The sequence below is a fragment of the Oculina patagonica genome, chromosome 8 (assembly GCF_052425735.1).
Source record: "Oculina patagonica isolate OP01 chromosome 8, crgOcupat, whole genome shotgun sequence".
Classification (NCBI taxonomy): Eukaryota; Metazoa; Cnidaria; class Anthozoa; order Scleractinia; family Oculinidae; genus Oculina; species Oculina patagonica.
The window spans coordinates 19,664,622-19,717,175 of record NC_135765.1 but is presented as its reverse complement, the minus strand read 5'-3'; the positions used below and the strand labels follow the sequence as shown (position 1 = coordinate 19,717,175).

Below are 52,554 nucleotides of genomic sequence, written 5' to 3'. Positions count from 1 at the left end.
AGCGTGAACCGTCTCTGCCTGTCTACATTGACCTGAACATGCATAGATTGACGAGATGCAAGCGGATCATCCAGCATTTACACCAGCTGGAAATTTCTATTTCCTATGTCAGGGTCACACAGCTTGAAGAGTGCGAGCACTTTGACGAGGATGGAGTTGTATCCCTTGCCTGCGAAAGGTCTGTTCACTGTTGGTGCCTTAGACAGCCTTCAAAAAGCGGCTCTTTTCTTGTTACCGGCATCAGTCTCCTCCAGTTTCCAACTGAGAACCAACCAGGTATAAGTACACAACCAGTTACGATTTCTCCATCTGTACCTAGAAAGCTCTCTGCCTTGTTCCACGCTTTGTCTGGTTGTAACATCACATCCAGATTTAGGGGAAAGGGCAGACTTGACAGGCATTTAAAGAGGAAACAGAAACACTTCCCTCTTTAGCCTCCCATGCGATTGAGTCCTTTGATGCCGACTGTGAGCACTTCCGAAAAACTGAACGGCTGGTTATTATCGTTTATGACAAAGAGAGTTCGTCCTTGTTCCTTAACCAAACTAAGCTTGAACTTTTCTGTCTTAAGAACGTTCATTGAGAAGATGCCACCGACGGACAATGCTTTGCTTTAACTCACAATAGACGGGCGTTCAACCTAGGACACTTGTACTGATACTGAGCAAAATATCCCTTCACCTTATAAACACCTTATCGAGTTTCACTCTCTTTATATTTTTCATGTTTTTCTGTTAATTTTTGGATCAAGGGGATGGCTAGCCACCCAATCTAACGCCACTAGATCCACCCATGTCTAGGATATTACAATTAATTTTTTCAAGCCTTAAACCGCCGCATTTTTTCTTTTGTCAGTAAAAAAGGACTGCGTGGGATGCTAGTTTTAGGGAACCTGGAAATCGCGTGACTTTTTCTTCAATTTGCCTTATGGGTAATAAATATTTGATAAAGGCCTGCACAAAATAGCGACGGACAGCCCCTGAAAAATCTAGTTTCAAGACCGCTTACGAAAGGGAACATTGCAGAACAACTTTTATGAATTTATGCAAATGAGCTCAAAACGTTTAGTTTTAAATTTCAAGGAAAATAAAAAAAAAATCGGGTGGAGCCACGGATAAACTTGAAACAAGAATCCAAAAGAGGCTGCATGCAATACTCTCACAGTGCCTCTCTCCACCCAGGTGTATAAATGGGTACCGGCGAATTTACTGCTGGGGGGTAACCCTGCGGTGGACTAGTATCCCATCCAGGGGGAGTAGCAACACTCCTAGTCGCTTAATGCTACGGAAACCGGGATAAGCTCCGGCTGTATGGGCCACTTGGCTCGGACACAGACTGAAAACGGCAGTTCGATTTTGCGATTCAAAACTCCGGTTCCAAACTCTAATGTTGAAAGGATTATCGTCTGGCTTCACGTGGCAGACACGTACGAATTTTGCCGAATTTTGCTTGTTTTCGCTACACTAACACACGGTTTGTTTTAACGTTTCGCCATTCGCTTATTCAACACCCCTCGGGCTTCTGTAATACCAAAAAAGAGGTACGAAATTTCAAGTACTGAAGAAGTTAAAAAATTCTACTGGCAACCCGGTTTTCATTGTCATGCAAATTAGGGTTGTTTGTCAAACTCCCACGTGCCTGCCGCTTGAGGCTGGCCAGATATGCAGTTGAATAACGATAACTAACTCGAACCTTCAAAGGAGATCGAAAAACGTTTTAGATATTGGGAGTTCGAGTTAGCAAGGGTACTAAATTATTAGGGGAAAAACACCTGGAGGATCGGAGAAAGTTCGAGTTTAGCAGGAGGTTCGAGTTATCTGTAATGAAATCGACAACATTATATTAAGTTTTGAGTCGAGTCTCCACTGCAACTCCGATCCAAGAATCAAAGACTAAAGCGAATGAAACAAACACAAATTTTAAGTTCCTCACAATTGGAGGGATTTTAATGTGTTTTGACAGTACTTTGCTGTAATCTACGAGCAGGCTTTCTGTAGGAAAAAGGCTAACTTTATCGAGCTAGGCGAGAAGGTGAGACAACTTTGATGCTCAGTTTATTCAGCCTTGCTTCTAGTTATTTTTAACATCAGGTCACGTTTGGCAGCATTTTGCATGCTTAGTCTGCATTTTATACCGTAGTCCGTGTTTTATACCCAGTCCGTAGTCCGTAGTCCGTAGTCCGCAGTCCGTGTTTTATACTGACCGACTAAACTGGTCAGCGGATGTTAAAACCAAGATGGCTGACAGTAGAAGATCGATATGTTGCTGTAAAAGTTGCTGTAAAATGGACGTGATCTCGACGTGATAATTTCCGTTCAGATAAAAGCGGATTGCAAGGTGATTTCTTCGTTCACTGCGAGATAAATGTACTTGTGATTTAACAAAATTCTCGTCTTTTTGGTACTGAAGTTGGTTCGAATTGTTAAGATGACAACATGACGAAATCCGCCGAGTAGCACTTGTTTCGCCCCTTGTCAACAACCGAAGGAGTAGAGAACGGCCAAATATTTTTACATATTCTCAGAGCGGAAGGATGGAGCTTGCCGCTGATATGCAGTTTAACTTGTGAGTACGAGCCACTTTTGATATTTTACTACATAAAGTTAAGGGAAATTTGAGCTGGCCTTTAACATCCAAAATAGCCAAACTTTAGATCCTCGTCTCTTCCTTGATAAGCAAAGTTGTTCAATGCGGTTCATCCAGTTTAAAAGGCCAAGGCTTGATGTTCACAAGTATCGGTATTTAAGCGATGTAGCTGCAATATTTGTATTAGGGCGAATGGTTGGACTTTACCAAATTTCACAATCCGGCCAATGGCCATTGAGGCCACCAGAAGGTGTAAAAGGTTTTCATCCAGATTTCATAAAGAAAACAATTTTTCTCCAGTCTAATTCCATATTTGTTACTTACTTATAATAAGAAATTACTGGAGGGATTTTGAGCGAATTCTATTTACTGAGCCAAATTAAGTTTGTGGATCTAAAGGAGACATTCTCTTAACATTATTAAACTAATACATGAATGGCAAAAAGGTAGTTGACGTTTTACCCAGAAAAATGTATTAGCAGCTCATAATCAATACATCCAGTCAATTACTCTTTTTGCTTTATTTTCCATGTATTAGTGTATTGATGTTATCGCTATTTTCTGAAGAATATTAATCTTCACTGGACAGGTAATTTTTTTGCAAGAATTTATTTTTTAGTACTAGTAACGTTCTTTATAAACTTGCAACTATCTGTTGAGCAGATAACTGACCAGACAGTAATGCATTATCAGGCTTAAGGTGATTCCACTGAAATAGAAGGAGTATTAAAAATTTTCTGAAACTTGGTCCAGGTTACAATTATGTTATGAGCATTAAAAAAATGAAATAAAAAATGGGGGTCACCGCGCTAGTTTTTGTGTAAAATGGATGGGCATTATAGTAAATATACGACCCGCGAGGTATATATTAGAAAACCCCAGTAATCCGAATGGGGAACTAATGTTTCTAGAAAAAAGTCATTATTACATTACAGTATAAGTCCAGCTCAACAAAATAGACTTTGTTCTTATATTAAAAACTATTTTTAATGTACAGGAATTAAGATAATGAAAGAAATTAAAGATTTTGCTTCGTGCGCATGTCAACGGCACTACCTGAAAACGTGTTTTTTACGGCATTAAAATTAAAATATCTCAATGTAGAATTTTAAACTTTTCTTTAAATCGCGATATATTGTAGACAGCCGTATGAAATTTAAATTAATGCATTAACAAATGGGGGTCACCGTGCTCGTTTAAGAGAAAACGACCATTTATTTCCGACGGACCTTAGCCTGAAGGGAATCTTGTAGTGTTCTGTGTGCGCGCGCTAAATGACATAAAAACGTATGCGCAGCAAGGATGCGCAATGCAATTCAGTGGAATCACCTTAAATATATAAATTGCTGTCCTTTTCCAGCAGTTTTATCCATTTTTATAAATTAATTTTCCCCTGTGAGTGGACATTGAATTATCAAGCAATGCTGTGTACACTGTAGTTCTCACTAATTTATTTCATAAAATCACCAAATCATATAATTATTATAATTGTGAAGCCGTAAAACGAAAAAAACTTTTTTCTGAGCCCGCAATTCAAATAGGATTTGTCATCTGAGATATGAAAATTGTCACCTCGGACATCAATTTTTGTCTTAGCCTGAAATGTTTTTACTTTAGTCAGGTTTCTTGATTTGGAGAAATTTTCATGTTAAACTCCAGTCTACCACCTTAATACTCCATTTAAAAAAGTTACCCAGTTGTATTTTCGTCACCCCAAGGCTTGCAAAATACTGCCAGCTGACACATAAGAACTTAAGCAAATTGTGTATTTGCTTACTTAAGGTGTAAGTATTTTAAAATATATAATTTATGTTATGCATATTTATCAGTTGACATCTTTGTACTCATTACAGCTATTTACAGCTGGTTAAGTTTAACTAAGTCTAGCATTTGTTAAACTGATATGTGACTGCAATGATACCCAGTTGTATCCTCTGCACTTGATATTTTTCTAACATTAATGTTCACTTGCGACTTGCAAATACAAGTCCAACCAAGGCTGCTGCTCCACCCACAACAAGAGCTGTACCGCCCAAGATACCAAGTCCAATTAAACCATCTGTAAACAGTGTTAGGAAAATATATGAAATTAAAGTCAGACAACATTACACTTACAGTAACATATAGACTCAATTTCCAGCTGTTTTGCAGGGAGCCCACATTCCTTGCCCCCATGAAACACAGCACTCTCAAAATGACTGGAAATTGAGCCTAAGTAATATACAAATGTTACTTTTAAATATAATTTTTTTATCTATAGATTGTTTCCTTTTACACATGTACACATTCTAACAAGAAAGTTTTGTATGTACTCTTAAGTGTCACATGTTTAAGTAAAATTTGATTTTGATTATTTTTTGAAATGTTGACAAAAAATTACAAAAAAAGATGGTTGGTTGTCATGTACAGTACGGTAACCTTTTACAAGCCAGCGGTGGAGCAAGTGCAAGCCTCATTTTTATCTAAAATGTGTTACCATGGCCACTGGTGACAAATATGTATACAGTGTTTGTTGGTGAACAAGGTTGGGAAGAAAGGGTGCCTCTGAATTTTACTCTCAGAACCTTTCTATTAGATTAGGTCTACACTATTTGTCTAACCTTTTTTCATTTGTGAGGTAATTTTTTCCTGTAACTCTATCCCCTGTCTGTTTTGAGGTTCTATTTGCAGTAGTCTGTTTGTGTACCTGAGGGCTGACTTGTATTCCTGTTTGATATAAGAAAGATACAACAATACCATGAATGGCATGAATAAAAAACAAATTAGCCACACAAAATTACAAAATGGCTAAAAAAATTAAGACAATAAGTGTGGCATATTTATCATGTGAGATTTTGTTATGCAACAGGACAAAAATGGTGTCAAAAAACAATTCAAAAACATAAAAATGCCATTGTGACAATTTGGTTTTTAACATGTGCTCTCACTGAACATCATTAAAACAATTAGATTATTCACTCTTTTTTTCTACACAAATTATGTTGAATTATGATCTTATCAACATTCATCAAATTGAATTGTTACGAGTGCACTATGTAGCAGTGAGGTACAAATGCCTTATTACACATTGGTGGTTCAAGTTCTCAGGTTTTCAATCCTTCACAATTACCCTAACTTTTAAATGTTATTTAAAGCATTACTTAAAACAGAATGATGTACTTTTTAAACTTACGTTTAACTTGTAATAGCCCTCTGCAATAAAATACAAGTAGTCTCTTTGATCTGTTCCACTATGACACAGCCCTTTAACAAAACCAGAGAAGGAAAAAAATCAGCAATTAATTCAAAATAGTAACAGTGTTAAGTCCTGACAGTAGTATCTGACCTCCCAAAAGTAGCAAATAAAATGCAACATTCAGTCAGTCCCACACTGACAACCCCAACAATGTCCACAAAAAATACTGTCATGTAAGGTGACAGAAAAGAAAATTAACAACTTTGAGATGTATTGTACCTTGAAGAAGAAGTACTCCTTTTAAAATGTCACTCTTGTTATCACCTCTGATTAAGCACCAAGCATAACTAAACTGTGTATCTGTAGAAACCTTTCCTTTTTCAAGCTCAGCATTATACTGTTCCTCAAAGCGCTAAAATAATAAATAAAATTAAATATGTTAATTACTTAACAAAAAATAAAAATTATTTCGTTGTCTGAAAGCCAATACCACAGTTATTACTACACAAGCAATGGAATGATCCTCACTCGGGAAAAGAAGCCTGAAAAGAATGAGCTTCAACCTGTGACCTCCAGGACTCCGATGTGATGCTGTGCTATCATTAGGCCAAGTCATTTTTGTGGGATCTGTCTTTCCCATGAAGGAAAAGGACAGAACAAAGAAATTACATTTGCCCGTCAGAAAGAACAAGCAATGGCATGTGCCCACCAATTTGAGCAATTCAGGGCTTCCAACAGGAATTTCACCAGTCCTCTGACCTCCACCACACATTTGCAATGCTCTACCAACTGAGCTATCAAGCCACGCATTGGAAGCCAGGCCACTTATGTGGGTGCATAGCTTAGTTGGTAGAGCATCTTAGTGGTGTTGTGGAGACCAAACTAATTGGGGACACTTGTAATAAAAAAAAGGTTTTCAAGTTAAAACTACAATGTACTTTGCAGAGCAAGTTGGTGGGTGTATATAGCAAGAATCTGATATTATTGGCCAGCCGGGTTAGCCAGCAATAAGTTGGTCTTATGGCCAGTTGTTTGTTTCTGTGTTTCAAGTCCCTTTTTTTTTTTTTTTGGGGGGGGGGGGAGGTTCAAGTGTGGTTTCTGGGTCATAGAACAGAAATATTTGATGACTGCAATATTTCTAAGTTCTATTAAAGCGATATCTGGGATGTGAAAAATATGGACGCCTTTTAAGGTCATTCCCCACTATTGCATTGCGCATCCATAATGCACATAATTTTACACGTGATTAGCGTACGCTTAAGGCACCTGGTCCCTCAAAACGAGTAAGGCACCTGGTCCCTCAAGCAACCTTACACCTAATATATAGAGCTTTAATACACCCGCATTTGTCTACTATATATTTGTCTACTATACTATTTGTCTACTAATACACCCGCACCCGTACTGTCTGGGGAAACTGTGGGATTACTTTGCAAAACAAGCTACAAAAGCTACAGAATAGAGCAGCCCATGTTTTGACCTTCTAAAACTACTATATTTCCCCTCTTTCTTGTATTATATATATTCATTATTATATTGTTGTATATTAATTGTAGCTAATGAATTTGACCGTGTTATTAAATAAAGATCATCTATCTATCTATCTACGCATTAAAAAATGGCGGCTCTTTCTTTAAAGCTGGACCTCGCCAGAGAGGTGAATCGTCATTTTCTCAAGCACAAGTGCGGTGACCTATAATTTTTTCTGCTGTTTTATTTTTCAAAATTTAGCTTCCTATAGCATAAACAATCAATAGGCAAAGTTTGACAAAGATCTCAGTGCAGGTTCTATTTCAGTGGAATAACGTTAAGAACTATTTCACAAGCAAGGATAAGTCACAGCAGGAAAAAAAGATAGCGGGAAATAAAGATGAAATCATTACTTGTACTGTTTTAAGTGATGTAGTGTAATATTTATTGTAAGTAGTTTAATGTGTAATGTATATTGTAATTAGTTTTAATCTTATGTGAATGTGTAAAGTGTTGTAAAAAATTAGCAGAGTACTGAAAAAATAAAAAAATGCAAAAAAAAGGATAAGTCACAGTGTCAACACAAGGAATAGATTTTCCTCAATCCAACTGCCGAAAAATGAACCCGGAGTTTGGCCGCTGAAGTTTTTCGTTTTTAGGAGCCTCAGTTTTTAACTGTTTTCCTTTGGGCATGAGAAATTTGAGCTTTAGACCTTTTTAGGCAAAAGGCCTACACACATTTTTATTTGTAATTTTTTAATTTCTTTTATATTTTTTTCCATGTAATTTAGCCTTTTTAAATTTTTTTGTATTTTTAGTTTTTTAAATTTTTTTTTAATCTGACAGGACTCCTATGATAACTTACAGTACTTTCAAGTATTGATGGGTAATCCTGTTTAAAGATTTGTTTATTATTATTATTAGTATTATAATTCTTATTATTATTGAAGAAAGCCCTTTTCATGTTTAATTGTTATGTAAATATTTAAGCTATGATTTCTACCTTATTGTTGACGTTGTAAATTTTCCACCAACAAGAGCGCTAAAACAAGCAAACAAAGACAGGATGTCTTTGGTTGTCTGATGTTCGCTCACACGGAAAAATTACTGCTCAATGGCAAAATAATAGCAAAGCAAGCAAAGGGCAAAGGAAATTACGTCCATGCAAAATACTTCACTGTTTCACAATTCTTCAACAATACTCATAGTTCCGCAGCATTAAGTAAGTAGAATTATTATTCATTTTAAAAATATTTCTCCGTTTCTGATTGGCTTTCAATCCCCGGTTAATTCCAGCTAACCGGCTTGCGCCGACCAAATTTGGAAGAAGGTTCTATTATACGACGACTGACGTCATTTTTAATGACATCAATTGTCCTACATCAAAAATTAACCGATCGCAACCTTGTTCCCACGTTACACAGCAGCTGCTCTGATGCAGAACAAAATAGCAAAATTTGTGCAGTACGACGAGAAGAAAACTACCAAATTATTAGAAGACAAGGACAGTTTTAACATGAAAAAAGCAACAAAGGCGAGTCAGACGATTTTCAAAGCTTCTCTTCAAGAAAAACAAATTCCTGAACCAGCCACAGCGGAGGACTTGGAGCGGTTTTTCGAAAATTCTACGTTGAAGTAAGCAAGAACGATATCTGTTGACCTGTTTTCGTAAACATCGCTTTGTGTCGTCAGATTTAGCTTCACTAGATACTTCAAGCAACTGCTGAATGTTGACATTATAAAGAACAAGAAATTTTCATGAAGGTGACCGAGTTTTGAAGTTTAAATCAAATTTTAAAGCAAAAGTTGTTGTATATTGTGTACTTTGGCTACTGTCAAACCCTATTAAATTCATTTTGTGCATTTGGAGCTCTGGAAATATTTTGAATGAATAATAAAACAATTATTGAATTTGGCTTTCATATGATATGAAGATCATTATGCAGATCTCGGAGGGTGTTTTTTGCCTCAGCCTTTGGCTTCGGCGGATAACACCCTCCTTGATCTGCATAGTTCTTCATATCATACTCTGCTTCATCCAATAATTGCTAAGTACTTCTACTCTGCCCTAGATGAGATGCTAGTCCATCACAGGGTTATCCCAACCATCATTTCACCTATACCCATTTATACAACTGGGTGGTGAGCAGCAATATGATAGTAAAGTGTCTTGTCCAAGAACACAACACAACGACCTGGTCAAGACTTGAACCAGGACTGTTTGATCCGGAGTCCAGGGCGCTAACCATTAGGCCACCACACATCCACATTCTCAACCAAGGATCTAAAAAATTTTACAAACCCATCTCTCTCCAAACTTTCCCGCCATACTTATCACTTATATTATCATGCTTTTGAAAAGGCTGCTTGTTGTTTGTGATTCCCACTTGCAGTGACGCAAATCCCATTTTCACAGTGAAAATTTGCCCAATCCAGGTTCCAGTTTTATTCCTTCAGGTCTCTAAATAATAGGCCCGGTTCAAACGTCGCGCTATCGTCCTGTCGAACTTAATATGCTTTAAGTTTGACCTTAGCGTGACTGTAGCGCGACGTTTAAATCAACGTCGCGCCAGAGTCGGGTAGCGCGACAAGCTTAGTCGCGCTACCAGACTCTGGCGCGACGTTGATTCAAACGTCGAGCTACAGTCGCGCTAAGGTCAAACTTAAAGCATATTAAGTTCGACGTTGGCGCGATGCTTGATTCAAACGTCGTGCTAAATTGCTGTGAAACCTAATGCATACATTATGATAATGTAGTCCCGAGCGCTTTCACAGCGGGATTATGTGAGACGCATGCGTAAATATGTTTCAGATTTTGAAATATGGCGGCTTGGTGAAACACATTTGCTAATAGCGATGTGAATGACTTCGACTCGGAGAACAAAGATGAAGGCTGGTCACCTGAGCAATGCGAAAACAGCAGTGACATGGCTGAGTCGGATTTAGCAGAACTTTCAAGCCAAGCGACCGCAAAATCAAAGTCCAAGAAGACTTCGCGAAAGCCGGGAAGAAAGGCTGTATGGCGGGAAACGGAAATAACAGATATGGTTGACATCATTTGTTCGAGTGAACAACTTAGAGGAAACCTTATATTCAGAAACAACTCACGTTCGCGAAACACGGCATTCTATGCGGATGTCGTGAAACAGCTTGAGGAACGACTCGCTAGCCGTGGTGAAACTTTTCCTTTCGACGTACGTCAAACAAGAAACAAATTTAAGAAATGTGTTGCCGAGTGCAAGAGAGCGGCCTTGACCATCAGAATGGCGACCGGAATTAAATGCTTTCAAGAGGAAAAGAACTTAGGAGATTGGTTTAGCCAACTGTATAGTTTTGTAAAGACTCAAGATTCTTGCATCCCAGAAATGGCTCTGGAACCCTCATGCTCAAACAGAGGGGAAAGTCCTGAGACTATTGATGGCACCGAGACAGGGGAAAACTCAGATTCAGAAGAAATAAATGCACAAGATAAGAACAGTAGCAGTAAGGATGGTGATACGGCAGCCAAAGCACAATTTGTTCCTGTGAGAAGGGGAAAGAAAAAGGTAAAAGTAGATCCAGTAGTGGAGGCAATTGAAACAATGAAGCAGGTGATTGAGAAAGACCCCACTAAAGATTTACTGGACTTTTTAAGGAAGAGAATGAAAGAGCCAGACAACATGAAATGAGATTAATGCAAATGATGATGGCACCACCCCAACTTTATTACAGTGGTTATCCAGCTCAGGGGGCTCCAGTTCCCCCAGGTTATGATCAAAGTGTCAGTGCTTATGCATCTCAGCAAGGATCTCAATCAAGAAGCAGTAGTCCTTTTGCTGCAAGCCTAACTCCAGCAAATGTCAACCAAAATGTTTACTATTCAGAAAACAACAAGAGCTATTTCAGTCTTTAAAGACTAAAAATCTGTTTAGATTTCTTTTTTCATAAAAGTTAGATAAGTTAACGTTCTTTATTTAACAGTTTACACATGTGAATTTTTTAGGCCAAAATTTTGTCTTAGTTAAAAGGCTCACCATCAAAGCATTAGGGTAGCCTTTAACTTCCAAAAAGCCAAAAAATAACAATAGCAACAACAGTAATGACTGAAAATAGTTCTCAACTTCTAACAATTAAGTGAGTATAATTAAGCTACGAAACACCATGCCCTTGCTTTTCCAACCATAGTTTCTCTGCAAGATTGTTCCTAATACGGATGGCTTCCCGATTGTTATCTGGAATCCTTTCGCACTCAGTCATGTTCAGCAACCTTCTAATAGTTGCCCTGTCTCTCATCTGATTTGTGTTGGGATCAACTGTTAAGTCTAATTTCCTGGAAAGGCTCTCTCCACGTGAGATACAGATATTGTGCAAAACAATGCAAGCCAAACAAGCTGATCTCAACTCCACAGGGGTACTTTCACATTTGCGCAGTAGAATTCTCCAGCGACCTTTTAGCTGCCCATAGGCACATTCCACAACCATACGTGCCCTGCTAAGCCGATAGTTAAAGTTACTTTGTACAGGTGTAAGCACAGCATTGGTGAATGGCTTCATAAGCCATGGTTTGAAAGGAAACGCTGAATCCCCTAAAATAAGGGGAGAAACAGTTACACCCCCGATATCCTTTCCTATCTCTGAAATAATTTCTCCAGCTGTTACATCTTCCCATAATTTTGTTGATTGAAAGATAGTGGAATCATGGGAGTTTCCCGGGTATCCACAGCTGGCCCATATAAAACAATATTTTGCATCCACCATTCCCATTAATATTATGGAATAGAAGTTTTTGAAGTTGTAGTATTCTTTACAAGCTTCCAGACCTCCAGCAGGACATTTAAGCGGCAAGTGGCAACCATCAATAGCACCCCATGCACAGGGAAACTGCCACAACTGTTCAGTGTCCAACATTTTTTCCTTCATACTCACTTCATCTGATGGGAAATGTGCCATAACATTATCTTTCCACAAGTTGTGAATTATTGATTCTGTGACTTCACTAATCATGCAGACGGTGGATACACCAACTTCGGCCATTTCAGCTATCGTATATAAATAATCACCTCTAGCTAAACGATAGAGGACCATAGAGGCAGATAGCAAGACGACATTCAGGAGAAATGGGCTCCTCGCAAACAGTATCTCTTAACAAATCATGTCGAATCTGACCAAGAATAAACAGAAAAGTACCTCTCGATACTCGAAAAAGCTTCTTAAATCTTGCATCAGAGTACTGGTTCCAAACGGTTTCCCACCATCCATTATTTCTTGTAACTCGGCGGCATGATCGGGTGACTGGTCTGTTGGAGTTTCGCGAGTTAATCAAAATGCACAAGACGAGAAAGAGCACATGTATCCGCTTCCATCTTTCTTCATGATAGGAAAGCAAAGCATGTTGTGTTAACATCCTTCTTCTTCTTTCTGCAAGAATTCGACGCAAAAAAACAGCCCTCTTTCTTTGGCCTTCGGGACCTTCGGCCTTCGGGTGAATCAGTGTCTGCCATCTTTAAATTTCGCAGATGACTTGACCCCAGTCTCCTGTTTCATAACACTCGACTGGGTGCAAGTCAACAGCTATTTGGTGCGACTGCTACTACAGGTGCTTCAATTCAGTACTTTAAGTAAACAAGATCTGCATTGACTTGCCAAACAGTGAAAAACATGCGTCACCTTGCGCACAAATTTGATCAAGCTCAAAGTGAATGCAAGTCATAATTTGCAAGTGCACACAAGTCCTGGCCAAACAGTGTCGCAAGTAGCTGTAATGCACCTATCAATGGTTTGCCCCAGGATGTGGGGGGGGGGGGCAACCCACGGGAATTTGACATCGTAAGTTCTCCCAGGGTAGGGGTTTTGACATCTAAAATGGTCTGCTGGGTTAGAAATTTTGGAGATATGTGAAATTCGACATTCACTAGGTGCCCAGGGGCGGGGAATTCAACTCTGGATTCCAAAAAAATTCAAATTCCCCTCGGGTTCCCCCCCCCCCCGTCCTGGGGCAAACCATTGATAGGTGCATAAGTTTAACTTGCGTCTTCTTGAAACTTCGGTTGGCCAGGACTGAAAAGTGAAGCACCGGGGAGTGGTGCATATTTGGGTATGTGACACAATTTTTCAATGAAACAGCCCACTGCTATGTACTAAATTACCTTAATTCGTACTAAATTACTTTCATTGCACGAAACAACTATTCTGTAGTTTCACTCATTCAGCCTCAGCTGAACATGTGATAAACTTTATATTTGTAAATACCATGTACAGTGGTGGAAAGTCAATTCACGGTATAAGCTTTTTATATTTCTAGCAAACCAGTATCTACCTACCCAGCTAGCTTAGTAGTTACAATACAGAACTAACACACGTCTGATAGCAAGCTTTGTTGCGAATAACACGGAAAAAAATGCTTCCATTGCCTTACCTTTACGTCTTCTTTAGAGAGAATTTCATCCATGATTTAACGATAAATGTAAAAGAACACGTGATCGAATGAAGTATCAAATAGAACAGAACGAAATCAACCCACACTCCAAAAAATATTCACAAGATGTAGATCGTCACACTTCCGTCCGGTTCGTCCGCCATATTACAACTTACTCTTCTCGGTGTATACGTGGTGTAACAAACATATAGAATCGTATACACCTGGTATACAGCATTGGTTGTCCACCTCCCAGGGGGGGTACTCCGGCTTGTAAATGACGGGGATCAATGGAGGCAAAACTAGAACCCCAAAAAATCCCTAAGTCTCCGACATTACCCAAAAAAATCCCTGGACCAAAAATAACCCACAAAAAAATCCCTTGTCAAATTACCCCTAAATTGCCAGGAGGGGCAATAACATAACACAAAGAACGCTCGTTTTGTTTATTCATGATACCATTAATACGCCAAGGCCGTGCCAAAGCACTTTAGTTCGTTTTTAATACCCAAAAAAAATCCGCTATCTAAATCAAGTCACCCAAAAAATACTTGCCAAATTTTCCAACCCAAAAAAATCCCGGAATCGAAAATTTCAAACCCCAAAAAATTCTTCGATCATCCCCGTCATTAACAAGCCGGAGTACCCCCCCCCCCCCCTGGGATCCACCTTCCCTTTAGCTTTGCTCTTCTTTGTCCTTGTGTCGAAGCTACACCGACAATGTTGACAAATAACCTTTTAGTGCGAATTTGAATAGGTTTTACCAATAGACTGATCAAATGGGAAGGTCGCTTTGACATTAAAATCTGTTGCCATAGCAATGTGAAAATGGTCAATTCAAAGATACCCTATTTTTTCACCTTTTTAACGCTAACTATTCCGCGAAAGTTTTTTGTTTTTGGTATATTTTTGTCTAATCAGCATAAGAAATATATTGAAAAATATATATGAGACATTAAGACATTAGCTACTACTAAGGTGAAGGGATTTACTGATGGAATTTGAGAAACCTTTGATATCACATCAGTTTAGTTTTTGATATTATAGGGAGATTTATGGGCAAATCCCTGACTTTATAATAAGCTTAAAATATAAAGCAGCACCACCATAATCCTCAAATTTAGTCAGTTAAACAGTTTACCTAACGTGCGATAAATTAAGCATAAATTCAATTTATGAAAGTCATTTTACATTGAAATCCCTGATAATGTAACGCAAAAAAAATCTATTTGCCCGGTACATGGGCAGCGTGCAGCATGCAGTTATGTCTAATCAGCTGTCTAAAAGCAAAAAAAAAAAAAAAGAGAAAAAATGAGGGCAACTTTTTAGATTTTGGCAGCAGTCTTTTTAGCAACTTCAATAATACCCTTTTCTTAATTTCCCAGCACAATCTGGATAGGCCTAGCCGACAGCTGAAAGCGATTCGCTCTTCTGCCTCCACTGGTGGGGGCGGCCACTTCACCAAACCCCGCTGCATATCTTTTGCCAAGGCAGTCAGTTAGGCGGACAATAGATATGCAGTGGGGATAAATCAATTTGCACTGGATATTGGCCATTTTTTTTACGTGACAATGTGCATTAATGCGGAGGTGGGTTTTCACTAGCCACGCAAGCACAAGCGCAAGCAATCACGCAAAAAGGACAAATTTTGACCCTTGTGCTTCGATTGTGCTTGCCGCGAGCACTAGCACAAGCGTCAAAATGCAATGCGCTTGTGCTTTTGCTCGCGTTGAAGCCGTTTTCACGGTGAAATGTGTGCTTGCGTCGCTAGGAAAACCAGGCATATTTTTTGCTGCTCTGGCGGATGGACAAGGCCTTCTCGGCCCTTCATCAAAGTACTCCTCATGGGCCCTGGTACCGAGTAGGTCCTACATTGTTTTGCGTTGACTGCGTTGAAAGTTGCCTGGAGGCAGAGGTCGACCTTGGTGATTATTTTACAATTCGAGTGCTGTTCAACCAGATAAGATGGCTGAATAAGTTAACGCGTTTAATTATTGAGGTCACGTCAACGCAAAGTGAATGAATGATGGTGTTAATATGAGGATGTTTTCCCGCCAGTTGTGTTCACGCGCGTTCTAAGTGGATGACAATGGATTTGTCACAAAAGCAACAGAGCAGTTTACCAAGTCCCATGGCTAAGGCTTCCTTCCTTTCTCGCCTGACATTCTGGTAATTATATTACTTAGTGTGGACATAAACCTTTAAAAGGATACAAGCTGTGACCTATTACATGTCTTAACACCGGGATTAATTTGTCGTCGGTCAGTTTAAGTACGAACGTAAACATTTATTTTCCTATTTCGCTAATCTGAGAATCATATAGCAAAAAACTTAAACTTATTTGCACAAGCTTAACTGCACATAAAAAGAACTACGTCCGTGATGAAGCACCTAGGTAACTGCAAACTAACGGCAGCTTGTTAGGTTAAGTTTTAGTTAGAGTAGCATAATGTAGTGCTCGTATTTGTAATTCCTTCCATATTTTCCGCTTTGTGAGCAATTATTGGCCGGTAAAGCGCACTCGAACGCGCTTTACTTAACTTAACTTTTTGAATACCCCTCTTAAAGTTGCCGATGCGTGTTGTCCGAATGAAATTAACTCACGCAATCTTTCCCTCAAAACGTCTGCCATCAGCTGTTGAAGTAAAATTGACTTGGTAGTCATGTAGCGTAATATGGGACCAATATTAGGTTCAGTAGATTGTAAATTTACAAGTAGAGTAAATGTTAGGACACTAAAGACTACGTGACAAATATTTTTGCTTTCTGTTCTTGTTCTGCCTTTGGACCAGATGGAGTGTCTACTCTGAACAGGATATAGGCTCGATTTCTGTCGCCTTGGAGGAGCATGGGCTCGTTTTAATGAAAGGTGGCTGGAAATCAAGCCTGGGAAGCTAAAAATGTGGTGTATGTATGTGGGGGAAGGGACATTTGACAAATCAACCACATTTTTCCCCGGGGGAGGGGGGGGTACTCCCTAAAATTTACCACGGGGTGTGCCGCTGAGTCTCTGAGACTCTGGATCTGTTCCAGAGAAAAAAAGCTGAATTTGCGACCCTGTTCCAGACAAACATTGCAAAATAGGTACCCTGTTCCAGACAATATCCACAATAGAAATATATCTAGATAGATATAAAAACACTAGCATATACATCACAAAGCACTCACTCTGGCTCACTTGACTTCTTTTGTGGCTTGGAGATAAAGCGATTAGAGGAGCGAAGTTTAATAGCTAACTTTGATCGTGTTTACCGTAATGATTCGATTTAGCGCCCGGGGCGCTTATTTACTTTTGGCACCTTTAGGGAGGGCGCTTATTCGAGAGAGGGCGCTAATTCGGGACAGGGCGCTTATTTAATTTTTTGCGAAACAACCAAATGTTTAAAACAAAACTGTAATATATTTTTAAAATAACTAGCAATAACATAAACTGCAACAGCAAAACTTGTTGAAAGTTCAGTTACTTTTACAAGAATTGTTCATTTTAGCAGTAAATGTATACATGTACGGTACGGTGAATGTTCATGAGTTTATCTTTTCCACGTCAACGACTTCAGTAGAGTCAGTTAGCCACAATAGGAGCGCTTTTAAGAATAGGGTTGCGTATACGAATGGGGTCGCTTAAAAGAATGGGGGCGCTTATTAGAATAGGGGCGCTTATTAACAAAAACAGATTCGAAGGGGGGCGCTTATTCGGAAGGGGGCGCTTATTGGAAGGAGGGCGCTTAATCGAATCATTACGGTAGTCCGGATTCTGGGGAAAAAACGACCCTGTTCCAGAGTCAAAAGCGTGATTTTTATACCCTGTTCCAGAGTCAGAGAGGCAAAAAGCATACCCTGTTGAGCGGCACATACCCGTATAGCCCTTATATGGGAGTACCCCCCCGGGCATTTTTCACAACACATAGACCATTGATCATAAAATGTTCAAATCTCAAGTGGAACCACAAGCTGTTAGGCGAGTGCGTTCACTGCAAAGTTTTGGACATTTTATAGCATTAGTTCTGTGGTCTGTGAGAGAGTGCACTATGGAAAAAAGAGTTGTGTTATACAAATATATAATGTAAAGTTGCGCTTGCTTGTGACAGCCCATAAGATTGCAATATTTTCACTTGAAGCTGTCAAATGTGTGGGAAATTCTATTCAAACATTCAAGTTGACATAAAATTAGCCCCCGGGGGGTACCCAAAAACGTTTTGTACGGGGAGGCTCCGCCCCAACTCATACCCCTTACCCTTTTATATACCATTTTTGCCAGAAATTGTACCCCTTTTGTATACCATTTAATGAAAAAAGGTACCCCTTTCATATATGTGAAAGTCATGGTATAGACTAAAACATGATGTTTTCTTGTCATTTTCAAGAAGCGCTTAATAAATTGAAATAATACAGCCATAAATTGCATCTGTTCGAAATATTTCAATTAAAAGCCCTTTCAAAAACCTAAATTACAGATTTCCATACCCTTTCGTATACCTAAACTTGTGAAATCCCTACCCTTTTATATACCTGAAGCCTGAAAAAGGTACCCCTTTCAGGTAGCCTGTTCCAGGCGTTCGGTTAGTTGGGAAGCGCGAAAAATGGCGAGCGAAAAAAAATAAGGGGAGGAGGGCCCCCTCGCCTTAGTCCCCTCCCCATTTTTTCGCTCGCCGCTCCTCGCGCCGCTTCCCAACTAACCGAACGCCTGGAACAGGCTACTTTCAGGCGGAGCCTACCCGTTTAGGCCATTATAGGGAATTAGCCTTTCACTGTACGTTACAGGCTGCGTCATTTTCATGGTACAGGAGGTAAATTAACTTTATGGCAGTCTGATGGATCATAACTTTATTCAGCATTATATGACGATGGATGTAAAAATTTAACTTATTCCCTTATTGTTATTGTCTTTTCATTATATATTTATTGTTATTTGATATATTTATTCTTTGGAATTAACAACAGGTATTTCCTTTGTTTCAAATAACCTCATTTAACAAGGTGGCTGAATGGACTGTTTCGTAAAGGGTATGACAGGCGTTTGGAGCCTCATGACATGTACCAAGTACTCCAGGAAGACTCGGCAAAAAGACTGGTAGCAGATTTAGAGAGGTAAGGAGGAAAAAGTGTCAGGACAGACTGTCGCTAAATTGAGAACTTGCTTGCTAAATTCTTGAATTTTTTATTTATAAACTGTAAGCTCTTCAAAGTTCCTCTCTATAATGGCCTATATGGGGAAGCTAGTCTGAAGGGGGTACCCTTTTCATGCTTTAGTGACTACTAATTTTAGCAATTTTTTTCAGAGCAAGATTTAGCGACTATTTAATTTAGCGATTTTCCGAAAAACTTTGGTGATATTGTGTAAACCAGTTTTTAATGAACATAATAATAATAATTATAATAATAATTTAATGACTTATATTGCACTATTATCAACTATTTTAAAACAAACTTTTCAATCGTGCCTTTTTAAGTATATGAAAAACAAAATTGCAAAATTTAAAGGACACATTCCAAAATAAATATAGCTAAGATGGAAATAAATGTTCAGTAAAAGAACAAACTCACTTGAAATTGAACGAGTATTTGCATTGCCGTACAGAAAGAACAAAGTTACCGGCATCTATTTTTAGAAGAATTTTTCAAGTCGACTATGCTTAATTTTGTTTCCCTTTGGGGTAAGAAGGGAGTATTTAAATTTAACAAGTATTAAATTTGGCCAAGACAAATTTTAGCGAGTACTAAATTTAGTGATTTTTGCCCAACTTGCTAAAATCGCTAAAATTAGTAGCGGCTAACAATAGTAACCTTAAGGGGAAAAGGTTAAGAATCCGATCCAAACAACGCGTTGGTCAACGCGTCGGCCAACGTGTCGGCCGACACACCACCGACACACTACCGACGCGTCGGCCGACACATTACCGACGCGTCGGCCGACACATCACCGACAAAGAGAAAGACAAAGACTATGAACGCCGACCAAAACAATGCCGACGCAAAGGCTACGAACGCCGACAAACACACTACAGATACGAAGGCTACGAACACTATTCTTTGTTATGTTGCTTGTTTGTTGGACTATTATTTTTTTACTTACTTTTCAGTCTTTGAAAGGAGTGGGAAACACAGAAAGAAGACAACGTAATACCGACGCCATCTTTAAAACTTAAACTCGTAACTAGGCTCCCATCTTTGAAGCAAAATCTAGTACCCAGTTTTTCTCAATGTTTTGAGTTGATTCGCGTAAACATGCACACATGCTAGTATTTGCGTTTTAATTATTTGAAAGAACTTTATTAAAAAGGGGAACTAACTATTAAGAATAATCATGCTGTTGGCCATTGACTTTTTCAAATATGGTGGCTCCTAAAGGAGCCGTTTATTTTTACTCTCAACAGAATTGTTTAAGAGTAGAAACTGTCGTCCACAGTTAGAGGGAGCAGTTTCTTGGCAACACGCAGGCGTTTGACCATCGGCAGCAGGCCCTGGAGTTGTTTACGGCATTCCCGCTCGATTGCTTTCACGGACAGCTTAGGATCTGCCAGCCTCTCGATCGTGGTGTCGTACGTCATTTCATTGACGATCCTGAGCTCGGCAATTCCGATGAAGTCCCTGATGGTGCTCCGCGCTGTCTCCGCCATACGGTACGCATTGTTCAGGCTACACTTTCTCTCCCTGATGACGGCCAAGACCTTTCCATAGCGACGATGGATTTCATCAAGGTCGTTCCGGTCTACCTTTGGGGCAGCGGGCGCATCTTGGCTCGGCGTCGGCTGGGCATCGGCTCGAAGCTGTTGCTCAAGTTCCTTGATGCGCGTGTTGGCGTCGAGGACCTTTTGTTGGTAGTCAGCTGTGCGCTCCTCAGCTTCTCGGACGAACTGTGCCATCTCGTCGGAGTCCTCCTCCGCTTGCTGCAACTGCTGTTCTTGTTCTCGACACCTCAGTTCTAATTCGTCATACTTGGCCTTGATGTCTCTGTAGGCCTTGCCAAGTTGTTGGTTTTTGTTTTGAAGTTGCCTACAAAGCGATTTGTAGTTCACTTCATCTTCCGGTGTTGAAGTCGCAGGCGGTGGCGGCGGCGGTGGACTAACGGCTGCGGTTGCTGCTGGCGGCTGACTGTTGGCGGCACTCGGCTGACGTTTGGCAGCACTCGGCTGACGTTTGGCGGCTCTCTTCTTTGTAGCTTTTTTCTTTTTGGCGGGTGGTTCTTGACAATTACATTTGCGACAATCTCCGTTACACGAAGTGCACACATTCAGGCAATGAATCAAGGAATGGCCAGATTCACCACAAACAGTGCATTTAGTTACTCGTTGAGACATTTTCCGTTTTGTTGATCTGTGATCTATGAGCTGTTAATTGATTTGGCCACTTTAAATACACCGCTAAACTAATTATCATAAAAAGCGGATCAAGTTGTTCATTGGTTAAAAAACACGCTCGGTGATTGGTTCAACAATGAGTTCGGTGATTGGTTGCTTTTCTCCAACTGTGATTGGTTTAAAAAAATAATGTTTGATCCTAATCTCGTAACGACTATTCGATTATTGCTTGGTTTTCAACATTTGTCTGCAAAAGTTGAAAATGGAGTTTCGGGATCTTCTTGTTTTATTAGGAAGTTTCCAGAGTGTTTTTAACTTTTTAGTGAATAATCGACTCTTAGCGAGTCAACGTCAGTGTTCTCGATGTAATTCTGATATGGAATTAACTGAGACCACGCGCGTAAAAAAGAAGGCCTGATCGCAGATTGCTTAGAAACTGAAATCAGTGTTATACCTTAGGCTTGTACATTTTACCAAAAAATAACTGGCGAATAATTCTTACCAACGGGGCCAAAGAGCTGACCAATCATTCCATTAGGAAGCGTGACAGACTGAAACTTAAGGCTATGAACTCTCTTACGCCCGTTGTAAACAGTTCGCTGGTTTACAATTGGTCGAGTGATGGGGCGAACGGTTCCATCTATAAAGCCAAAGCTGTTTTCAAGAGCTGCTCCTCTGTCGTGGATGGCATCTGCATACGTAACCAGGGACGCAGGGTTCATAATTGTGTGATTCCACTGAGAAACTCTGTGCCCGTGAGTGTTGTAAATCCAATCCACGACTTCGTTACTGATCATGCTGAGTTCTGCAACAGATCGTCCGAAAATCGGGATCATGTCCGAATAACGGCATGGATATGCAAATCTCTTCAGTGCGATGCACAGACCTTCAGTTCCATCACAAATTGTCCCATTGTAACATTTGAAGATTGGAGGAACCCTTAAGGCTTCTTCAAGTAAAGAAATATCTTCTTTTTCAAATCGAAAGTCAGCTTTACACTCAGCTGGGTCTTTGTTTACAAGAGAAAATTGCTCGTAGGCTTTATGAGGAAACGGCGGGTTTTGAGGTTTGTATTCCTCGTAAAGCAAGAGAAATTCTTCTTCGTCTATGATTTCTTCCTCCAAGCACATTAGAAGCATTTCTTGGACCTTTTTGAACGATGCCATCACTTTCTTTCTCAATAAAAAAACCAAAAGTTTACATTTCACCTCACCGCGTCCTAATGCATCGCGGTGCAAAACTTAATTTTATTTTTCCCGCGCTTCCACGCGCTTACGACCGCGTCCTCGTTCCAGGCTTATCCTCGGCCACCGCGTTCTGCAGAGCCGTCGCGTCCCGGTTCTTAAGCTCCCTATTAATAGCCGCTGTCGAACCTGGCTGTCTATAAGGTCAGGCTCATACTTCGAAGGTTCCAATATCCCCTTGAGTACGTGGCTTCATCTGATGTTCCTGTGGTCTACGAGTTGTCTGGAAGTCAAATCTCGAGGCTGACTGGGCTTTCAAAGCCTACCGTGATCCGTGCGCTGAGTGAGCTGAGAACAATCTGTTCTAACAAGATTCTGAATGCTGGAATTAAGATCGGAGGCGTGGGAAAGACCGTGGAGATAGACGAGTCAAAGTTTGGGGCCAAGAGAAAGTACCAGAGAGGGAGAGTACATTCACCTGTCGGTGAATCACTCAGAGAACTTCGTCGATCCAGACAGTGGTGCACACACCAACACAATCGAAGGCTTGTGGGCTTTGGTGAAAAAGAAGTTGAAGTCCATGTCTGGTACCCTTTACGAACACTTACCAAGTTACTTAGATGAGTTCGTCTGGTTCAGAAACTTCGCAGGAGACAGAGCATTTGAACAGCTGCTGGAAGACATCGCTGAGCAGTTTCCGCTACAATAAAAGAATATTTATTCAAAACCAACGGCTCCTTTAGGAGCCACCACAAATACAAAAGAAAATGACCAATAAAGAGTTAATACAATCCCTATCAATCCCGAAACTAAATAATACCCGAGTATTAAGTCGACTTACCTGTCTAGTGCCCAGTCAGGCTGCATGTTAAAGTAGCGTGGGGACTAGGTCGATGTCGGAACAAAATGGCGTCGACGAAAAAACCCGATCATTTCCAGACTTATTGCAGCTAAAACTAATCAAATGACTTTGAAATTTTAAATAATGAGAAAGACAACACCAAACTTAATCATTGTAAGCTTTTATTTCAAGAGAAAAAGTCGCCGACGCACCGCCAACGCACCGCCGACGCACCACCGACGCACAATTTATCCTCGGTTTTCATGTACTGAAAAATACTTGCCGACGCGTCGGCCGACACGTTGGCCGACGTGTTGACCGACGCGTTGTTTGGATCGGATTCTTAACCTTTTCCCCTTAAGGGTAGGGATTTCACTAGTTAATGTATATGAAAGGGTAGGGAAATCCGTCATTTAGGTTTTAAAACAATGCACTTTTAATTATTTAAAATTTATTAAACGCTACATGTATAAAAATGAAAACAACACTACCTGTTTTAGCTATATGCCATGTCTTAAAGGCATATGAAAGGGGTACCTTTCTCCACTAAAAGGTATACGAAAGTATGAAAGGGGTGCCTTTTCTGTCAAAATAGTATATTAAAGGGTAAGGAGTTGGACCCTCTCCCCTGGGCCTCACTCACAGCAAAGAGGATGAGTGAGGAAGGAAGCTAGTGGAAAGATTGTGTGACAAGCCAAAAGAACACTGTCATGATATAATTGGCTGAATTTGACAGAATAAATTTAAATTCTGAGTTTTATTAGAAGTTTATTTGATATTTTTCTTTTCGTGTTTACTTCATTATTTGTAATTTGGATTTACGGAACATTAGCCAATAAAATGATTATCGAACAGAACCATGATCTGTCATCACACGAGTTATGGCAGTGATTTTTTGCCAAAAGGCAAAATAAACCTGAAATGATGAATGAGTACACTGTTTTTTGTTTGCCTTTCCAGCAAGTGCCAAGTGTTTTTTCTTCTGTTTAAAACAATTTTTGGTATCCCTTGCACCCACACACCCCAATTTGTTTTGTTTTATTGATTGTCTCCATGCACACCTTTTTAATTCCATTATATCTCTACAGTGAGTGGTACAAGGAACTGGCAGCTGCAGCCTTCACGGGTAGAAAACCAAGTTTTGGAAAAGCCATAGCAAGATTTGCTTGGACTGAGTTGATTTCTGTTGGAGTGTATGGCTTCCTTAATGTAAGTTGCTACAGTTGACTTAAATATGTTTCAGTGATTATTCTTAATACAAATACACTCTAGCATTAGTCAAACAATAAAATAATAAAATAATTTTTCCCACATAATTTTTTTTTTGGTGACTTTACACGTGCCTCTAATAAAGGTAGTATCTCTGATCAGTTAAGCTGGTGTATTTGTGATTGGTTTTCAATTGACTTGCATTTAGGAAGCCATCAGGACTGTCCAACCTATCTTCCTGCTTTACCTGGTGTCCTATTTCATGCCTGGCTCCAGCATTACAAAGCTAGAAGCTTACTTGTTTGCAATGGGTGTGACATTAGCTTCCGTCCTGTCTGTTGTTCTTCATCAGCTGTACTTTTTTAATGGTCACAGAACTGGAATGCACTTGAGAATAGCAACCACTGGCTGCGTATATAGAAAGGCAAGTGTCTGTTGTTGACTTTGTTTGAGGGTTACAGGTTTTAACAAATAATTAAAACTGCTTGCAAGATGGAGGTTGGGTGCCTGGGACATCCAGGAGCTTCCACTTTTGGGAGCCAGCTCCTAAATGAAGACCACTGCCATGTCTGGCAAATCCTGGCAACCCAGGAGCCCTCATGAGCCCCCACGTGGAAGGGAAGGCAGGCAACGCTAACGGTCACATTAATTAAACAGTGGAAAGAGAGGGGGCAGCTATGAGGACGTACATGGTCCCACACAAAACAACACTCACTGTATACACTATTACTGTAATGGTTTCGGACACATCTCAGTCTGAGGACACAATTGGCGCCTTGACAAAAAAGGTTCCCCTAACACAATTTATAAAGAAATCTCTAGTGCATTAGATTGCGTAGAATCTCCTACAAGGCAAGTTGATTGTGACGAGCAATTCAAAAGAATGTCACGTTGGCCTCACACGTCTTCAGCGAGGCAAAAGTTATGCCAGCCAAGTGATTCGCCAAAAGTTATGCCGCAAAAGTTGTGCTGGCTAAGTGATTCAATTTGATCATTCATGATTCTTTTAAGCGGCGAAACAACAAGAACAACAACATTCCCATCTTCTTGCATTTGTTTCGTCGTAGCATACAGCTGGTAGATATGGCTTTTCTTGAAGCCAGTCAGTAAAATTCCAAGTACTTCCTTCGAACAAAGAAGGTGGCGAACAGCCTCTTTCTGCTCGTCTTTGTGCAACGAAACTTTTGGAAATTTCTCCAAGGAGCATTCCAATAATCGATCCATCGCAAATCACAGCATGCCGATAGTGATGACAACTCGAGCAAACCACAAGATGCCGCCTGCAAGCAATCATGATTGGTCGTTGTCAAGGTGATGACACTTTTGCCGCCTTTCAACCAATGCATGGGAATTTTCCATTTCTGGAGAAACGCGAAATTCAATATTTCCAAAGATTTCTACAGCCCCTTTTTTTTCCCTCCCTGCCCCACCCCCTTGCTTCTTCCATTTTGCGCTGGTCCAGCTCACTTGCCGTTCTCACCGCACGCTTATCGATCGAAAAAATAGAGGGCAATGGACAGTCATTTTATGTATTGTTTGGCGATTTTTCATTGAATAAATAGATTGCTGTCTGTATTGCAATCGACCACCATGGCGGCACGGTAGTATCAAATGTAATTAAAAAATTTAAGGTGTATATCTTATTATTCGTGGGGGGAGAGGGGCTAAATTTTCCTTTTCAGTAATGGAGTATACTGGCCGAGCGAAAACTGATCGGGGCGAGTGCAATTTGAAGGTCACTCACCCAGATGGCAGGTGCTCTGACATTTTAGTTTCCAACTCTGACGGTTGGACCTCATACTTTTGATTATGTTGCCGGCTGCAGCTACAGGTATATATCCAGTCACTAGCTGTCAATGTTGCAATCGAAGATTCATTATTTTTTTGCCTCTTTCTAGGCTTTGAGACTTGGTCAAGGAGTGTACAAGTCTATCACAACAGGTCATGTAGTCAACCTTATATCAACAGATACACAGAGCTTTGATCGGGTAAGACAGTTCTACTTTCATTGTTTAGATGATTATACTCTTTCGACAGCCACGTGTATTGAATACAATCCTGATTTAACAAATTTTCTTTGTTTGAAAACATGGGATTTGTCGTATAAATTTTTTGGTCATATCAAGTGTCAAATTTATCCAAATAAGCACCTTCTTTCAGATATCATATCTCGAAAACGAATTTGGTGATCCCCGATTTTTTTTTTACATTTCTAACATAAGTAACTTGTAAACTAGCAGTGGTGAAAGTTTTAGAAAAATTGCAATGTTGGCAGATATAGATGTGCTTAAGGTGGCTCGATACAGTTTTTTATGGGCCATACCTACGCTTGCCTTTCGTCTTCCCCTGCGTGTCATACATTATTGGTTTTAGATTGGTGTTCGCGAACGATAGGCCCTGATTGCGTGTCGGATGCCGCTACCTCTACTATGTGTCAATATCTGTTGATCTTTTGCGCGTGCGGAACTCGTGTTCACGGCAAAATGTGTATAACTTATCTTTCGACGGGGGAGCCGATTGTTTTTTTCTTCGCCCTCGGATTTTAAGTAGTAATTGGTCTCGTGTTTTCTTTCTGTTTCACGCGGGCCTGTCGACTGCGGAATGTCACTTCTGTGCTTTGTTACCCGTGGTGGAGCTTTTTTCTCGAATACGGGTGATTGTCGCCTCTCGAGCCCATGCGATCCTGGCCGTATAATCTAAAAAGGTGAAATCTAGGGTGGGAAACTAAGGGCGTTGGTAGTGTGTGTTCGCTCATCCTGTGTGGTGCGATATCATCAAATAAATTTATTAGTACATCATATTTATGCTGAAGTTGGTCTTTATCAGGTATCATGCGATTTCTGTCCGGTTAAGTAATTATCATTTTAAACCAATATATGGTGTATTTTCATTCGTCGTCGGAGTCGTCAACGTGGTTGAGGGCACCTTAAAATGGCTGCAGTTTAATTTTCAATTTACTGCAATGTGTAACTTGTACAGTGGTTTATTATTATCTAAGCATGTTATAGTACCAGGTTTCACTTATGTTAATCTGTAAATTGCTGATCAATTTTCAGTTTGTTACATATTTGCACTTTGTGTGGATAACTCCTGTTCAAATGGTTATTACAATGTACTTGCTGTGGATTCAGTTGGGTGTCTCCTGCTTTGTGCCTCTGGCACTTATGCTTCTCATGATACTTTATCAGTCACGGCTTGGCAAAGTTTTTGCTTCACTAAGGTGAGACATGTATTTACAAGTCACAAGTACATGTACATTTATTATATGTGGGCTGATTACCAATTTGAAATACTTCTCTGGCCATTCAGCTGTTCACATTTAGCCATTCAAAATTATTTTTCTAGCAGTAATCATAGATACATACATGTACATGTAATTACATTCGACTTTGAACAACTACTTTAATGATGATTATGTGATAATAATTTTTCTTTCTGTTATATATTGGATGATGTGATAAAACTTTAGTACAAAATCATGTGTTCAAAATAATGGCTACTTAAATTGATTTGAATGGTTAGCTCTATATATATCTCAGCGAATTCACAGAAACCTGGCCACAGGGTTTTCGCTTGAACTCGAGCCTAGCCAGCATCCTCAACTTAAGGGGGCTTCGCGTCAACAATGGTTTGGGGACCTTGGCCAGGCTCTGGGCGATGGCTCTGGGCGGTGTCCAGCTTGCGAGTAGCCGTCAAAAGCTGGGGGGAGGGGAAGGTGTGACTTTTGACTGCTTGGCCTAGCTAGGTTTTGGCCCCTTTGAGCAAGTTTGTGTGAGTTTTGAATGCCCTGTGTAGTCTGTGAATATTTTGAATGACACCAGTCAAGGGTTCCCTGTATACAAGGGAACCTGCTGGCCTCGCTGACACTGGCCTCGTGACAACCTTTTAGCCTGGGGGAAAGCAAGAGACTTGTACTGACTCAGGCTGTTTTGGGCGGTTGGCGCCAGGTTCTTGGAAAATCGATCAGATATATATAACCTCATTTAACACCTGAGTCACACATGGAGGTTGTGTGTCTAGCAACCTAGGGATTGTAGCTGCCGCTCCCAAACCCAGGTAGGAAGAACACCCCAAAAGCCTGCCCTACACACAACCCAGATACGAGCTCTGCCTGCCATGCCAAAGGACCTCCGTGCTGACCCAGCCAGGAGTAATGGGGGCTCATAACCAATAATCCAACAGCCCCAGGGGGGCCAGACCTGTGGCACCTAACCCAGGTGTAAAAATGCCATGCCTGATATGCCAACTGACCAGAGACCTGGATACGAGAGCCAACTGATGTGTGGATGTAGTGTCGATAGGCGTCACCAGACCACTGGTGTAATGTCTTGATCAGATGATCCACCACTATGAAACGAAAACCCATGAAAATTCTGTGAATATATTCATGGTGTTAATTCACAGGATTTTCAAAGGCTTTTCAAAGGTTTCATGGCAAAATTCCCAGGGTTTTTATGGCTTTTATACCATAAAAAAGACGTGAAAAACCATTAAGAAAGGCCAAAAATCCTCTTCATATTGCACGTTTCAGGCCTATGAAAATTGTAATATAATCTCAAGTCTATGAAATACAGCAATCTGGAAGCTGTTGCGCAAGTAAGTACCAGGATTGCCCTCCAAGTTTAAGGTAGATTCCACTGCAGATGACAGCAGCTGATGAGTTAGAGGATGAACATCTGCATTGCAAAACAATGGCCATGGAGAAGGGCCATCCTCCGCCAGAAAGTTAGCCATTGCTACCAATGGGCAGATGATGTTATTGCCCTGGCCCTCATAGATGTCCAGTGGATGTGATAGGGGTCCGTCTTAAAGCACTTAATGTGGATACTGAAACGTGTAGGATCCACCAATGAATTGGCTTTCACATCACAAGAAACATAAATAAAATACGCATGGATAGGGGAGGCTCTGAGTGAGGTAAAAATGGCATCTGACAGTGTTTTCAAAAGCACCCGACGCCCGACGCAAGTCGTCGGCTACTTTTTGTACTCAAAAGTATTACTTCACGTCAATGATGTAGCTGATTCAAGAGAAAGATTTTTTTGCACAGACTGTAACTCTTGCTGTAATAATTAAATTAATCCACATCAGTTGCTTGTTGACAGGCTTTTTATAGTTTTATTCAGTGATGATTTTGGTTGTTCCAACAGTATTTAGCGTGATTTGGGAACCATTTGCATTTCCCCGTATCTTAGACATTTGACAACCGCCTTTTTTCCTTTTCATATCTTGCGTAGCGATGTGACTCGTCTCCCTCCTCCGACTCGGTAATTGTGATTCGGTAAAAGACATCTTTCAAGACGCTCTTACTTTCTACACTTTTTGGCACTGAAAATGCACCAGAATGCATCTCCGGGGATGTAAATTTCCCGGCCCCCCGGCAGGAGGGGGTACCCCCTCCCGCACCCTCCCCCCGTGCGGCTTCGCCGCCGGTGCTCTTGCGCGCCGCAGTTGTGTTCCGGGTACTTTCAAATCTCCCCCTCCTACTTTTTTTTAAATTAAAACCCTGCATCTATCCATCAGTGATTGGCATTGAAACTGCCTCAGCTTGTGGGGCCAGACCCCTGAATCGCTGAAACTGGAAATGGGATAGAGCATTACATTTTGCAAGGTCTGGGTTAGTTATGCCAGGAATAGACGAAGCCTTAAAAGAAAATGAATGGCGCGCTGCTTGCAACGCTAAGTAACTCAACAAAGCCATTCACTCCGAGACAGTCACCAGTGACTTGTTGTCACACAAGAGCTGGAACTGCTTCAAGATCCATGGATGGACCCCATAAATATACCGCCACAACAATGGGTAACAGTTTCTTGTACTCAATGGAAAGGGGTTGCTACAATGCTGACCAAGTACCACAAAACCACTGATTGTCAAGGATGGCTCCATAACCCGAGTGCCTGTGGCATCCAAAGAGACTTGGAAATCAGAAAGAGGAGCCCAGTCAGGCATAGAAAGTGAGCCCATCCAAACCTTGGAAAAGTTTGCGCCACCAAGTCAAGTCCAGACAGAGTTCCTGGTTCAGACTTGAATGTGATGGTTGTCACGTCTGAAAGTACACAGTATGTTTATCAAGCATTGGACAAACGTCGTGACTACCCTAAGGGGTGATTTTGCACTTATAGTGGAGGTGGCCAAATTAAGGGACTCCTCCTGTTTGCCAAACTGCTTGCCAGACCACGTCTCTAGCAGTGTGATGATTCTCTCTCTTATCTGCTGGAAGCCAGGTCTGTAGTGTGGCTGAATCTACCTCAATACCTAGTATGGACAGGCATGTAGAGGGGTCCTCAACGAGGTGTCAATGTGGACACGAGAAAAAATGCTTGCTGTTGTAGGATGATGGAGGAGCCATTACATTGCAACATGATACACAGTGATGCAAATTAAACAAATGAGGCTACCAAAATCTTCCACAACGCTGATTGATAAGTTGAAAAAGTAGTTTGACGACAAAAAGGTGAAGGCTAATAGCTACAAAGCACAATCTGACAAGAAATGCTGTGGAAACTCTCCAAAAAAGCACTTAAAGCTTTGATTCGAATAAAACGCCCTGAACGCTAAGTAAAGTAAAACTATGAGCAGATGGTAATGGGCACATGTGAAAATGCATCAAGATATCACTGGCCCTGCAAGCACCGGAAATTCCCCAGCAACAGACCCAGAACAGTAATACAACATTGGTAAACACCAGAATACTGGATTCCTACCAGCTTGCCACATAGTACACCAATAAACACTAATTAATGCTAATGCCACGCCAACTACCGAGCAGCTTGCTCAGCTCGCCATTAACTAAGTTGTGTATTATATTTCACCTCATTTAAAATAAATTGTTAATGTCATGCACTGTGTGTCAACACAGGTCAGTTCAGACCAGATTATATTGCAATCCTGTTATCTTTGTAATTTTCCTTACTATTGATACTTTATTGTAACATTTTTCAAATCGCACTGAGGATGGCAGATTGGTTTCTCCTGAAACATGTCTGCAAAACTTAAAAGTGTCGTGTTTTGCTTAGAATCCTAGAATACTGAAAATAGGCTTCTCTTTACTTGCATAATACTGTGGCCAAATGCAAGGCGGCGTAAAGGGCTTTTTGGTCACTTTGTTTCTAAATTGAGGCCATGGTGTGCCATAAAAAGGTATGCTTTGGAGCAGGGAGAGGAAGTGGCATTAGACACTACATCACAAAAAAAGATATTTTGTCTTGCTCTTGAATGCAGAAGATCCTTCCAGACAAACAGGATTATGTTGCATTCTCTTTACACATATCGAACACAATAATTGTCATGTGGCTTTACAGCCATTTATGTAAACACCTGGTTGATATTGTGCTATTTAACAGAGATGGACAATTTTGTTGTACTTACTGCTAAAAAGAATAGTTGAATTCACTGGGATGATTATCTGAAATATCTTTTTCTATCATTATTGGGCTACAAGATAGTTTGTCATTATCCTGTATTTTTTAATTTTTATTTACTTTTTTGGCCCAGACTTAAGACGGCAAGACTAACTGATGAAAGGTGCAAGAATATGAATGAGATTATCTCAGGAATGAGAATTGTAAAAATCTCCACATGGGAATTACCATTTAGCAAACTTATCAGTAAAGTAAGAAGGTGAGTTTCCCTGAAATTAATATATTGCTAAAAGTTAAACATATAAATTATAAACTGAAGAGCAACATTTGTATATCCAGGACAATATGTTACAATAATAAAAAATAAATTGCAGTACGTTGTTGATGATTCCAAAAGGTTTTGATACATTGTCAACAATTCACAAATAAGATAGATTCATAGATAAAAATTATCAATTCTAATTTTAACTTGTCAATTAAAGCAGAAATATTGGAAATTGACAAAAAATACCCAATGTTGTTAACTACCAGAGTTCGCATTCTCTCGAGTATTATTGAAAAGTATATTAGTATTTTAGAGGTGAAAAAGAGGGGACTGCACCTGCTGGGGGAGAAGTATGAATATTTTTTACAGCAGTACTGTACAAGAGCCTGTGGCAAACTTAATGATATGATAAGTATGATATCAAATCAGTTCCTGTTGACAAGCCGTGTCATAATTGTTTTCTTCCTCAGACTTGAAATATCAAAGATTAGGAAGGCACAACTTCTACGAGCACTTAATATGGCTATGGATTTTGCCTCACAAAATATCATCAGCTGTATAACTTTTACCACTTATGTTATGCTGGGGAACTCACTAACTGCCGCCAAAGTGTTTAGCTCCATTGCCTTTTTAAATGCTCTTCAGAGGTCAGTGACCAGACATTTCCCTCCAGCAGTACAGAAATTGAGTGAAGCCAAAATAACAGTGAGAAGGATCCAGGTGAGTAAGGGAATATTGCTGATAATCATGCCCTACTACTCTTTACAATTGCAACTTAAATTCGTCAGTTTACATGTATGTACCCTTGAGCTGAGGGCCAACCCCTACTCGAACATGTCAAGAACTTAGTTCAGTTATGCATGTACGTTTGTCATAACTGTTGATAGCTAGAAGGGAGCATGTAGACAAAGACCCAGCAAAAATACCCTCTTACTAAATCTAAAGGAAAAGCAAGAGCTAGAGCTAATGCAACAGTAAAGATTGCTTAAATGAGCTGCAACAAAATGATTTTACTCAGTTGTGATTGTGGAGAAAGCAGATCTGACTCTGAGATTACGTGTCTAATGACCCATAAGACTTGACCAGAGCAGTAAAGAGAGAACCTTACCAACTTCCCACATTCCATATTGGTGTAAAAGTATTCAGCAAATTGGATTCCAAAGATGGCCTTTGACATACTAGGCCACCCTAGTTCCTTTCTCACAATGCAACCTTCCCCAATTGGCTTGCATTTCAAATGCCTGAATTCCTGAAGTGCAGCATTCTAGAAGGTAATACAGTTTGCCTTAAAGGAATTGAAGGGGCAGAGTTCATTTTTGATGGCCTTTTATGGGGCAAAGCTGAAGAACGATCCATGACCAGGACTCAAAAATGTGCTTGAGAGAGCCAAAGAAAGAGGTGCCAAGTTGAACACCAAAAAATAATATGAAATAATTATGTAATTAACCCCTTGGGAGTTAAATAACTCTGAGGAACTAATTTATATTCGTAGTCGTATAAGACCGCCTGTATGTAAGTTTTTTCTGCATTTAAGTGTGTTGCTTTTTGAGAGTTGTTTCGCTTTGAAGAATACAACAAAAATCATTCCTTAACTTGCCATTCCTGCAAAGCAAGAGGTGTGTAGAGTGTCTGCTAGGCATGGCAGCATACTGATATCTATAGTTAGCATGTCATCCCAAACCTGAGCAGCTTTACTGAGCACTTGGGGCCTTACTCAAGCATGAATTACAATAGCACTGGAAGGAGCAGCAAGCAAATTCCCTAAATGGAACTGTGACAGAATTGTTTCATAACTCTGGTCTGGAGACAGCACCCATACAACAATGGCCTTACAAGCTCCCATGAAAGAAGCGTAAAACAGTGTGAAAGAAGCTATATCAGACGGAGGCTTATGGGCAATATCATTCCTTTGACCAGCAAGTAGTCTGGCTCTATTGTTCTCATACCTGAAAATGTTCAAACGAATAGGTTCTGTGTTGATTACCAGGGTCTTAACTGAGTGGCACAATTTAATGCATACCCATTATCTATTTTCCAACTGTCCATAATGCAATTTGATTGTATTGGAAACAGTGCTCGACACTAACGCTTAAGTACACTAGGCAAGGACTAGTAAAATTTCATGCTTGGCTAGTAAAAGTACTTTCCTACAAGCCCATAGACTAGTAAATTCGTGGAAAAATAATTCAACTACAACTCTATAACTTGGGAAGTTTTTCTCCCAGAAACCTTCATCAGGATCTAGTTTCCATAGCTTGAGTAATTTAAACCAGAGCGCTTGCGACCCACATTGCATATGGATTTATATTGTACGATCAACTCGCAAACCTGACGCCATCTTGGAAAAGACCCTCTGTCCTCGCTTCCATGACACCCAAAAGGGACATGGGAGAGAGCCATAATAAGTCGGCCATCTTGGGGTTTTCGCGCGAGCGACCACGCGAGCATGATTTCAAGCTTTTGTAACACTTTACCTACAAGAAAACCGCCTTCAAGGGCCGATAATCGTGAGCCAGATTTACATTGTTCACCAGAGGACCACACACAGCATGAAGAGAAAAAGAAGTGTGATCCAGGGTCAAGAAATTCTTAAACGAGTTGGATGATAGCATCGTTGCTGCGTCTCAGTGAAGGAAAGATGTACCGGTACTTGTGTGGACTCGAACAAATATAGTGCTAAGAGATTAGCTGATTCAAACTTGGCTGTTTTTATTTTATATTTTTAAGGGGGGGGGGGGGTGGGGCTAGTGACTTGTCCTTGTGGGCTAGTGATTATTTGTACCTACTAGCCAATTGCCTAGTATCCAAAAAAGTTAGTGTCGAGCACTGGGAAATATGCAGTCCTCCCAAGAGAATTTGAAAACAATAGTTTATGCAAAATTTGGGGGGCAAACAAAGTGTATTATGGGCAGTTGGAAAAAAGAGAATTCAGCGCTGTCATAAAGGGCCATAACCAGTAAAAACACCTGTTATGGCTGAGTTCACTCAATGTTATGGGTGAAGATGTCAATTGGTGTTACATTACTTGCATACAGAGCGAAATGCTATGAGTGATAACTTCTAATCAATAGAAAAACTTACCAAAGGCATTGCAACCTAGTAAACAAAACCCAGACTTTGATATCACAAAGTTCAATATGGTAAAATATGGAAAACATTCCTTGAGATATTTGGGTCGATTTTTATGGTCCAAACTAACTAGTTATAAAACAATTCACCGTCATTAAAAGCTTTCAAGAAAGTGATAAATAGTAGGAAGACTCTACAATTAGACAACAGCGGCTATATTTTTTTCTATCTGTTTTATTCTTATTTGTACATAATAAACTCTCACTAAAACGGACACTGTCAGGCCGGCTGTCAGGCAGGCTGTCCGTCTTAGAGAGGTGTCTGTCTTAAAGGGAGTTAAGTTACAGTAAAATGACTTAAAAACGGCATGGACTGGACCAACTGTGTCCATCTTAAAGAGGTGCCCATCTTACAAAGGTGTCTGTTTAGAGAGTGTGGACTGTATATTTTAATTCTTTATTATTTCCTCTCAGTTTGTACATATTTAGATTTTAGTTTTGTGATTATATTTTTTCCTATTTTTAGTGTCCTTAATTAGTGCCAAATTGCACTAGAATGATAGGGCACTTATATAAATAAGGTTGTTACTTACTTAATGACAGCCTCTCTCCCTGGCATGGGTAGAAGATATTATGGACACTCTCGGAAATGTAGAGTAAATATTGGTTCTTGACCTTACAAAAAGATACTGGGAGGTACCCTTAGCAGAATATGCTAGAGAGAAATGGTTTTTAGTACACCGTTCAGGCTGTACGAATAATGCCCTTTGGACTTCGTGGAGCCACTGCAACCTTCCAACGTATATATAATGGGTCGCATCTTTCAAGAAACTGCAGATTTTGCTGCTGTCACCTGGTGGTGTTAGTGCAACCTGGTAAATAAGAACAAATGGTTCATTGCATGAAGATGCTCATGTGGTCAAGGGAGGCCTATTTGACTGCAAAGTAAAAAAAATGTCATTTAACCATCATGAGGGAAGCCTGGGTCATGTATTAGGAAGTGGAAAAGTGAAAACAGTGAAGGTGTACAGTGTAGAGCTTTCATTTTAATGGTTTCACATGCACATTGGGTTTTAGCTGCAAACTTGAGAGTTAGAAAAGCATTGATGTAAAGTACATGAACTTAAGTCTTAAGTTATATACCGTGTGAAATGAAAAACATGTCTTGCTTGATAGCTTTCCAAATAAATGGTAATGCAGTAAAGTTTTAGCTACAGACTTGCAGTTGTGAAAGAGCCCTTAAGGTGCCCCTGTAGTTAATGTGGGCGCACTTGTCCATGACACTTTTTGTCATGACTTTTTGGCTTTGAGGTGATGGGTACAAAACGTTGAGAGAACTTTCTCCCATCATCAGTAATAATATAAAAAAAACCTATTTAACTGAAGAAAAAGTAATTTTTGTTTATGTTATTTGTTTTTAACTGGACCACACTTTCTGCACAAAATTGCATCCAGTAAAAAATTTAACTGAAACATTTTTGCTAAATTTCTGAAATCAGCTGACATTGTCTTGATATGTCTCATAGCCAAGTTTCAGAAAAATCAGAAATGTGTAAGTTTAACTCTAATATTCTATTGAACTTCTTTATACTAGACACTCTTTAAGGAAACACAAGGCATAAACCTAAATTTCTGTGAGAAGCCTCCCCAGTGCTTCCTTAATCAGAGTGCCGAGCCAAAGGACAATCGGTCAGCTGATTAACTAATGTTATATGTTGTGTCTAGGCATTTTTGGAGCTGGATGAATTAAACTTTGAAAAGATTTTGCAAAAGTCAAATAAATCAGGAAACCCTGGCGTGGTTGTCAAAAGTGTTACTAGTACTTGGAATCAGGTTTGTAGTTTGATGATATCTAAATTCTCCCCTGGAGGTTCATTTCAACTGCATGTTAGTAGTATTGTCTATCTTATAACACAACACAATGTCCATTGTTGTTTCAATCAAACACACTCCTCATGCATGATTGGTGTAAACATATCATGTGATGCAGCGTTAACTGGGCAGTTAGTGCAAGAATATATGAAAAGTTTGATATATCCCCCAAATTCCATCCGAGATCTCCCACACAGAATAGCATTGTGTAAAATTTGCACAACATGTGAAATAAATTATGAACTGCAGTGGAAAGAACATAAGACAATAAAATCTTTGCAGACTATATTTCAACTAAAGCAGTTTCTTTCCTTTCCTTAAAATATATTTTCTTAGAAACTCCCATTTTGTGTACACTGTCGATCCATATCAGAAACCATAACTTTCATGCATATTTTTATGCTGAATATAGTTTCCTGTTTATAAGCATACAGCAGATTTTCCTCTTCACTAAGAAAGATAGCTGTGATATGTATGTTGTAATGTAAATTTATTTTAATAATTTTAAATTAAAATTTATATCTACATTTACTATATTAATTTACCTTAAAGTTTGGTTTAAAATTTTCAAACTTGTTAGAAAAAATTAAACAAAAGATACAAGTAAATTTAAGCCACAAAATGAACACATGAAGTCTGAAAAAATAAATTATTGCCCCTGATGTCAAAATGCATTTGATATCAGTTTGATTGTTGAAATATTTATAAATAGAAAAATTATTGCATCACAACAATTTGCATTATTTATTTCTTCTCTGTTATCATTGTTAAAAAAAAATTAATTTCCCAGCTTGTGTTTGCTAATTAAACTTCCACTCCACCCTAAATGGGGTGCTGATCTCTCTCAAGACATATTCAATCATTCAACTGTGAATATACTAAGTTTTAACTTGGCAGACTTGTATTAGTTTGAGGTGATTTTCACAAGGGTATTAATTGAACCATGCTTGAAGCCATCATAATTTCTTTTTTTTTTTCATTGATTTATTTTAGGAAAAAAGTGATAAAGTTACGTTAGAAGATATTAGCTTTGAAGTAGAAAAGGTATTGTAACTGAGTGATATCAGTTCTGCATGTGGAGTTTCTAAATTGCTTGTGGTCAAAACAGTTCCAGTCAATATACCATTTGTGTTGTTTTTTGTATTAGGGAGACTTGTGTATGGTTGTTGGACCAGTTGGCTCTGGAAAGGTAATTTGTGGCAATGTACTCAGGGTACATGATTTAAATTTCAGTAGGCACCCCTATGACAACTAAGCACACAACATTTAAAGGGTTTTGGAAGTAATAGAATTCCCATAAGTGGTCATATTGTAATAATCTCCCTTTGAATTCTAAATCATATCTCCAATCTTCCAATATGATTGGTGCCCAGTGTATCAGATATAGTGAAGTCTGTCCATTTATGGTTAAAGATCACAAATCAGACCTGAGATTAAACATTGTTCATGGTTTGTTTGGAAACCCTAGAGATGCAAACTGTACTTAAGGTAAAATAAAAATGAGTGCCCTGCCTGAAATAAGTGTCCTAGTTGATTTTTGTAAAGCAGAATTTTACATTAGTGCCTTAAAATTTTAATGGTAACGTGCATTCAATAACACTATTACATATAACTAGTGTTAACATTAAAATATATAATTTATAAGCTGCTGCCAGTGCAGTATTTTGTCAGCTTGCCCAGCCTGCAGCAGTTCTCCCATGTGTATGCAGTATACTCCTGAATGGATGGACTGCACATAGTACTGAACATGAAGTGTTTTGGCCATTGAAAGATGTTAAAAGGAGCTCTCAACATTTAGAAATACAATGTAGAGAAGGTTGAATAGAATTGTTGTATTTTGAGAAACCTTTCTTAAAATGGGTCAGTTCTTATTGTTATTTTGGCTGATTTATGGGGCCCTTTTTGTTTCCTAAGTAGTCAAGTGGCATGTGTTTTATGTGGCAGATAGTTTGTGCTTTATTGTTGGGTAATTATCATTACTTTTTTCTAGTCTTCATTATTGATGATGATGTTGGGTGAATTACGGATCACTGAAGGTAGCTTGTGTATCAGAGGGAAGATTGGCTATGTTCCACAAGAAGCCTGGGTTTTCTCTGGATCTGTGAGACAGAATATTGTCTTTGGACAGATATTTGAGCAGGACAGATATGACAAGGTTATCAGAGCATGTTGTTTAGAACAGGTAATACTCTAAATTTAACCTTTTATCTCTCTTTATATAAATGTCTCCAGTAATTGTGAAATTACTCTCTCTAATATAGTAAATTTACATTAAAATGAAGTCAAGATCTATTATTTTGAAACTGCAAAAGTATTTATTTCTTGGTGGCAATAATCCTGTGGACAAGAAGCTTGCTTATAAGTATTAACAATTATTATTTATTATTAATTACATTTTTTTCTTTACAAAGGATGTAGAGTTACTTCCAGAAGGAGACTTGACACTTGTAGGTGAGAAAGGTGTAACACTCAGTGGTGGGCAAAAAGCAAGAGTCTGTCTTGCAAGGTACATCACCAAAGAAGCTGTGTAAACATTATGCCTTTGCAATGTTATTTATAATAAAATGCTACATATTTTATGGCATACTGCCAAGTACTGCAAGTAGAAGCTCAACAGTACTGTACTGCGAGTTAATGAATTTGGTTGATCCTACCTTGCACCTCTAACTGTTCAATGATAGTAAATGCAACCTTGAGCTTATCCAGGTCTCTGAAGCATGAAGCAACTGGGAGTATTTCTACTGCTCTGGATGGGATGCTACACCACCACCCCCGTCATTGAAATCTTGCCTGGTACCCATCTATAGGTGAACAAATGGGTACTGGCAAATTTAATGCTTGTGGGTATATCTGTAATAGACTAATGTATCCTATTCAGGGGGAGAGAGATACTCTTAGTCACTTACTTTTACATAAACTGGGACAAGCTCTGGCTTTAAGCTCTGGTATACGCTCTGGTGACTGGGAGCTAAAGTACTAGCATTCACTTAACACATTTCTAACCATTTTTGAAGGTGCAACTATCAAAATTTACATAACACTGGAACATGTTCCGCAAGTGGCCTTTCTTGACCATGAAACTTGCAAATTCTATTTACCAATGGAATAGGTGAAATGTTCTCTGGAGGACTCTTTAAAGAAACATTTATAGATTTGAAAAAAAATGTTGCATGAGTTTTAGAGCAAACAAACATGTTTGTATGTTAACTGATTGTCATTTTTTGTTGTTTATCAACTTTAACAGTTCTTATCTCTTGTTCTGTCCAATTTATTTCAGGGCAGTTTATTATAGAGCAGATGTTTATATCCTAGATGATCCACTTAGTGCTGTAGATGTCCGAGTAGGAAGGCAACTTTTTGATGAGTAAGTTGAAATCCTCAAAATCTCACATACATGTAACAGCAGTGTCGGTTTCCTTCTCCTTTCTAAATAATGTATTTATGAATTTCTTGTAATGGGTCCCACAAACAGTGCTGTCAACAGAGTCTGTAATGGAGAATCACTAGAAGCGATCGTGGAAACTTGAATACTTGTGACAGAATGAATATTTTTAACGGTCAAGTAACCAACTCCAGTAAAGACTTGTTAGCTTTTGCTCAATAAAAGCAATAAAAGCTAACAAGTCTTAACTAGTTTAAATTATAAATTTGAAATGAAATTGACTGAAATTCGACAAAAGTTTCTTTCCCACTAGGTATACCGGTAAATCCAATAAAAGGGGGTTAAAATACTGTTGTGATTATTTCAACTTTGTTCAGGTGTATCAATGGAATCATCCAGGAATGTCCCAGAATTCTTGTCACTCACCAACTTCAATATCTCCGCAATGCTACTGAAATTTTATATCTTGAGGAGGTGGGTACTTCAGCTTACTTCTTTGTCATGTAAACAATAATCACATAGTTCTGTCTTCTTAAAATAATTAACTTGATGTTCAGTAATATACAATCATTGATTGTAACATGTGCATCGTCTGTAAGTAATAAGTTGTTGTGTCATAGTTTATCCTGCCCTCCCCACAGCAGCCAGTGTTAAAGTACTCTTGAAAACAGAATTTATTTGTCAGGTAAATTAATTAAAAATTGTTCTTCTGCAACTTCCTGTTAAACGAACGAATGTTTGGCTTTCTTTGATAGGGAAAAATTCGTAGTCGTGGAAGTTACACAGACCTTGCTAGTGAGGGAATAAACCTTGTTTCTCTGCTGAGTGTCAGTAATGATGATGACGATGATAAGGACAGTGCTATTGATGATGATTCAGAGCCGGTGCAACCCATTCAAGTGCAGAATGTTGTCTTGAGGCGGGGAACTGGGGCAAAAGGTATAAAAGCTGTCAACCGATGGAGTACAACGTCATCTATTGATATAGAGGGAGACTTTGAGGTCATGGCTAACAAGGTACAGTCTGTCATATTCAGTAAGATAAGGTGGTTTGCAATACATAATTTATTTGATAAAAAAAATTGTTCTCCACAACTTTTCAGTGGAAAATTAAATCTGCAAAAACCAGCTACTTTTGGAGGGTTGCTCAAACAGATTGCTAAAACGATGTATGGGCCGATCCAACTTAATTTTAAACGGCGCTGCACTGAGGTGTTGCAGCGACACACCGCAAATCAAGTAGCTAGCAAGCTGCTTTCTTGATTTACAAATAACCATTAGAGGGGAGATGTTAGGTAAGAGGAGGATAACTTTCGTGAGGTAGCTACTTTTGGGGCTTACTTACAACAGTGAAATCAAGTCGCTGTTGGCCTGGATGTTGAGTGTATTAATCGAGCTTAGCGAAGCTAGGTTCATACAGAAAAGACCAAGGGCTGATTGAACTTAAAAAAAAAAACGTTTTGACTGGCTGATTTTTGCTACATTGTCCCTCTGAACTGTCATTCTTAGTGTAGTAAAGCATACTATTAATGGCTGAACGCTTTGATAGTTTGATAATTAAATTACTCTGCTTCTCTTTCAAAGGCAAAAGAAAAGCCCCAAGTGGAGAGTGAAGAGCGACCACGAGGAAACATTCCTTACAGTTTATACCTGAGATATTTTAGAGCAGGAGGAAATTGCGTGATATTACTTGTGCTCTTGGTACTCTGTGTTGGTGCTCAGGTAAAAAGATAATACCTTGATTATCAACTTAACATCATGCCATACTGCGAAACGTTTAACATCCTTTTCCTTGATTGTGAGAATTTAATTTGACAGATGAATGAGGTGCGCTGTAGTACAGGCAAGTGTTTTTTTCTTTGCACTTCATGCTCACTACTTTTCCGATAGAATGGAATGTTTTTTATCAGGTAGCCACTGACTAACAGTTGACGTTATTGACCAGAGCTTTCTACAGTAGTTCATCTTATCATTTTTTACACAGGGAGCCTTAACGTTTAGTGACTGGTGGCTATCACAGTGGTATGTTATTTTTGCTACTTATACATAATCCAGTAAATATAGTCATGACCATAGAAAAATCATCAAATACAATGCTCATAAATTAATTAGTTTTATAGGACAACGTAAGTAAATCGTGCACTCGGATTGGTTATTTGCCCATGGGTGGAGGCTAACAAAACTTCAACTTGTGCGCATGCGGCGCGCTAATGTAATGGGACATGGCGCAAGTCATCAACGCAGAAAAAGAAATGTACTTATAACACCTGCTTTTTTTAGTTTTCAATTTGCTACAAGTGAATTTGAAAAGCTACATATCATGCATAGTTTTGAATGACAAATTCAGTATCACGGTAGGTCTGTGGATCCATGCACATGACTCTTTTAAAATCGATTCGGCGTTTTATCAGCTTCTAGCTACGTGCAAAACACTGTAGCAGTGTAATTGAAACAGTAGCACATTTTCGAGTTACCCTTTGCCTCCGTATCAAAATGAGTCTATGTGCGAAACCATTCAAATAAAAATGAGTTTGATTTGCATAAAAATGAAACTCATGTTCATATGAATGGTTTCGCACGTAGATTCGTTTTGAAACAGAGGCAAAAGGTAACTCGGAAATGGCCTGTAAAAGTCATAGTAAGAGTCATACTAAAGTACAGTTTTGTTTAGGTCCAACTCTCAAGGCCAAGATATGTTTGTTTTTCGTCTTGTACAAGCTGCTGTTAGTGAGTCACTAAACAAAGAAATGAGTGTAAAGGAGATTTACATGATCATCTATGGAGGCCTGGTGGCTGGGACGCTTGTTCTGTCATTCATTCGAGTTCTTCTGTTCTTCCACGTGACTGTCAACTCATCTGAGAAGCTTCACCGTCACATGATTGATGCACTGATACGAGCACCGATTTACTTCTTTGACACAAATCCAATAGGTATCAAATGATAAACCGGATACCATTAAAGCTCTAAGAACGTCAGAGTGATATTTCCTTCTCAAGCTCGTGTTAGTAACAATTACCTTGAATTTGAAGTGTCAATTTTGTAGCAGAGCCCTTTCATTGCAAGCTCGGTCCTTTTAATACATTTTTAAACTACTATTTTCTAACACTCTGTCCCTATATAAAATTTCCCTATACCAGCTCCTGAAGATAGTAGTCATCCGTTCTCACATGCACTTTAAGGTTCATAACAAGTCTTCTACCTCACTATGTTAAGCTCATCTTCCCCCAAAACTAGTAAAATCTCGATAGCATAAAAAGCATCAGTCTTACGAAATGTATACATGCATTATAATTTGGTATGCCATCCCCCGAAAAGTATAAGCTAGTAGTATTCTAATTTATTATTTTTATGATGGAAACATGATATCTTTATTTGATTGTCAGAGTGTTTAGACTATAACTTATTGCGGACACTTATTAACTTTTAAGCTTTGGTGTGAACGGGGTATATAGAAGCTCGTTGTTGTTGTTGTTGTTGTTTATGTTAATTAGTAGTTGTTCTACTTGATTGCTTTCTTCAGGTCGGATCCTGAACCGGTTCTCAAGTGATACTGCGTACATGGACACTCTTATCCCAGAAACATTTTTTGATTTCCTTCAGGTGATTTTGTGACTCCTTGTTTTGTAAAATAATCAAATGATTTTGACCACTGTTATGGGAAAAAATCCAGTCTCATGTGGTGTCAAAATAAGGAAACACTCTCGTAAACTAACCTGATTGGCATGTAAAATTGTCCAAAACTAACAATCAATTGTTGTCGTATTTGAAAGGCTTTGTCGCGGGAAGTTTTGTGTTTGGTCTTGAATTCAGGTTTAAACCAACCTCGTTCCTCGTCTTCTCCCCAGGGAGAAAAGAGACCCAGGGAACGAGGTTTGGGTTAAACATGCATCTAGATGGGTGTAGATTAGGTCTCTGAATCTTAATACAGGCTATTCGGACCCCTGTGGTCAGAACCGGTCGTGAGTGACCCGCTAAGCTCTGTGTTATAGGTGGTCACCTACCGGAGCCCTTTGATGTATTTTGAAGATTCCTCCGTGACATGACTTCGTATATTGTCACACAGCTCCTCTGATCATTATAGAGAAAATCGCAAGTTTTTTTTTCGGTTTTTGCTAATATGATGAATAAAAAGTGTTTTAATACAATAATTTGACTGACGTGCAGGTTTTGTTCTGTGTTGTTAGCTTGGCCTGATGGTTGTAGCAGTGGTGATTATAAATGTGATGACAATGCCGTTCATCCTGGTAGGATTGGTTCCTCTCATTCTTGTATTCTATTGTCTAAGAAATTACTACCTCAAGACTTCCAGGGAAATCAAACGGCTTGAAGCCACAGGTGACGAACGTTTTTTTCTGTTGTACTTTCTGTTGTTAAATCTCCATGAGATTTGTTTTAATCGGCTAATGCAATTTGTGTGGATTGTTTACAGCTCGAAGTCCTGTATTATCACACTTGACAACAACATTAGAAGGCCTGCCTTCAATCCGTGCTCATAATTTGCAACAGCTTATGATACACGAGTTTAACATGTGTCAAGATAAACACACGGAGACTTGGTTTCTATTTATCGCCACTTCAAGATGGTTCGCTTATCGTTTGGATTTCCTGTGTACATTGTTTGTATTCATGGCTTCATTTACACCACTGTTCATAGCTGAAAGAGAAGGTAATGTCATACGCTAAGCTATAGTTTGTATTGAATGTGTGTTAGGGGCGTACTAATACACGAGCTGAACAAAGCATGTCTCTACACGTAAACACTGCCATATACTCCGGCAGACATATTATTCTGCTCGTTATTAGTATTTTTGGCCAAACTGAATACCAGACGTTGTACTGACAGAAGGGTTGCTTTATTCTTCGCCATGCTCATGTAAAGAGAAATGAGGCACACTACTAACTAATTTGTGGCTCTTTTTTCGCTTTTCAGCAACATTTCAGTTTTCTGTTTCTTCTTTACAATCTTGTACGTTTTGCCAAATATCGTTGTTAGCTTATTCCTTTAGTGTCTCTGTTTTCGTGGTCCTTGAAAAGTTAATGCCTTTGAACCTGATTGAGAAGACGATCAAATCAGCAGCAGTGCATGATTATTAAGCACTGATCGTTAATTAATTGCAACTTGCTTTGCTTTTCATTCTGTATTTTGTATTGTTAGATATTGATGCAGGCATTGTCGGACTGTGTTTAACCTATGCTGTCCTGTTGACTGGTCAGTTTCAGTGGTGTGTCAGACAAAGCGCTGAGGTCGAAAATCAGGTTAGTAAAATGGAAGACTTGGCATTTATGCATGGTCATGCCTCCCTTCTGTTGTCACAAGGTGTTTGTATCAATCTATACTGAAAGGGGGAGTTTCCCAACACTTGTGACGCCGATTTTATTTTTTACTTCTGTTTATTAGAAATTTATTTCCCTAGTTACTGAAAAAGTTCTGTTTTTGTACGCAACAAACACTTGGCTATTCAAAAACAAGACATTAAAGAAGAAAGAAGGGTTGACCTCTTTGTGGAAACCTGTGAAGTTTTCTTCGTTTTGGAGCTATTGTTTTCCTGCTACATACTGTCTCAAGGTTTTTTTTTATGTTAACAGGTTTTCAACACCGAGAACTATGAGCCAGAAAAAGAAGTACTTGAGATAATTCTGAAAATATTTCATTCAGCTGTTTATATATTTAAGCCTTTATTTTATACGGCAAACACTATTAACACTTTCAATTGTTGCTATTTTTATAACATTCAGATGACGTCAGTGGAGAGAATAGTAGAGATGTGTCATTTGGAACCTGAGGGGGAGTGGCACGGGCAGGTGTCCATTCCTGCCTCGTGGCCTGAGCTTGGTCTTATAACTGCCGAGGGAGTGTCATTCAAGTACCACCCTACCCTACCACGGGTTCTGAAAAATATGAACTTCTGTATTAGAGCACAGGAAAAGGTACATGAGAAATTAACAAGCTGTTCTCAAGATAGAATTGAGCCCATACAACGATTTTAAAATAAGGAAAAATAGAAGTAGAGACAGATTGTCACTCACTTTTATTTTTGCTGTTTCATTCACTAGAAAATTTTCATTTCCACGCAATTTGATTGTTTAATTTCAGCCTCGTTTATTTTTGACAATTTTGGGTAGGTGCAAACCCTTAGGTATAGAGTGACGCTCAAAATGGCAGATTTGAGCGATTTGAACCACAGCAACGACAAAATAAACTAATGAGGTGGATTAAGGTTTAGTTTGAGCTTAGTGTAGACATTACTTGCAATAGTTTTACGACAACAAGTCCCTTTCGATATTCTCATACATTTTTTTCATATTTCAAACACACAGTCACACCGCTTGTGCGGGCCCCGGTGGCACTTCAACTGTATTTTATTATTGTTGTTGAATGGGTACCCTGTGGCGGTTCAACTGTATTTTATATTATTGTAGTTTTATGAGTGCTGTGTGGCGGCTCTACTTTATTTTATTATTGTTGTTGTAGGTTGGTATTGTTGGTCGTACTGGGGCTGGAAAGTCTTCCCTGTTGTCAGCTCTTTTGAGGCTTGCTGAATCAAATGGAACAATAAGAATCGATGGTATTGATATTGCTGAGCTTGGGTTACATGATTTAAGGTCCAAACTAGCAGTTATTCCACAGGTATGTTTTAGTGTTTTGGACCAAGTACTTGTGTTTTGCCCTAAGTGCGAACTCCCCATACTTTGACGCATAGATTTGGAATTTATTTAATAGTAAAAAATATGTTAAGGTGATTTCTTAGTATTCCATTGCGCTTTCTTACTGCGTAGAACGTTTCGCGCATAAGTGTTCTAGTTTCTTTTCGGTCTCCACGTCACTTTTTCATTGTTACTTATTTAAATTATTTATTTTATACTTTCTTTGCAATTTCTTTATGTGCGAGATTTAGAATAAAATTAAAATAAACATTAACATGTGGTAACTGTTATATTCATTGTTTGTGGCAATTGTATTTCTAGGACCCAGTCCTTTTTAGTGGTTCGTTGAGGAAGAACTTGGATCCATTCAACGAGTATTGTGATGGAGATTTATGGCTCGCACTACACGAGGTGAAGTGATTGCTTATTGCCTTGTAAGCATACGGGATAAAGTGGTTACATCGTACCAAGTCAAGTAAAATGAATGCCACTTTCGAGTGAGGGTGAATTAATTAATATGTGCGCGGATGAAATGTACGTAAAGAATTTGCAGTGTCTCGTTAGTTCGATCATACTGTTTCACGTACGTTGAACATAACTGCTTATTATATACACGAATTCCAACTTACCTCTGTTATTGGCGGGCACAGTGGAATTAGTCAGTGTTAAACTCAGTACCTCATAGGTGTATTAACTTGCTTAGAGGATGATACAATTTGTTGAGTAGTGTTGTAAAACATGCTTGTTTTTTCCTCTGTTTTATTACCCGGGTTTATTAACACAGGTTCAACTAAAGGACACGATATGCAGCTTACATGGCGGATTGGATGGTCTGTTAACGGAATCAGGGTCCAACTTGAGTGTGGGTCAACGGCAACTAGTGTGTCTAGCACGTGCTATTCTTAGAAGTAGCAAGATCCTTATCATGGATGAAGCCACTGCTAATGTAGATCACAGGTACGTACAGCTGTAAGCCTTACTCAAAAAACGCTTATTGTCGTGCGCACTTCCACTCGTCATGAAAAAAAAATCTATACTGACCAACAAAAATTCTATTCTGATAAGTTATAAGAATAGCCACCTTAAAATAACTGTGTTTCTGAATGGTCAGTGTTACCAATAAGCGAAATTTCATAACTAAGGAATAGTCAATGATAGACTGCACGGATCACTGGAAATTGATTGGTAGCCTGCTAGATCGTGAATTGTTTGATATGTTTGTAGATCCTGTTGTCGAATAACTGTTGTTTTAAACTTATTTTAGAACGGATGCCTTAATTCAGGAAACGATACGAAGAAAGTTCAAGAATTGTACTGTTCTTACAATTGCTCACAGATTGAACAACATCATGGATTGTGACCGTGTTATGGTAACTGAATTATGTTCTAATAAGTTCACATTGAAAGAATTTGTTTCTCGTAAGATAAGATATTCCTTTTCTAAAATGGTATTCTTGTATTCGTTTTTGCCTCACTGAAAATCGCCATTCTCCATAGTTTGCCAAAATTGCAAAAATTGATGTAACAAGATACTGTACGGGTCAAATTAAGTGGCAGCTCTAAAACTAGCTCCAAATTCCACTTAAATTATATTGGCGAATAAAAATAATCATTTGATAGTCTGGCAATCAAACACTTTTGCCACATCATCTTTATTGGTTATGTTTAAATATACTTATCTGTTTATTTCAAAAAAAGGTTCTGGACAATGGACGGCTAAAGGAGTTTGACGAGCCTCACTTGCTGTTGCTAAACCGATTCAGTTATTTTTACCGCCTTGTAGAGCAGACCGGGTCTATAACTGCTGCAGAGTTAGCACAGACTGCCAGACAAGCTTATCTACTTCGACATCAAACACACATTCATCACTTAGTTCCAGAATCCGTCAGAAGTTATTTGTCCTCCTACATACCAACATCTGGCTTCACTGATTTACAACTTGTTTCCAATGTTTAAATTCAATTTAAGTTCAGTTTATTGCGAATTTTCGTATGAAAAATGACTTAAAACTCGCAAGGAATTTGAAACGTGCACATCGATTCAGTGCTTCATCTTTACATTTCTATTCATTACTACTCTTCATCTCTCCTTTCTCTCAACCACGAAATCCCCGCGCGGCTACAACATTCAATTGCATCTGCTGGTTAGCTTTGAATCAGTTGAATACTTGATTGTTCTGGAGCTTAAATGTAGGACGCAGGAACCGGTTGCACGTTTCAAACATATCCAAGCCTAAAATAAGTAAAATAGATAAGTGAGCTTTATTTAAATGCAAAATTAATGTATCTAAAGCTGTGTTCACATTAAACGCGAAACATTTCAAGAAGGGCTTTCAAGCGTTTAACAAGGAGACAGTATTGTCACAATTTGCGTTCTCTTCTCCCAAACATTCTGCTTCTACCCGTCGCTGATAATTCATGTTATGTCGCTTCATCAGCCCATATAGACAATTGGTCTTATAGTAGGTCCAGTTTTGGAGCTTTTAGGCACTCGCCTCCTCTCCGCATGTCCACCATTTTTAACGTGTTTCGTCTGATCATGATTGAAACTACCTCGTGAGGTTCTTTTAATCATGTTCAAATAATCATGTTCCAACCATGATTCGCGCAATGCACTGCCTGATGTAAACACTTTTCATAACGAAACGTGTTTGTTCTTGGTTTCATTCGTGATCAGATAAATCATGTTTCTGTCTAGTGTGAACACAGCGTAATACTGTTGCTTATTTGGGTCACAGTAAATGAATATAAAGATGAGTGAATGAATGAATAAATAAATAAGAATAAATAAATACATTATATGTTTGTATCGAAATGAAATATACGAGAAATTATAAATTCTAACTGGACAATTTAATACATGTTCAGCGTTTTTCCTGTCTCAGTGCCACTCTGGAGCTGCCCGAAGCGACGAATTTTTGTGTTTTCATTGTTTGAGGAGTCGAATCGTACTTGCAATACGCCATTTGTTTTTAACCTCATAAAAATAAATATTATTTATATTATATTATATTATATTATTATTCACAATTTGTACTTATGGTTGGGCTTATGAAGTGTTATATTGAAATTAACAGAGTATCTAACAATTTATATTTTATAAAAAAGTGGGCTCGACTTCAACCTGTTTAAGAAGCCCTTTCAAGTTACGCGGGCTCACAAAATAGGTCGAAATCGAGCCTACAGTCAGTGGGAATAAGTACCAATTTTGTCCAATCCCTGAGTTTGTTATGTTATCTCTCTAAAGAGTAAGAGCGAGAGACTGAACATTCACCGGGATTGGGGATTGGTAGTTAAAGGGACTTCTGTTATCCAGACTGAAAAAAGAAAAATGTTTAATTAAAACAATATATAATTCATATAATAAAAATACGTGCAATTAGATCTTGTGGTGTAATAAAGCGTTTTAATACCCTATTGAAATGGTCCTACCATCTTAGGCGTGATACCCTCTGAACCTTAAACTTAGCGCGTGTATTCGTCTATAGTCAACTTTCTCTTTATGTCTTAGACGGACACCTTCGTGACCAGGTCTAACTGTCGATCTTATATAGACAATTGAGGTAGCGTAACGCCAGTAATTCTGAGCTACGCATCTAATAAAACTTAACCTACATGTATGCACAAGGATAACGCGTCTGTCTTGACTCTGTTTAAAGTCGTTTACTTAAGAAAAAAACCTACAAACCAGAAACATAGTAATATTAGAAAATTGGCTAGTTCATTACAAACAAGCCTGCTTCTGAGAAGTGAGCAGTACAGCTCACGAAATTCAGCAAGCCTAACAGCGGAGCTCCCCAGTTATTCGTTCTTCTGATTGGAGTTTACAGGCGCGTTTACACGACATTCATTTTGGTCACGGCACTCCTAAATTTTGGCACGCGGGCATATTTTCACTTGGAGAATAGGATATGGGTCACTGGGACAGGAAATCACGAACAAAAACAACAACAATAGAACTGGGAAAGGGATTTGGAAATTATTTGAAATTATTTGAAAACATTATTGCAAAACCTTAAAATCTTTCGCGCACTGGAAAAGCTGGTAAGCTCTCTCTTCGACGTTGGCTGAGTGTCAAAATCGGAGATGAAATGGAGGTGAACAAGTGCTAGAAATGAACACTGATAGATCGTGTATAACATTACAAAGAGTTTAACACGTATTAATAGTCTGTGTGTTTAAATTTGGGCGAAGTTTCAAAAGGTCTTAGCCCACTTTTTAACTCGATGCGAACACGATTTAAGTATAGTCTCTAACTTAAGTATACATAGGCAATATTTTTGCTTGCAACCTAAGTGATTTCGAGGTGGCTAAGCTCGAGCTAAGCGGCATCGCCGTTGCGCGACTGATGCAGCTTAATCATCTCACAGTCGCGGGTTCGAATCTTCCTGTCACATGGGTTAAATGGCTTGGGGCTTGAATAACCTCTCCCTCCCGCGGTTTCTGGGGATGAGTAATTCTCCTTCAGTAATTCCGATTTCTTTTTTCCTGCATTACTTTCGGATAGCATCACTTTTCAAGCGTTTTTGCTCCTCTTTTAACGTGCCATAAATTAAACCTTGGTCTAAAATGTTTTACGGTGTTGCAATTTTTATATTTATCAGTTCCATCTTGGTGGTAGCCTGTGTACAACCGTCCCCCTCCCAGATTTTTCTGAGGGGAGGGGGACGGCTGTACACAGGGGGACGAGGGACGGCTGTACACAGGAGGACGAGGGACGGCTGTACACAGGGGGGACGAGGGACGGCTGTACACAGGGGGACGAGGGACGGCTGTACACAGGGGGACGAGGGACGGCTGTACACAGGAGGACGAGGGACGGCTGTACACAGGGGGACGAGGGACGGCTGTACACAGGGGGACGAGGGACGGCTGTACAGGGGGGACGGGGGAGCGTCGGGGGACGGGGACGGCTGTACACAGGGGGGACGAGGGACGGCTGTACACAGGGGGACGAGGGACGGCTGTACACAGGGGGACGAGGGACGGCTGTACACAGGGGGGACGGGGGACGGCTGTACACAGGGGGACGAGGGACGGCTGTACACAGGGGGGACGAGGGACGGCTGTACACAGGGGGGACGAGGGACGGCTGTACACAGGGGGGACGAGGGACGGCTGTACACAGGGGGGACGAGGGAAGGCTGTACACAGGGGGGACGGGGGACGGCTGTACACAGGCTATCTTGGTGGTAACAATCAAAAAAGCGTTTTTGTTTCAGGTGTTACTCGAGGTGGTCATCTACAATATTTTGCATCTCGAACTTATCAAACAAGCCGAATAATTGTTATACTTTAGGCGCATCTGTTCCTATATTGCTCACATTTGATATCGCCATGAGCGGAAGAAATTAGATCATTCAAGTTCAGCTCAAAAATGAGAGAAAATAGGACGACGGGCATGGGGGACCCAGATAGCTTCTCAGTTGTGATAAAGTGAACTACGGAAAAATAGCGTTAATTTTGTTTTCACTGTCGTGCTAAAAGTTCGGAAATGCCAAGCCATTTTTAGTGCTTGTTAATGGTCGTTAAAGAAGTTTTGTCGCCTTAGTTTAAGCCATTTTCAGTTGTACAAAATTAATAAAGGAGGTTTAAATGGATTTTAAATTACAAAAAAGATAACGAGCAAATTCAGTGATGTTCACGAGGGTCCTGAAAGGGTAAAATTTGAAATGAAATTTGGACAAATTTCCTCTGGGAAAATTTGAGACACTGGGACTCTCGAGGGACTGGGAATTACAAACAAGTAAACAACAGAACTAGTACCGGGATGTGGAAAATAGGGAAACTGAATAGGCTGAGAA

At 39.4% G+C, this 52,554-nt stretch overlaps 3 protein-coding genes and 2 pseudogenes across 3 annotated transcripts; 2 read left to right on the top strand and 3 right to left on the bottom strand.

The window, feature by feature from the left end:
* Positions 1–4,010: 4,010 nt before the first annotated feature.
* On the bottom strand, positions 4,011–13,802 carry LOC144662938 (mitochondrial fission 1 protein-like). The gene is made up of 6 exons (XM_078523871.1): positions 13,757–13,802; positions 13,626–13,725; positions 6,041–6,173; positions 5,759–5,829; positions 5,187–5,292; positions 4,011–4,645 (listed from the first exon to the last, which is right to left on the bottom strand). The coding sequence occupies exons 2-6, from the start codon at positions 13,656–13,658 to the stop codon at positions 4,551–4,553; spliced, it is 438 nt and encodes a 145-aa protein (XP_078379997.1). The 5' UTR covers positions 13,659–13,725; positions 13,757–13,802; the 3' UTR covers positions 4,011–4,550.
* LOC144663187 (uncharacterized) lies at positions 11,360–13,611 on the bottom strand (annotated as a pseudogene).
* Positions 13,803–15,492: 1,690 nt separating the features above from the next.
* LOC144662924 (ATP-binding cassette sub-family C member 4-like) lies at positions 15,493–48,739 on the top strand. Its single transcript, XM_078523857.1, has 29 exons — positions 15,493–15,794; positions 18,603–18,713; positions 24,037–24,157; positions 24,366–24,581; positions 26,056–26,145; positions 27,214–27,377; positions 31,653–31,778; positions 32,255–32,504; positions 36,578–36,685; positions 37,718–37,768; positions 37,872–37,913; positions 38,715–38,906; positions 39,136–39,230; positions 40,002–40,088; positions 40,484–40,580; positions 40,862–41,122; positions 41,690–41,827; positions 42,090–42,127; positions 42,777–43,036; positions 43,627–43,706; positions 44,291–44,441; positions 44,536–44,772; positions 45,262–45,362; positions 45,843–46,034; positions 46,579–46,734; positions 47,073–47,162; positions 47,536–47,708; positions 48,016–48,121; positions 48,450–48,739. Exons 1-29 carry the CDS (start codon positions 15,709–15,711, stop codon positions 48,705–48,707), a joined length of 4,077 nt encoding a protein of 1,358 aa, XP_078379983.1. The 5' UTR covers positions 15,493–15,708; the 3' UTR covers positions 48,708–48,739.
* Positions 21,329–22,271, bottom strand: LOC144662926 (uncharacterized). Its single transcript, XM_078523860.1, has one exon. The coding sequence runs from the start codon at positions 22,087–22,089 to the stop codon at positions 21,394–21,396; it is 696 nt and encodes a 231-aa protein (XP_078379986.1). The 5' UTR covers positions 22,090–22,271; the 3' UTR covers positions 21,329–21,393.
* Positions 22,146–23,150, top strand: LOC144663186 (uncharacterized; annotated as a pseudogene).
* Positions 48,740–52,554: the final 3,815 nt, after the last annotated feature.

Excerpts from the sequence above, each read along its gene's own strand:
- LOC144662938 (XM_078523871.1), bottom strand. The coding sequence starts at position 13,658 with ATGGATGAAATTCTCTCTAAAGAAGACGTAAAG. Across the intron at positions 5,293-5,758 it reads AGGGCTATTACAAGTTAAAC|GAATACAAGTCAGCCCTCAG; the intron begins GTAAGTTTAAAA and ends TATATCAAACAG. Across the intron at positions 4,646-5,186 it reads TACCTCACAAATGAAAAAAG|ATGGTTTAATTGGACTTGGT; the intron begins GTTAGACAAATA and ends CACTGTTTACAG.
- LOC144662924 (XM_078523857.1), top strand. The coding sequence starts at position 15,709 with ATGACAATGGATTTGTCACAAAAGCAACAGAGCAGTTTACCAAGTCCC. Across the intron at positions 27,378-31,652 it reads AAAGTTTTTGCTTCACTAAG|ACTTAAGACGGCAAGACTAA; the intron begins GTGAGACATGTA and ends TTTTTGGCCCAG. Across the intron at positions 40,089-40,483 it reads GGAAGGCAACTTTTTGATGA|GTGTATCAATGGAATCATCC; the intron begins GTAAGTTGAAAT and ends AACTTTGTTCAG.
- LOC144662926 (XM_078523860.1), bottom strand. The coding sequence starts at position 22,089 with ATGGCATCGTTCAAAAAGGTCCAAGAAATGCTTCTAATGTGCTTGGAG.